Raw genomic sequence first — 60948 nt, forward strand, 5'->3', positions numbered from 1 at the left:
TCAGGGTGAGATAAGATTTCCAGATAACCAGCAGTAACAGTCGACAGAGAAAGAACCTACAAACAACGTGTGTATGTTGTGGTTAAATGCATATCTATATGTAAGATTGATTGTCCTTCATAACATGTAACAAGGATTAATGTGCAAAACCTGACGGTTCTCTCTTCCAGCCTTAAAAAGAAAAATCTAACTGTAGTTACCCGTAGCAATTTAAAGTTCTGACCAGGCAGTCACATGTTAAGATTTCCTACCTCTTCAAAAACTATCCTGGTGTAAGATAGCTTGGGAGTATTAGGAAGAGAGTGGATTAACTCAGCCCTCATGTAAAGAAGCTGGAAGAAGAGAAAACAATGTTTTTTTTTTAAAATAATTATTTATTATTGTTTATTCGTCTACATTGAGAAGGAGGAATGAGTGGGCATATAACACAGGTGTCTTGTTTTTCTAAAGGAACTTGCTTCACAGATTGAGAGATTGTAAATAAGTATATTTATTGCCTTTGTCCTCTATTGATAGAGCCAATTGAAGAGTTTTATGCTTTCAACTTCCTGTATAAAAATGATTCCCCACTGAGAATAATGAGAACTGCCAATAACAACCATTGATTACTACCACCAACTTCCAAAACGGCCAAATCCTCCCGAAACTGGATGTCCTCAGAACAGTATGTATGTGTGTTTCTTCATTTGTGTTTTATTAGGAAAAGAACAAAATAAATACTTTGATGTACAAATGTTACCTCATTATTTTTGTATAATTTGAAACAAACAAAAAGTACTCGTTTTTGATATAGCAGCAGAATAGAAATTGGTTAATGTCTTGTTTTATCACTTTTTTTAGCAGATCTTCTATTTTAAAGCTGTAAATAATATTGACATATGTTTTGTAGTAGAGAAATCCTAACAGAATATAAACTGGATTGGGAGAATTTTTATAAAGGTATTTTTGTCCTATGTGTGTCCAGTGCTTTTGTAATGGATAAATTGTTCAGTTTGTCTTTGCTATTTGTAAGAGGTTATTGTCCATGTAGATAAAAGCTATTTAAATAATTTATCAGAAAACATGACCTGAAGTGGCCAGTGTTTCTGTCTGTATAAACTTTGCACACTGACGTGAGGATGTTTTGTTCTTTGTTTTTGTTTTTGTTGCTTTTTTTAACAATTAGTGCTCGTCTGTAAACATCTGTCCTAGTTTTACAGTACAAAATGGTATTTTTTTTTAATGCATACCAGTTATTCTGTAACATACATCTGAACAATAAACACATTTGTAAAGCCTCTTGGGGTTGTTTTCTCTGTCTCAGCTGCTATGTATTAGGGGGAATTTCCATAGAATCCGATTATGTGCACTGAACAGCAAGTCTACATGAAGTTTACATGAAGCAGCCCATGTTGCGTGTGATGGGTTGCATCTTCTACAAATCCCCTTAGTCACCTTGACTGCAGGGCACGTTTCTTGCATCTGGATTTCAAGCTAGTTCAGTCTACAGGACACATGAACTTGTGTGTTCAATGGGTCGCATGTACACAGCCAAGGTGGACTGAAGGCCAAGTTCAGCTCCAGCTGAGTGTTTTTTATGGGAAGGCACACAAACACTCACTTGGGAAAGGACCAGGAATGTCTCACCTGGGCCCTCTCTTTATTTCCGCAAGCGAGGTTATTGAACAGTCATTCCCCCTCTCCCTCTCTGACACGCCATCTGCAAAGGCCAGATATTTGGCTCAGACCTGTAACTATAGTGACGGCACAGGTTCACGCACAGCCCATAACCACGGCAACCTGAGTTTGAGACCCAGTAACACAGGAGGGAGTTCAGGACAGCAGCAGGAGGATGACTGATGAATGAAGAACCCGGTAGTTAAATGCTTAAAGATATTAAGAAAAAGATATAAGGAAAGAACTTAATGTACAAAACGTATCTCAGTCACAGTTATGTTATACAAAATGTAGCTGTGTTTCAACTCTTAATGTCCTAATTTTCAAGCCAATCCTGTTGTCTAGAATGCCCATCACCATTAATTTACCAATAATGCTTTAACACATACTACTATTGTTATTATGTTTTTTTTTTTACTCATACTTTGTGTTTTCCTGAAATATTTTCCCATTGTTCATAAAGTTTTGTTCTGAATTCTTCATGAACAAAATTTCCCCACTTCACTGTTGGATAAAAAGCCCTAATGTTTGCAGTCCCAGGGTGGTTTAAGAAATGTAGGACATTCCAGCAAGGGCACAGACCTATAAATAAAAATCATAAAAACTTAACAGGTTTATAAAATCTTGTCAAAGACCAAAACTATGTGACTGACAGATAGAGATGGGATGGGGGGCTTCTCATTTCGGGACCCCTACTCTGGCAGAAAACAAGCAGGGAAATCCGTGGCCTGTGATTGGCTGGATTCTGCCAGTATGTCTGACGCACATACCTCCTTTCATTACTCTTCTTTACCTGCTTGCTGCCACCTGAGCTGAAACTCTTACAGTGCCCGCATTCAGTATTCATTCAGCGGCTGATTTAATCTAAAGTGACTCAGGACTTCTGGGATTCATTTGCAGAGCTGGTTTTTACAAGATGAGGTGAGGAGGGAGCACAGCACGGTAGCTGCAATAATCCTGGAAATTTGATACCCTGCTTTTTTTTCTCGCTTGCACATGCAATCTCACATGTGATGTGGTTGGAAGCAAAGCATTGACTGTTCTGCTTGCATTAGTAGGTGCTGTATATATATTGTATTAGTAGGTGCCGGGGGCGGCCGGTAGTGTAGTGGTTAAGGTAAATGACTGGGACACTCAGGGTCGGTGGTTCTAATCCCGGTGTAGCCACAATAAGATCCGTACAGCTGTTGGGCCCTTGAGCAAGGCCCTTAACCCTGCATTGCTCCAGGGGAGGATTGTTTCCTGCTTAGTCTAATCAACTGTACGTCGCTCTGGATAAGAGTGTCTGCCAAATGCCAATAATGTAATGTGAAAAAATAATGGTCATTCAGTATTTTATTTTTGTATTTTTTATTTTTATATGTTAAAATATACATCTGATAGATACGTCCTCCATGAATTGATACACACATTCTGCACATTGCATGGGTTTCAGGAATGGGAAAGATTGCTTCCTTTTCGCTGGCAAGAGATGAGACCGTATCAGGGGTTTAAAGGAAGCTGCCCTGGCTTTTCATTTCCTGAAGTGAGCATTACCCTTCCCATCTGTGATTTAGTCCACTGAATGCTGTCTGCACTGATTTATTAGACACACAGTCTGTCAAAACAAAATGGTGGGAACGAGACTCCAACAGACGCAATTTTGTGACTGACATTGAACAACTGACTGACCACAAATACACCATTAAGCCATTTTGCGGAGGTATTCAGTGATTATCAGTGTGATTCATCCTGTGTTTTTGAATACAAAGGGAGGACTTCCTTACTAAGCCAAAGACAAAACACAATGTAGCTAGATCCTCTGATAATTGAATGCTCCGTAGTGCCAGCGGAAAATGGAATTGATTTAAAAGTAATATTTATGGACGCCGCTCTTTAGCAATGAACTTTAAGGGGAAACGGGAGTTGAAAACGGAAGCCATGGCTGCACACTTATCTTTTACAGGCTACCTTTTTTAAAGGGAGCCGGGGAATGCGGAGAATTAAAGCCTTTGTGAAATTTTACATTAGTGCAATGCAGAAGGCTGGCTGTAATTGCATAACTTTTCATGGTCTACTCACAGAGGATGAGCGCACACACACACACATACACATACAGTAAGTCGTCATGGACCATCAAACATGCCTTCAAAGACGTGAGAAATTTTAGGGAGACTTGTGAAGCCTATAGATATAGATGCAGCCCTGCTTTTAGGGCTTATGGAAGCCACACAAATGGCAGAATAAGGAGTGGTCCAATCAGGCACGCTGCCAATTGGGAGGGTTCCATTAAGACATGCTGATGCTTTGGAAATCAATCAGTCCAGCCATACCCATTAAGGCTATAGATGGCCATGCTATGATGGGAACTCATCTTGTTTAAGTTTTGTACATTCATACATAAAAATGTGTGAATGTGCAAATAAATTAATGAATTACAAAAACAAAATGCACCAGTTATTAAATGTAAAACATTATCCCGGTCATACTTTTCACATTGACAAAAATAGTTTACAGTTCTTCAAAAGAGGAAAATTACCATATTAATTAATTAATTAAAAATAAAATAAACCCGATAATGTAACCGTTTAAAACACAAATGGCAAGGAAACCAGATCCTGCACAGTACTTCATTCCTGCAGGGAGATTTTACTGATCCCACAGGGCTTTCCTACAGTGGTACAGCCTACTGTAAGGAAGATGAGTTATGCTGATCACACACACACATGGGGCCAGACAGTACAGCGCAGCATGAATGCCTCTCTCTGTTGAAAGCTATGTTGGAGGGAAACAGAAACCGTGTAAATATTTTTGGCAGGGTTTCAGCAGCGCTGGCAATGATAAAGACCTTCACTTGCGGTTCCCTCAGGACACACGCAGCTGACTGCTGATACTAACGCTATCCCTCAAACTCAGCAGCTCAAACTAATGCAGCGCTGTCAAACCCTGACCCCAGTCACACCCCAGGCATTTGAGAAATGAGTTGCACACCCTGCTGAAAAAAAAACAGCTCAAGATAGCTGGTAGCTGGTGGACATGGTTTGACCAGCTCAAGTTATGTTTTAGCTAGACCAGCTTATGACCAAGCTTGACCAGCTCAATTTTCAAGCCGGATTTTACAGCAGGGCAGTCAGACGCAATATCTGCCTCATGTCCCAGCAACCCCCCAACCTGCACTAAGCTTTCAGGATGAAGCCATATACATACATAAAAGCCTGTTCTGCAGGGAACCTGTGCGTGATGCTGGGGTGTTTAAAGTATTCTCCTTCACTGTGGGCTGTGTTGGTTCAGCGCCGGAGCCCGGCCCGGCTGGCTGAATGGGCTCTGTGTGCGGTAGGCTCAGCTGCCCCGCCCGAACGTTGCCAGGGAGACGAGTACGTCCGGAGAATTTGGCCGGGGATCCCTCACGACCGCTCACCCGGCGGTGGGACTGTGTTTTTCGCAGACTTCCCAAAGCTCGCGATTACAAAGCCTAATTATTTACATTCCTCAGAGATCTAAATGGCTACTGTAGGACTAGGGAGAGTGGCTTCAGAAACAGAGGCCTGGTTGTGCTGCCCCTGTTACGCACGTTTCATGAACGCAGGAGGGGGTCCTTTTGGAAGAACGTCAGTGAGCCGCGCAGTTTATAAAGACAACACGCAGGCGGAGCGAGATTTGGGCCTCTTTCCGCTCAAAGGCCAGGTTTGTTAGTTCAAATGCTTTCCAACTGTAAGAGTACAGTAAGTCTACAATGAATCTTTATATGACTGGGGGGGAAAAGGAAAGCTGCTCAAACACTTTTCCTCATAATCATACGCATGACCACAGCAGACCAACTCCAGACCACAGGGAAAACAGGGATGCCATGGCACATTGAAAAAAAAATCCATTGGATTTACTTAGTAAAATTATGGACAGTGGTCCCTGTTATATCTGGGTTGTTTGCATGTTTGTGGTTGAAACATAAATAAATAATTCAATGAACATAGAATTAAATGAATAGCACTTTTCAAAGAGGGTCCCCTGGGATGGTGAAAAAATTGCCTTTCAATCTGAAATTGGTTTAATAACTCTCTACCTCTCAAAGTGAGAATTAATGTTCAGTGATTAGTGTTCTTAAACAAAACACACAAATTATGTGTTATTTAGCTGATGCTTTTATCCAAAGCAACTTACAGTTACTTAGACAAACCCTCTGGAGCAATGTGGGGTCAAGGGCCTCGCTCAAGGGCCTCGCTCAAGGGCTCAAGGGCTGTGCGGATCTTATCATGGCTGCACCAGGGATCGAGTCCACTGACCTTGTGGGTCCCAGTCATATATCTTAACCACAACGCTACAGGCTGCCCCACCCCATGAAAAGTATATAAAGCCTGTCATGGCCTTTGGTACTGCATGTCTGTTATTTATTGAAATTTATTGAATCCTTTACCCCTAATTGCAATAGTAAATCTGTCCCATCACTGTAATATCTTGCAGAAATTCAGAATGCAGCATGCATCACAAATGGCATACAACCTATTGCCAGGAGACTCACTATTTCTCATGATGAGATGGAGAACACCATCTTGAATTTAATGTTTATTTTAACCATGTTGAAACCATGGCCAATTACATGTGGCCCTGCAGGACTCTCAGATACACTTGGCAAGGGTATGGCCAGAATAGCATCCCACACTTTGGGGTAAGTGGCTGCAATGTGATCTACTGCTTTCATTGAACATTCTACCCAAGAGCCCCACCATAAGCCTTACATGTTCCATTGCTCATATAAATGTCATCAGTCACAGTTTGTAACATTTGCCAAGAGATTTTATTGATCATATGACCTAAATCACTGCAACACTTAATCATAAGTAATCTTAAAGGACCTCCACTTCCTCTCATAATCCACAGTAAACTAAGATTACTCTGGGAATAAGCCTCACTTTTGTGTCACTGCTTTTCAACAAATTGTGTTCACAGAGCAAAACATTGTTTCAACAGCTTTTTCATGAACCAGACATGCAGCCATTCAAATGTGAATAAACATTTTCCGTATTGAAAATAAAATGATGTTTATAATGGACACTGGCACTGTATAGCTAAATCTCTGTTAACAGAAAAACTCAAAAACACAAAAACTGTAAAAGTAAAAGTGCAGTATATGAAGTAAGTCTAACTTCTATTCTAAACACATAAACTTTCAATTTCTAAATCAAATCATGAATTAATAACTGCTCTACTGACAAAATGTAGCCAGTTTATGTGCTATCACAGGATAACTGCAAAGATTCATAGTGAGTCTTGGTTTCAGAGGTGAGTTTTGGGGACCCATCAGTCGTGGGAATGTGGCTACCCTCAAATAGTGCTCCATTTACCAGAACCTTCTGTGATCACTGGTCCATAGTGCGAATTTGGGTGGAGTAGAGGGCGGGGCAATTTGCTTCCCCATCTTTTGGTCCCACACGTCTTCCAGATGCTGCATCTGCTGAAGCAGAAAGAGAGGCCACCATTTCAATATATTGTTTATTATATAAATTCAGTGAGCACTTTATTAGGTATTTATCATACTACTGCTGAAGCCTATCCACTTGTTTTGATGCGTTGTGTGTTCAGAGATGCTCTTCTGCATACCACTGTTATAATGTGAGGTTATTTGCATTACTGTCACCTTCCTGTCAGCTTTGACCATTTTTTTCAATTAATTGTGGTAGAGCTTATAGCCATACACATGCTCCTCAAGATGAATCACTTTCTTACATCCCTCAATGTAAATTTCCATGCTAGAAACCCTTCTGAATGCTAGAAATATACTGGCAATTTGCATGCACCGATTTAAATTATTCAGGCAGCCCATGCCCCATACACAATTGCGTGTTTATTTTTAACTCGGGAGTTATAAATTACTGCAAAAATATGTAATTACTGCATTAGGCTGAAATACAGTTCCGTTCACTTTGAGGTGATGGATGGTTATTAGGAAATTAGTGAATTTTTGCTGATGACCATAAAATAAAATCTAAATAAAATCACATTATCTATAGCTATTTAGATAGCTATTTAGGGCCCATTGTTTTTAAGTGAGCAGGGCTTTTAATAAAAGCGTGGAAGGATGTCACTAATGGAGGAAAATGAACTACTTAATGTGTTCTGTAAACAAAATGTAGTTATTATATCTAATGTGCCATATCAGACTCTCAGGTGCCCCTACATGAAGTTATCTGGGACACTATTGGCATGTGTTTCCAGCAGGGTGCTACATAACTGGGAATAGTGCGTCACCAATGGTTTCAGTCAACAACGTGTTCCCCACCTCATCATTCAATACCATAGACAGCTACAGAATTTTGGCTAATTAGGTAACTAGGTGTGTCTCTCAATGTGTGAAAGTTTAGGAGTATAGTTTATTGAATATGCACTGTCATTATGCATATGCAGTACATACGTAGAGTAATTAATCAAGGTTTCCTAAAATGTACAAGTACTGTCTCCAGAGGTAGGTCTCAGCCATCACAAGTCAGTTACACTTCGTTGACGGATGACTTTAGGGGAGAGTGTTTGCTCAGCACACACCCATATCCTGTCTCTACCCTGTCTTCGACCCGCCGTTATTCTGATTTAGGTTTTGACTCACCCTTAGACTCCAGTGCTTCCCTCCACCCACTCTTATCTACTTTAGATGTATTTATTTTTTTCAGAGAAAATGCAGATAAGTTTAACTGAAGTGAATTTGGGTGTGGGTGTGAATTCGGCTAAATCTAGAGTGGGAGAGAGTCGGCCTTTTTTTAGGACTTTTATGGGAGGCATTGTAGCCGCTGAGACAGTGTAAGAATTTGGGCAGTTTTATTGCACACTGGTAAGGCAGTAAATCGTGAATTAGATCAGCATTCCAGCACAAGCCAGGGGCTCGTTTCAAGAAAGCGTTTAGCGAGTATTTTCACTCTCCGATTGCAATATCTTATCAAAACACATTTCAAGAAAATGGCTTGTGAATAAGTATAAGTAAAACTGCGACTACTATAGACCCCTCGCAGAACCAATTTTTTCCTCTTAAATACGTTGTTTCTTCTGATAGTGCTGGGCAGGTTCCAGAAGAATCTTCTGTGATCACGCCCACTCTTTTGACACCTATTGAGTTAATTAAATAATTTAACAATATAGATTTTCTGATTTGCTGAGAATGGGACTACTGGCTCTCATAGGCCATATCATATAAAATATTCCAGGTAGAATATCCGCCCTCAAGAGTAGGCTAGGCTATTATCTACTGTGGTTATCTGGAGCAACTGTGATTTGTGTCACCATTGTTTCTAGGTATATTGCAAATAGCAAGATGCCACACGTTACCATAAAGTGCAGGCTATTAGGTGTACCAGGGAGACGTAATAGTTCAAATAAAATAAATAATCTGACAGCAAAACAAATTTTCCATTCCGACATGCATGGCCAGCCCACGTAGACCCTTACAAATGTTGCTGTGCACAAAAGTACAATAAAAACCAAAATGAGGCAGGCAGATGAGAATGATAGCCAATTTATCGATTGCCTACATGAATGCGCTTGCAACCTGCATTCATGGCTGGCAATTGTGATTAAGTGAAATTCTTAAAAAATAAAAATTAAAAAACTTAAAAAAAAGAGCAGGAGAAATCGTTGCAGATTTTGAGAAACGAGCCCCTGTGGCTTCTATATTTCAGCTTGAAAGTGAGACAAATTCAGTCAATCTGTGAAACACCAGCAAAGCCACCCAAGATCACTTTCATTCCCTTTCAGAAATTTCAATTCCAATAAATTCATAAATGTGCAACAGCAAATCAGCTTTTGTGGCATTATCATTTATAAGGGCCCCACAGACTATATTGATTAGAGATCTCCAGATTCAAGTTGCTGGCAACCCAGCGCCAATGTACCAGAACACTCAAACATAAGAAACCCTCCGATCAAAGTTTTAGTTTTATTTCGGTCCATAAATGCTGACTTCGTAAGAGGCCTGCAGACAGAAGAATTTCCCCAAATACAAATTCACTATCCCCTAGTGCCTACTGCCAATTATTGCATAAGCCTTTATGAGCAGTGATAGTTGCACTCTGTTGGTGCATGCAGTAACATTCTTTTTTTATTTAGCCAGGTGTTGTGCGAGCTAGCTTGTGTACTCAGGAGCTTCCAAAGTAGGCATGCAGTAAAACAGTAGGGGGTGAAGCCTATGCTTTTGGGATGTATTTAAGTACATTCTCACATCTCAGCCGTCCGTCGTTTCATCAGTCAGTGCTGCAGTCAGTCCTTATCGAACGCCTGGGTTTTGCATTCCGTTCCTGGTGGTATCCAAATGCTCCAGAGACACTGCAGTTACCGGGTGAATGCATTGCAATGTGATGTAATGCAGTTCAGTGCCATCTAATATAGTGTAATGCAATACCTTGTACTGAATGCGTCTCCAATAGAGTTCATTGCAGACAGTTCGGCAATAGTTTCAAGGCAGTTACTGTAAAAGAGTTTTAAAGAGTTACTGTAAGACACAGTATAATGTCCAGCTATTTTGTTTTCCAAGAATCAGAATTACTCTAAATGGCAAATGGTAAATGGCTATTTACCATTTACAGTATTACTAAAGCAAAGTTACAGAAGCTGAAACACAGTGAAAGAGGAAGCTTAATGATTTTCTGATTTTGAATGGATACAGATTATTTTTTCTAATCTATGTCTAGGCAGTTTTCCAAAAAGGGCATTTGGAGACTCCAAAAGGACACATGGAAACTAAATGATATCATGGGTCTTATGAGGTATACCTTACAATAACACATAGTCAAGGTATTTGTGCTAAAACCAACACCTTCTGAAGTGGCGTTTGGGACGCCAGCACATGAACATTTATGAGACTGCATGCCTTCTAGAGCAGTTGGGTGGGAAGTGCTTATTGCCCTTAAGGTTAAGTAAGAATGGGAATATAGAGGGGATAGTCCAACGCTAAGCTCGTACATCCATGGAAATGGTGTATGCCATGGTTGGGCATATTTAAATCTCCTCCCTCTGTGCCCACGCTGGTACTTTCCCACCTCCTCAGCGTGGCAGCGTGGAAAACAAAATAACTGGACATTACACTGTGTCTTACAGTAACACTTTGAAACTGTACCTACTCTCTGGACAGACTGTTTTTAAACGCCTCACAAAAACTTTACAGTGAGGCATTGCCAGGGAATGAGTCCCTTGGTCTCATCTCAATTAGCCCACTTTTGGGCGGTGTTGTGTTTCCGCTGCTGTGCTGGACTTCATCACATTAATTCAAAGCAAAAGCTGGCCAGAGTTTTCCCAGTAATTTGCAGCAGAAGGCAGCGAATGCAGCTGACTCCAAATGCAGACTGGAACTTCATCAATGCAGTTTGCTCCCGTTTAGTGAGATGCGATTGAGATAATGATAATCTGGTAGCCAATGCACGCAGAGCATTTGTTAGGAAGCCTGACCGGAGTGGCAAGAAGTTTGGTAGGAGGCAGACGACAGAGACTTGTCCCGGCATCACAAAAGGTGGTTTATTTACAAAAACAAGTGGCACCACTACATGCGCAACCAAAAATATATGTATAAAACAAAAAAACAAAAAATTTACAAGTAACTTGGCTTAACTGAACAAAACTTCAAACCATAATAACAGACCTTAACACCGCCACGTGTACCCAGCTACATACTGACATCCCACCTCCCCAGCAGCTAAACAGCAACTCTTTAAATAGGCCTTCAATCAACCCCAAACCCAGACAATCTAGGTTATACCAATCCCGCAGGTGTCTCTCCTGAACACAGGTAAGTGATACAATTATTAACCATTCCTTGTCCTCATTTAGCCCAACCGAAACCATTCACATGGCTTACTATATAACATATATCTAATCACATAAACAAATCATAATCAATACACATACATAACTTACTAAACATTTCCTACCCCCCCCCCCCCATACTTGGTCTGGTCCCGTGACATCACTCATGATGTCACCTAGTATACAAATACAGGAAGTGTTTGGCTGCTTCCTCCTTTTGCCTCTGGACCACATGGTGAGTATGTTAGGATTGGAAACAAAGACCGTAATTAACTTATGAAACATAGAACTAACCCAATAAACAATTAACTAAACTTATAATACTTGTCAGTATTTTCCTTTACCCAGAGATGCTGATGTGATGTGAACTGTAATGAAACATAATGCAAATAAGTGATGGAATTATGGCTAACAAACAATTCAAATGAATAAACAATATGGCAATGATGATGGCAATGGGGACAAATGGTGTGTTCTCACCTACTTTGTCACAGCATTGCTGGTGAGAGTTACAAGTCTACTATGTGCAAAACAGAGAATCTATGTTTGTGCTTTACACGTACAAACCCTGCAAGAGTGAAATTATGAAAAAATTGACAAGTAATAGTGAGCATTTGTATTGGATGTAGCTTGGCTAGTTCGCTAGTGAAGCACAGTGAAGTGTGGTAAAGTGAAGGCCTTATTGCAGGTTACCGTTAGGAATGGACATGATTAATCGATTCCATCAAAATGGAAGCAAAACATCAATGACCCACTGCTATTTTTGGAAGTAGGTATGCTTCTCCTTATATGCATTCTATCTTGCCGGCAGACATATTGATGTGTGTGGCCGAAACGTTACATTTTTGTCTCATCTGACCATTGCAGTCATAATTCCAATGAGGTTCAGCAAACTCAAGATGCTTGGTTTTGTTTATTGTGCTCAGCAACAGCTGTCTTTATGCCACCCTTTCAAGAGTTTGTTGGTATGGAGGTGCCAACTGCGATCCATATGGCCTCCCTCACCATCTTCGTCCGTGGGGATAATATACATTTTTGTCCTCTTCCTGGCAAGTTTGCAACCATTCCATATGTTTTGCGCCTTTTTATTATAGCTCTTACTGTGCTAAGTGGTATGTTTAACCGTTTATGTATTTTTTTGTACCCATTACCTAAATTCTGATGGTAAATTATTAACATTGTGTTTTCTGAATTGGCAATTTGGCTTTTCCCATGCTGATGGTTGACAAAGGGATTTTGCATGCTTGTTACCTCATTTCTATACTTCTATACTCATATTCTATACATTTTGTTTGTTGTTATTTACAATAACTCTGGCGCACTGGTGGTTTTCAGAAAAAAATGTATTACTAAATAAGAAACATTGAAACATGACAGTAAATGTTTTGAAATAAAAGTATAGTTTTCCCATATGTTTGAACATAAAATATAGATCATTATCTATGTTGTTTATAATATGCAGCCTTTTTTCTCCATTTTCATTAAGGGTGCCAATAAGTCTGGGGCCCACTGTATTTAACCGGTTAGGACTGAAATTTCTACTCGATACAGCAACAATGGACGGAAACTCTCAAGCCATTGTGGAAAGGAGGTGATTTGAGATCAAGTCTTCTCAGGGGTATTCAGGCGTTTCGGTGGGCAGAAGAATGAAATGCCTTTTCTACCAATGACCTGGCAAAAAATGTGCTCTCACCACCTGCTAAATTAAAGCCAAAAACGTGACAGCACAGAAAATGGGTCTGGAAGAGCCTGCCACCCGTTGCTTGGCAATAGATGCAATGGAGAAACACGCAGCCTTTGCACAGTCCTGAAGGCTCGGCTACAATGAATGGTTTCCAGGGAAACTGTGTGGTATAGCTTGAGGTGTAGCCTTTAGCAACAGTGTCCCCAGACTGGGGTCATCAAGTACACAAAGCTAAAAAAGACAGATGAACCAAAGCACAGAGAACACTTCAAGCTTAAAAATGTGGACTAAATATAAAAATATGAAATTGAATGTGTAAAACTAGTAAAACTAAACCTTCATGGAGTGTATTCCCAAATACAGACCAATTCTTAAAATTTAGATTTTCTTTAGCCATCTCAAGAGATATGTTTTCTTAGAACTCACTTTTTGAATTGAAACTAACAGCTCACTTGCAATTGAGACTGATAAAGGGGTTGGCTTTAGCTTTTTCGCACATTTAACACAAGGGCTACATCCAAAAATCACACACTACACACTATATTGTATGTGTACACTATCATTCCATGTACATAAGGCAGCTTTAGTATAAGAGTATTATAGAACACTACCACTTTAAGCACAGTGCGCATTGCGGACGGTAGCTAGTTGATGTGACTTTGTTACATTACATTAGCATTTATTGGCAGACGTGTTTATCCAAAGTGCCATGCCTAGTGCTATACACTGTGGGACACTCGTGCCAGCACAGTGTCCAGTGTTCGCACACTATGATAGTTTACTGAATGCAGGGTGACATCTGGGTAGTTTTAGCACACTATTTCATGCAGCTATCGTTTCAGACATACAAATATTATTTTGACATCCTAAATAGCGCAATATCAGTATGTGATTTTGGATGCAGCCAAGTAGGTTGACTTGCACATCAAAAGGCATCAGTTCAGCATGAAATTTGTATCTTTTTTCCTAGCCAAATATACTAAATGAGTATATGCTGAATTCACAAAAAATTTGGTTGAAAATCACAATAAATGTCACTTGTGGGAGGGACACACACACATACTGACTGCACACTGGTTAAAATGATTGACACAGTATGGGGGGGTGTACAGAGATGTTGAGTCTTCACTACTTTACTGACAGACTCTTTCACTGTGCTGATTGTTTTACTGTCACTGTATCCTTTATCCTGAATGGAAACAATCAAGGAATGTTCATATTGTTCACAGTATGAACAATATGAAACAATAGGAATCCGAATAAGAGCAAATTAAATGAAAGGCTTTGTAAATATTAACAGACAAAAACTGTAGACAAATATACTCCACCTAATTTAATGACAATGTACAAAGGCTGATGTCAATGAATAGTTAGAATTCCATTGTAATCATTAGTGTTATGACCTCCAATGTAAGAGGGCAGGTGCATCCTCTAAGTTTGAGCAGCAGTGACAGACCAGCACTCAAAGTTATGGTAACCTAGAACTAAAATGTAAACAGTGACCCTATAACAAGCCATAACAATGTAATAGTAATCAGAATTCATAGCATAAGATAGATTGGAGAGCCAGTAGGTGGGAATGTGAGCTCTGTTCCCTGAAGACCAGCATCTCGCATGAAAATGAGTTGTGGAAAATGTGAGGGGTGGATCTTCAGTCTGCAGCGGAAGCTTTCGTGACCTCTGCAGAAAGTTAATTCCACCAAAGGGAACCAGTACAGAACGGCATCATATCAGGGGAAAGGGCCAGTCAGGAGCCAGTCAGAAGCCAGTCAGCAAAAAAGGCTGTGTTATCACTAACCTCTGGGCCTCTGCATTCATCCAGTCTTTGCAGTCCTGACCCACTGCAGTACAGTTCCTGCAATAGTCAAAATGGGAGAACACGGACTGAAATACTTAGGCTTCTATTCTAGCTCTGTTCAAGTTCAACCAAGAGACCTGTGCAGTCATTGCAGCAGAGGACAGCACATACGGTACATAGCTAGCACGTGACAATGCCTGCTGTTGACCGACAGATGTATAGTAGAATTCTCTGACTATAGAAGAAACACATTCGATTCAATTGCTTTAGCTTAGCATTTTTAGCACAACAAGCAAGCCATGAGAAGTGAAAGTCTTAAGATTCACTGCATCCTATAAATCCATGGAGCTTGTTGTGCCTCTCTAGGAGCACTAACCATGATGGGCTTTTATGTTATGAGGTTGCATTGAGGTTGTTTTACTGAAGTACACCCGCCAGCAGAAAAGCAAACTGTGGTCTCGGTAAACCACTTACCTCGCACCAGTAACTGCAGGCTTGCACGCTGTAACGCTCCCTTGTATTGCAGTCTCTGAATGCCTGTGGCTGGCTTCTACAGGTGCAGCCAATTCGGCAATTGTCCTAATTGGCAATTGTGTTCAGCTGTATTCACCTAGCCGAGACAATGAAGCTGGAAGTCTCTGAAGTTTTAAGAGAGACTTTCATTATATATAAGTTATTCAATCTTTGAAAGCACCTTTTTGTGTGCAGATTTTCCTTTTTTTTTAATCTTTTGTAATGTGTTGTTTTGTATTTTGATTATGACGTTCGATTTTGTAGCAATTTCTTTTAGGTTGTTGTCCAATTGCGTTCCCCATGGTCCATGGGAGAGGTGGGGCTGTAACAATGTACCGATTAAGATGTGTTTTGAACTCAGTTCCTGCACATTTCTTGTTGAATCCTGTGTTTTTCCAAAAGTACCTTAATCTCCTAGTATCATCAGACAACAAAACAAAAAAGAATGTCCTTTTAGCCTTTGACTCACTCTAAATAATTGTGGATTTCCTGTTTGAATTGCTTTTTTCTTCTTGGTTTTAACATGTGATTACCCTTAATGGGGGAGAGTTGGTGCAGAGTGCTTTGCCCCCAAAAATAGCCCAGCCACACCAATGAAGATCTTGCCATAACATTATTTCATGTAATTAAGAAGATTGCTATTCTTATCCCAACTCTGTGGAATTTAGACAAACAGCCTCATTTGTTGGTTTGAAAAGTTTATTTCTCTCACCACAATTACAGCACAGGCCTGGTGTGTTTGAAATAAACATGTGAGCAGGAGGTCGCCACAGTCGAAGGCTTCTACTTCACTCTTTCCATCTACTGCAGCTCTTTAACTGCACACATGACCACTCTGTGAAAACCCTCTGCATGACATTCCCTGCTCTTGAACACACAAATATATACACGCACAACAAAACATACAAAGACATAATTTATACATGAAAAAACACATAAGAGAAATTATACACGCCCAAACAAATTACACAGAAACAACACAGACAACTTTCACATAGAGGCAAATTATACAGAAACAACACAAACTACATACACAGAGAGACAAATCATACTGTGCACACACAACTCAGACAACATACACAGACAAATTATACACAAACAACACAGACAACATACACAGAGATACATTATACAAAAACAATACAGAAAACATACACAGATTATACAGGAACAACACAGACAACATACACAGAAACATTATACAAAAACAATACAGAAAGCCTACACAGATAGATTATACACAAACAATACAGAAAAGATACATGGAGACAACATATGCAGCTTCCATAAAAATGCATGTAGTAAAGTTTAATGTTTGTTTCAATACAATAACAGAAAGATTTCAGTCTGCCCCCCTCCCCACACCTGTGAGTTCCAGGCTGTGTGAACCCATAATCACACTAATACTATACTATCCTTTACAATATACTTTAGAAGCCTAGAAAAGACACACTAATTGTACAGTGTCTCAATTGTACAATTCTCACCAAAAACAAAACTTACTGGCAAACTAGAAATCCCTTAAACACAAAAATCCCACTTCGATTAGAATACCTTCTAAGATTATTCTACTTTGTAGAATGTGATACTTTCCAATAACACTTTCTTTCTTAATGGATATATACATTGTGGTCACTTTATTAGGTAGACCTGTACACAAGCTTATTAATGCAAATATTTAATCAGCCAATCATGTGGCAGCAACTGAATGCATAAAAGCATGTAGACATGGTCAAGGGGTTCAGCTGTTTTTTAGACCAAATGTCAGAATGGGGAAGAAATGTGATCTAAGTGACTTTGACTGTGGAATGATTGTTGGTGCCAGTGGTTTTAATATCTCAGAGATAGTTGAGTTTGCAGAGAATGGTGCGAAAAACAAAAAACATCCAGTGAGCAGCAGTTCTGCGGGGAGTGGTCAGTAGAGAATGGCCAGACAGGTCAAAGCTGACAGGTGATAGTAATGCTAATAACCGCACATTACAACTGTGGTATGCAGAAGAGCATCTCTGAATACTGTGAGATCCCAGGTCAAAAAACAGGCAGCAAAAAGGTTTTTAGTGCAAAAACTGAGGTTAATTTATTTTCACAAAAACAGTGAAGGGCAAGGGGCGATGAGAAAGAACAAAAAACACAGCCGTTTCAAAGCTTTTGGCTGGTGGGTTCCCGGTCTCTAAACTTCCCTTGGCTTAGGGGCGCAGCCCTACTCCAGGCCAGTGGCAAACTAAATGAAAAATCACAAAAGTTAGCACAGACGCAGAATTCACCATAACGCACCCCCACCAGCTCTGGAGAATTCCTGTGTTTAAAGCCCTTGGCCTCATCACTTAACGTGCTTGAGGGGGTGTGGCCAGGAGCAGTTCACCATCACCAGGTGGGCCTTGTTGGGTCCTGATGAGCTTCAATTATTCAATTATTGTCCTGTAAACTGGTATTCCGTTTCCCTTCAGGGTCGTAAAGCCCTCCAGCATCTCAGTAGGGAAATACCTTCCCTCAATCACCTGACCCAGAGGTATTCTCCAACGGCAGGCCCTTGATGAGGGCCAGGTTGGCCCAGTGGTACCCCGAGGGCATCTGCATTCCCATGTTGCTTTCCGGCTCTGTGCTCCACCTTAAACTTAAAGTTCTGTAAGTCAAGGAACCAGCGGGAGTTCTTGTCCTTGTTCAGTGACATCCATGTTAGTGGTGTGAGATCAGTTATCAGTGTGAACTCTCTTCCAATCAAGTAGTATTTTAGGTGGTCTACAGCCCATTTTATGGCTAAGCACTCCCTTTCAACTGTCGCATAGTTGCGCTCGTGCTTGAGCAACTTACGGCTGATGTAGGTGACCGGGTGTTCCACTCCATCTGTCACCTGCAGCACGGCGCCCTAGCCAACCTCTGAAGCGTTGGTCTGCAGGACAAGGGGTAGGGAGAAATTCACTGTGGCCAGCACAGGTTCATGGCTCAGGGCATCCCTCATTCCCTGGAACGCTTCCTCCATCTCCACCGTCCAGCACACTCTGTGTTTTCCCTCCTTCTTGGTGAGGTCAAATAGGGGTGCTGCTCGTGAGGCAAAGTTAGGCACAAACTCCACTTTGGATGCTTGAGGTCGTACATAGCCCCTCCCCACTGTGTAGCCAAGGTAATTGGTCTCCTGTAGGCCAAGGCGACACTTGGACGCTTTGGCCGTCAACCCCGCAGTGCGTAACGCCCCCAGGACTGCTTCCAGACGTTCCAGGTGTGTCTTCCAATCCGGGCTTTGGACCACGATGTCATCCAGGTATGATGCTGCATACTCCCTGTGTGGCCTGAGGACTCGGCCGATTAGGCGCTGGAAGGTGCTGATGAGCCTCTCCAGGAGCTCATCTACCCTGGGCATCGGATAAGCATCAAAGTCATTTAACCTTCGAAAGTCATTACAGAACCTTAACGAGCCGTCAGGTTTCGGAACCACGACAATGGGGCTGCTCCATGCACTTTGCGATTCTTCAATCACCCCTAGTTTGAGCATTGAGCGTGCCTCTTGACATATTGCTTCCCTACTGGCTTCAGGGATCCGGTTGGGTCTCAGCCTCACCATCTTTCCTGGCTCGGTGATGATGTCATGTGAAATGACCGTAGTCCGTCCCGGTTGGTCAGAAAACACGTCCTTATTCCGGCTTAGCAGCTCCTTCAGCTCCTGGACCTGGTGAGGGGAAAGCTGTTTGCCCATGTGCACTTCAGGAGTGCTCTGGGATGGAAGGTTAGCCGACAATGCCTGCACTGGAGCCTGACTGGGTTCATACCACCTTTTTAGCAAGTTTATGTGGTAGATTTGGGTCGTCGCCCCACCTGCCTCACCTTGTAGTTGACCGGTGAGATCCTTTCCACCACCTCATACGGCCCATGCCATTTCACCAGGAATTTGCACTCTTGGGTGGGGACCAACACCAGTACCTTGTCTCCAGGTTGGAACTCTCTTACCTGGGCCCTCTGTCGTAGAGCCTAGCTTGGGCCTCCTGGGCTTGGCGCATGTGTTCCCTCACTGTGGGCCAGACCTGTGCCATCCGATGGTGCTTTTTCTCAACATGCTCGATCACAGTGGTGTGTCGCGTCGGCTGCTGTTCCCAAGCCTCCTTGGCCAGGTCAAGCAGGCCTCGTGGTCTTCGCCCATACAGCAACTCGAATGGCGAGAAACCTGTAGATGCCTGTGGTACTTCCCAGACAGAAAAGAGGAGGTATGGTAACAGTTGATCCCAATCTTTAGCATCACTCTCTATAAGCTTCCTCATCATTTGCTTTAGAGTTTTGTTGAATCGCTCCACAAGCCCGTCAGTCTGTGGGTGGTACATGGAGTTTCTAACCTGTTTAACCTTCATTAACTGACAGAGGGCCTGCATTACCTTGGACATAAAACAGGATCCCTGGTCTGTCAATATGTCTTCCGGTATTCCCACTCTACTACTTAACAGGAACAGTTTTTTGGCCACCGTCTTACCAGTCGCTGTCCTCAACGGGATGGCCTCCGGGTACCTGGTGGCATAGTCAAGGATGACTAAGATGTATCGATGTCCTCGACTGGTCTTTGGAAGGGGTCCAACGATATCCATCCCAATCCTTTTGAATAATCAATAATCGGTAGGGGTATTAGAGGGTTCCGATAGGTTACCTTTGGACTGTGCAGTTGACATTCTCCGCAGTGTCGGCAGTAGTCTTCCACCGCTCTCTTCACCCCTGGCCAGTAGAACCTCCTAGTCACCCTCTCATACGTCTTCTCAGACCCCAGGTGTGTCCCAAGAGGGTGGGAGTGAGCCAGGTAGAGCACCTTGGAAACATAAGCTCTGGGCACCAACAGCGGGTTAAAAACCTCTTAATTCTTTTTAGCCACCCGGTATAACAGCCCTTTGTTCACCATGAAATGAGGATAGACAGATGGACTCACTGAGGCTTGGGGGTTGGCAGTAGAGTGCTTCACGGCTTTCCAGGCTTGTGCTAGGTTGGGATCTTTGTGACCAAATTCAGTGGCACCCCCTGGCGGGCCACTATGGATCTGCATTACCTCAGTCCAGCACACAGGTTATCCCCACTTTCACTCCCTCCAGCAGGGGCCTCTTGCTCCTGTAATGTTGGTAGGGTGGATGTCCCTCTCCCGGCACGGTTAGCCCGGGGGCTATTGACTTCCTCGGGACTGGATTGTGATTCCTGTGATGGCACTGCACATACCTGATGGGCCCGGGGTGGTTTCTTCGGCCTCGCACCTCTTGCCGGTTGTGGCCTCCCCCAGTACCTGGGGAACAAGCCGCAGTCTCTGCCGATCAGGACGGGCACCGGTAAGCCTGGGACGACCCCCACCCTTGTGGACACGGTGCCTTTGGGAGAGTGTAGGGTGACCCGACTCGTGGGGTCGCTCTTGTCGTCACCATGGATACAGGACACCACCACTGGGTCACCTTGGGCCTCTTCCACAAACTCCGGTCGTATCAGGGTGATGCCACTCCCCGAATCCAACAGGGCCTCTGCCCTGGACCTTCACTGGGAACCGGGGGGCTGACTCACAGGACTCAACCCATCCAGCCGTCAGGTAGCCACATGGGAATGGGGAGGTGGCCAAAACCGGCTGTCGGCATGGGCTCTGTCCTCTCAGGACAGTCCCGGGCCCAATGTCCCTCTTTTCCACAACCAAAGCAGCGTCTGTCACCTGGTGGTAAGGGATTTCTTACCAGGGGTCTTCCATCTCTATCCCCCTGTGGTACTTCCATTCCCTTCCTGTAGGAAGGCCTATTACTGTTCCCGGTCTTCTCTGTCTTCGGGGGGCTGCTTGCGGCCTTCATCAGTTCCTGGGTGACCTGGTGATTTTCCAGCAATGCAATTACCCTGTCGACCTCTAGGGCCCCCTGCTGGGATACATATCTCCTTGCCTCGGTAGGGAGTGCTCTTACACACATATCCAGTGTGACTCTGTCCACCGGGGAGGGTCCTTCTCCCTCGGTGAGCCACGTCTTCACCTGCCGCTGGAGCGCCTTCACCTGGGACCGCACAGGCACTGCAGGTCATACGACCATTGGCAAACTCGTTGTGCTTTTGCAGGGAGGCTATATCCATACTGTGCGAGGATGGCTGATTTGAGCACATTATAATTGGCAGCCTCATCTGCTGCCAAATCTCTGCACGCCTGTTGGGCCTCCCCGCTCAAAAATGGTGTGAGGATGTGAGCGCACTCTGCCCTCGGCCAACCCTCTCTGGTTGCGATTCGCTCAAATAGTTCTAGGTACGATTCCTCATCATCTTCCGCCGTGAGTTTGGTTAATACCTTCTCGGGCGTCCTCTTTGCGGTCCTGGTGCAGAGCTCAGTCACTACCCTTTGGAGTGTTTGCTGCATTTGTAGTACTGCGGTGAGCATCTCTCTCAGGGCTGGATCCATCTTTATTTATTTATTTTATTTATTTTATTTATTTTATTTATTTTATTTATTTTATTTATTTTATTTATTTATTTTTTATTTTTTATTTTTTATTTTTTATATTTTTTCCCTGTTCGAGCTGGGTCACTCTGCCCGCATTCTCCACCACATGTGAGATCCCAGGTCAAAAAACAGGCAGTACCTCGGGGTGCCACAACACACAAGTCAAACCTCTAAGTGGACAGGCTACGGACAGGCTACAGCAGAAAAATACTTAATAAGTCTGAAAAATAAGTCTAAAAAAATACCAGAAGTGCTCACTGAGTGTATAATGTAGATACAGTACAATTACTGTACATATAGTAATTACACTGAAAAGGTCAACTATAACAGCTAGGAGATACCTTCTGTCTATTAATATATTACATTACATTACATTACTGGCATTTGGCAGATGCTCTTATCCAGAGCGACATACAGTTGATTAGACTAAGCAGGAGACAATCCTACCCTGGAGCAATGCAGGCCCAACGGCTGTGTGGATCTTATTGTGGCTACACCGGGATTAGAACCACCAACCTTGTGTGTCCCAGTCATTTACCTTAACCGCTACGCTACAGGCCGCCCCTAAGTGACCCTCTTACCTAACTGAGGACACTGTATTAAAAAAACCTCAAAAGCAAATTATTTAAGACCTCAATAAGACCTCATCCTCAATTATTTTGTGTAAGGAAAATAATTGTTAAATTGTTAAAGGTTGCACATCTGAACCATTACTATACAGGCATGCAGACCCAACAAAAATGTCTTCCTCAAACACATTATCTGATGATAAATTACATCTACTGTTTTATCCATCATTGTTTATCCATCAGTTGCCATACAGCTCAGCATTGTCTCATAACGGTACATCAGATATGATTGTAATATAACATATCCTCATGTCTGGTTTCTTATCCTGCAGCTGTTTGCCATCTGGTTGAGATCTTTGTATATTTCTTAAGGCCCTTTTATTCCATACTTTCCTATAACTTCATCTAACACATTTTTATATGTTTCCCGCAATTTGGGAATTTTTGGCATGCAAGCATTTTTTTCCCTCAGAAATACTGACTATAATTAAAAAGCTCTGCCTTTATAAGTATAGTAAGAGTGAAAGCCATAAGTAAGAATATAGTGTAAAAATGTGATATGAATATACATTGTGACGGAATTACAGTTCTTACATACAGTATGTAGTATTGTGTTATTTATTATTTATTCATTTAGATTCAGGTGTTGTTAGAGTGACTAGAAGGGCCATCACGGTCAAGAGACAATTTTAGCAGCCATGTGTGTTCACGACAAGTATACAGCAGACAAAATGCATAATAGTTTCTCATTCTAAAAATGTGCTCACTCTGAAAATTGTTCATAGAATGGCCATTATTTACTTGGAATTTCTCAGGAAGAATTATCATTGTTGTCCGTTTTGCCATTATATACTGTATAGTACTTGTACATAGAAATGCTATTATGGACATTTTGTATAAACTCTCTCAAACATGTTGAGACCAATTACAACCGTCTCTGAACAGTATTTGTAATTTAGTTGCAGGGAAAATGCGTTACACCCATCCATGTGCATGTGTATAACAGCTCATCAAAGAACCGACTACGGGCATGTTATTGAAGTGACGACTAAAAAGCATTTTAGCTATTGACATTACTTTTCCAATGGTGTATAATTTGTTGCGATTGCATAAAACAACACAGTATTTTTAAAAAGAATATATATAAATATATATATATATATATATATATATATTGCGATGCCTACATCTAAATAAAGGACTTCCTTTGGAGGAGTTCCAAGGAATCTCTCGTCTGAGTAAATATTTCTGAGCAAGATAGTGAAAACACCATTGACAACACAATAGCAGGCATTTTCAGTGACCCCATTTTATACCAGTGAGCTTCAAAATACATTCTGAAAATATTTTATTATTATTCAGTATGCTTATTAATGCTTGCAATGGAATGTGTTTGACCTTTTCATGGGGGTTGGAATGAAAAGTTTTTGTATAGTTTAGTAAGCAAGATGCAGCATTTTATCATTTTATCAAGACCCATAATTTCATTTAGTTTCCATGTGTCCTTTTGGAGTCTCCAAATGTCCTTGGAAAACAAACCCCAAAGGGTTACCTTTCAGAAGAGTCCAGGATTATGCCTGTAGTCAAAAGGATTCTAGAATAGTAACTACTTTATTTTGGGTATATCATTTTTAAGGTTGTGTCAAGAAAAAGAGCGATACTTCAGGGGTTAATAAACTAGGCCTTAGTTTATGAAAATATTCAAGTAAAAGTATGCATAATGAGTCACTCATTTGTTTTCTCAAGATCATTTAATATAATGTAATTTCACAGCAATTCTACTCCACCCACTTCTGTTTGGCAACACAAGAGAAATTCAAAATGAGCTGTCTGTAATTGGGCCTTTCCCGATGGTAAGATTTAACAGACATTTGAATGAGTGCCCGAGCCTCTTTCTAAGGAGTGAGGAAGTTTTATGGGAACTTCCTGTGATGGCACAAGTCTTTTGAAACATAAGTAGAGTTGAACGCGAGCAATACGCTGTTCTGACTGCAGGAAGTTGCCGGGAGCGAGGAATGTAAAACATTTTTAGTGTATTTTCAAACCAAACAGGCCATAATTTGGCCAGCCTTATGCAGCTACCTAGTCACGCAGTCTGAGGAGCTGGGCTGTTTTCTTTTTCCCATTGAAAGCGCTGTGGTTCACCAGGGGACCAATCAAATCACAACAGCAACGATCCCCAAACTTTCCCTTGCATGGACCCCCCCCCCCCCCCCCTTCCTCTCTCATGCAGGGTGAGGAAGTGGGATTTCCCTCTGGAGGAAAACAACACTTGGCTTTACACTTCCTCCTGGTCTAGGAGAAAGGTGTGTTGACCGTGATCCAGTTGACCTCGCCATGTGCCTCGGCTATAAGGAGTTCCCCAGGGGCTATGCCAGCTTCCTGTGTTTTAGGTCACGTGTGACCCCTCCATGGCCTGATTGAATCAGGCCAACATATTTACAGGGACAGTCTGAGGACCTGGAAAAGATGCAGTAGAGCACAGAGAATGGAGAAAAGCTACAGTCGGGCCTGTGCTTAAGTCTGCACACATTAGTCAAACAAAGTCACTGCAGAAGCACTGGTTTGTGCCGAAGTAATGATGAGATTAAAATAAAGCTGTTCCATGAAAACAACTCATACTTAAGAAGGAATTTACTCATTGGGGGTCTTAGCCTTTATGTTTCAAGCTTTAAGAAAGGGTACAACAACAAGCAGGCAGAACATACTTGCAACTCCAAGACCTGGTATGCAATGTAAACTATGTTTCACTGGCAGAAAAATATACTGTTTTGGGGTTTCCCCAAAATCAGCCAGTAGTTTATTTTGTATGTCACAGTGAATAGCTATTTGTGTCAGAGGTCAAGCCACATGGGAGCACTGCATTTTGGAAACTTTCACTCTCATTTGGCCTTTCCTCTCCTCCACACCTTGTGTCCACCTGTGCCCCATATTCAGCATCACCCAAAAACACCCTCAGGAATGTTACACCAGAGAGCCCTCTATCTTTCACAGCACAGCTGATGTATACTTTTGAATTTTGAATGTAAACGTTAAGCACTGGATACAGTATCAATCAAAACTGCATGGTCTAGCCGCGGCACACATTCATTTCTCTTCAGCTTGAAATTTGTATATTATCCCATAACCATAACACAAACATGATATATTTCAATCCCCCATTGGCAAGTGAATGTTCCTCATCCATGTGTGTCATATCCAAGACAGAATGTGTATCAGAGGGAACTGATTGCATGCAGTACATTGCTGTTTGATCTGGTTTCTCTGTAACCCACCCTAACACTGAAGCATCTCAGGAGCTATTTTCATGCCATATTCTGGTTTAAGGCACTGCGGAAAATGCATCAGTATGGCTTGATAAGCCACAAATGTCTAACTTTCCATTTCTACCTCCAGGGTGGCCTTCCCTGGTCATGGAAAGCCTTTCTCTTTTTTTTGTTGTCACCTAAAAATCAGTAACCAGTTCAGACTAATGGAACTCTGTACTTAAGAGACTGAACTGTGCTACTTATAGTGCGGAAGCCCTAAAAGCCCAATAAAATAAAATAAAAGGCGTAAAACATATGGAATATGTCACATTCAACCACCATGTTACTCCGGATATTAACCGTGAAGGAGAACGTTGGCTGATAGTACAGTGTGTAAAGACAAAAAGGAACAGGGCACAGCAGGGCACTTATTTCATTATACAGAGGATAGGAAGCTGTTTTTTTTTTTTTTTATCCTAATGGAGTGTTATCAGCCACTGAACGACATAACATACCAAACGTAACCTATAACATAACACAAATTCCATCTTGAATGGCACTAGTTCAGTTCGGAAACAAGGCTGTTTTGCAAAGAAACTGATAAGGAGCAGAAACCAAATTAAAATATCCCCACACAGTTACCTGCAAGACCTTCAGTCAGTCTGGTACATCACAATGCTGTACCGGACATTCACATAAATCGTGTGCCTAAGTCTCAAACGAACTGAAGCTCAGAACAGATGTCTCAACTCAGCAGCCATCTGTTGTTTTGTAGTGATGTTGTGAGTGCCTTTAAAAACCCGAAAAGCATACAAAAGCTACAAAAGCCTACATTATTAGATTATTATCTAGGTCGTGACCCACAAAAAGAGCAAAGGTTATTGAATGAGGCATCTGATGAATCAATAACAGAATATCCAGCTAACCTGTCTCTCCGGTCGACATCAAAGGGGACTGATATTGCATGTTCTCCTCTTTATGGGGTTGGAATGCAAAGCACTAGAACACAGGCTTCACTTCTTAAAATGAAAAACATTGCGCAAAGGGAGCCACTTTTCCTGCTCAACTCATTCTCTTTTGCCTAAGATACAGATAGCCTGCTTTCATACAAACAACAACAAAACTACAGGCGGGGACTGTAATGTTCCTGAAGGGAAAGTGTCACAAATGGAGAAAGATGGTCAGGAGACTCCAACCTGTAGAGGTATCTGCAGTCAAGTGCCCTGACCTTTGATCTCCATATGACTAGTGGTGAGTGATTAGACACATGGGTCTACTGCTGTTTTTGGAAGAGCAGGAGACCCATTGGACAAGAAAAAAACAAACAAAAAAAACAAGCATATGTGAAGGAAGCAGGCAAGAAAGATGGGCAGGGCCCCATCCATTAGACACACACAAACAACACATATTTGCACAATCATGATTTATCAATGTGGGAAGTGGGACGGAAATGTTGGCTAATTTACACTCTTCCTTGCGGCTGAAAAATGGCACTGCTGATCTTGTTTCCTCTTGATAGTAGTTGTGTGAAAATTGTCCATGATTGGCCAGCTATATTTGGTTTTGTAAGGAATAATCCACAACGATTTATTTCAGGTAAAAGACCATGGTATGAGCTGAATAATCCACTCCGAGGTGGTCATTACATGGTTTTAACGATGCAGGGGCTGCCTCAAAGGTTGCTTATACCACAGTCTTTTACCAAAGCTAAAAATATAAGCAGGGGTCATCAATATTGTTGGCCCTCAAAATAAAACTTTATTTGGTGGCACTAACTACTTCTATCAAAATAGAGAAGCTAGGCTGATGGGCAGTTTTGATACTGATGCAACAAGGCAAAATGATTTTAAACAAGGCATAAATAGGTTTCTTATTAGCCACTTCTTCTTAATAATTCCCGGTCCACCGTATTTTTTTGCAGCTGCTTATGTGCAATTTCCACAGAAAAGTTTTTAACCGCCAAAATCATCTTGGGCTACACATTACACAACTGTATCACACAATTTAGCTAACATAGCCAGCTGCTCTATTTTGTGCTGGTGATAGCTAGCCACTGAAGGAAAAGATTATAGATAACTGAGAGTTGTCAGTTTACAAACAACCGTTTCAGAACGTTTTTACTCTTTTAACTCGTATCACACTGATGGCTTTGGGTCTCAACTTAAGTTGCTGAAAATGTCATGCAGCATATGAATTTAGAGCGAGGATTAGGCTTTTGCCACCATTTGCCAAATGTTGAATGATGGACTGCTGGGGAAATCTGTCTTCCATATGATTTTATTGATGATATAACGCATAATAGTGGCAGCAGAATTAATTCAGTCTACAAAAACAATCTGTCTGCTAACTTACGATGAAATGTGTCCAAACTACTCGGGGGGAACTTCATCATGTAGTAAGACAATGATTCAAAACTGGAAACACAACAAACGACTTCATTCGGGAGAAAAAGTGGAAGGTTTTAGACTGGCCAAGTCAATCACCAGACCTTAACCCAATTGAGCATGCCTTTCACATCCTGAGGGAAAAAAACCCCAGAAATAAAGAACAACTGAAAGAGGCTGCAGTAAAAGCCTGGAAAAGCGTCACAAAACAAGAATGCAACAGTTTGGCGATGTCAGTGGGTCACAGGCTTGATGCAGTCATTGCAAGCAAAGGATATGCTACCAAAAAACTCTTTGTTCCAATACTTTTGCTCACCTAAAAATGTTACCACCTTGCAAATGTTACCAATGTTGCACCTTTGGCCTGATACAAAGTAGTTTAACACACTAGTTGTAAATAAGAGGAAATAAAAGCTGAAATTCTGAACTCTTGTCTCATGTTCATCTTTTTATCTCAACCCCAAATGTATTCAGTATATTGCAAAAACAAACACTTTCACAACATCCAACATGCGTTGAGCAACCCCTGTGTTTCCAGGTGATGTAATTTCACATACATTCTAATAATATTTTGAATAGGAACAGATAGAGAGCAAAAGCTCCTGATCCCCACCTGCAGTTTTTTGTTTTTTCTTCATATTAGACATGGCATTTCAATAGGGCAGTTCATGCCAGGTTGAATTAAAACCTGCACTGTAGCTGCTGTATAACCAAGGTGATATTTTGCACTGGTATTCAGCATTCCTAAAGTGTATATGCTGTGTGTTTGTGTGCATGCATGCGTTTGTGTGTGTGTGTGTGTGTGTGGGTAGAGCCATTAACAATGCCAAGTTGAATATGGCTGGGCACTGAATATCATTGGAACAACTATGTAATTTCATAACACTATGCCAGATGTAATAGATTTTAGAGTTTCTTTTGCTTTGAAATTTGCACAAATTCCAAAACTTATTCTTCCACTGGTCATTGGAATTCAGACCTTTCTTATCCAGTATCAATTTCAAACCGGGTTCCAAAATGTGTGAAGCCATGTGATGACCACCGTATTAAAATGGACATTTTTGTTCTAAAATGCAATGGACAGTGTATTTTGGCTCCTGTGTTAGAGTACTGTAAACATTTATTATTTATTATTTATTCCAGAAATTCAAAATGGCACTGTACAAATGTTGTTTTGACAGTGACTGAAGGCCTCTCAGGGTTCAGTTTTAATATTTCAACATTCCCCTTTGATTTTAATAAACAAATGGGATAACTGTGTGTGAGTGGGGAGTTTGGATGACATGACAGTAAATAAATATGACCAGGGCAACACAGAACCTGTTGCCATGGCATTCACATGTGTGAAGCTCTATGTCAGAGTAAATTTATTTATTGCTTTTGACAGTAGTGCAAAAAAGTTTGAGCAATGCTATGATTGGAGAGCACATGAAATGGAGCTGCCATGGAAAACAGTCATATCGTATCCTAGAGGCAGGGCTACAGACACATACCACACCGCATGGCCAAGTCTGTGGGGCTCAAAAGAACTAAAAAGCCTTTAAGAAATATTAAAAGCATGGAGACAGACACACATTACCAAGAGGGGACCATGTCTCTCTCTCTCTCTCTCTCTCCCTCTGTGTCACACTAACAAACGCACACACACACAGTCAGAATATGCACAGAGAATATGCACTATTGTATTATCTGCAATGACATGCTAGTTATTCAATGTCTTGCCAAAAGCAATGTTAATGATAAGGTCAAAGGCTTTCCTTTGAAATGGCACACAAAGCTCTACTCAATTAATTGCACAAATGAAACAGAGGGACAGAAAGTTTCTTCAGTAAATCATTTGGTAAGCATTACCAAGAATTGGCAAAAGTCCTTTAAATCAGGCAAAGCATAAATCCAAGCAGGGGCGTAGCTAAGGGTGGGACTGGGGCTGCTATTACACCGGGCCAGTTTGGAGAGGGGCCCATACTGGAATTTGCGCATTGATGACAAGAAGACCGCTGAGTTGTATAAATGAACCAAAAGATGATCTTTGCTCATGCTAAAAATACCTTTAATTTCCATACCATATCTCTTTCATGGTTACAAACCAATCATGTGTTTTCCTATTTTTTAGTTTGCCGATAGAGCAAATGACTGACACATTAATGTGGTAAGAGGTGGATAAGAAAATGGTTGCTTCCATTATCTGTAAATTTATGTTTGTAATTCCGCTTTTGACAATCAATCACTCCATGTCTGCCTCCAGCCAGCCTGATGCCTGTCCTCCTGTTCCGGGAACTGCCTCCAGCTTCCTGACCTGTCCTCCATCCCACCACTCTACCATGATGTAGGACAGGTCTACAGCAAATCCCGAGCCTGCTCCCTGCCTCCTCACCGCTCCTATGATTGTGCCATCGAGCTTCATCCTGGCACCACTCCCCCTGAGTTAGTCTCTTCCCCATGTCTGCCCCGGAGACCCTATCCATGGAGAAGTACATCGGTGACTCCTTGGCTGCCGGCCTGATCCGTCCCTCATCTTCTCCAGCCGGAGCCAGGTTCTTCTTCACCCCTACACCCCTGCATCGACATCCATGGGCTCAACAACATCACCATTAAAAATCGCGACCCCATCCCACTCATCTCCTCGGCTTTCTCCTCCCCGCAGAAGTGTCAGTTCTTCACCAAGCTCAATCTACGCAACGCCTACCACCAGGTCCGCATACGTGAGGGAGTTGAGTTGAAGATGGCTTTCAACACCCCGAGTGGCCATTATGAGTGCCTTGTGATGCCTTTCGGGCTCACCAACACTCCAGCCGTTTTCCAGAACCTGATCAACAATGTCCTCCAGGACATGATCTCCAGGTTTGTGTTTGTGTACCTTGACGACATCTTCATCTTCTCTGCCACCCTGGAGGAACACGTCGCCCATGTCCGTCAAGTGCTCCGCCGCCTCCTGGAGAACCGCTGGTTCATCAAAGCCGAGAAGTGTGAGTTCCACCAATCCTCCATCCAGTTCCTCAGCTTTGCCGTCTCCAGGGGGCAGATTGAAAGCTCCACTGTAGCTAATTGGCCTCCTCCCACTAATCGCAAGAGCTGCAATGCTTTCTGGGGCTTGCCAATTTCTACCGGAGGTTCATCCGGAACTACAGTTCTGTCGCTGCTCCCCTGTCTGCGCTGACCTCCAGCAAAGTCATCTTCTGCTGGACACTTGCCACTAACTCTGCCTTCATGGAGCTGAAGAGGCACTTCTCATCCTCCCCTGTTCTGACCATGCCCGACACTGGGATTGGAGTTGTCCCAGCGGTCCCTGGACAACAAGGTTCATCCCTGTGCCGTCTTCTCTCGCCACCTCTCGCCCACAGAGAGGAACTACAGCATCGGCGACCGGGAACTCCTGGCTGTGAAGCTGGCATTTGAGGAATGGCACCATCTACTGGAGGGGGCCAACACTCCATTCATTGTCTGGACGGACCACTGCAACCTGGAATAAGAGACTCAACGGCAGGCCTGGTGGTCATTATTCTTCAACCGTTTCCATTTCACCCTGACCTACCAGCCTGGCTCAAAGAATGTCAAGCCTGATGCTCTCTCCTGTTTGTACTCCTCCTCCTTAAGCCAACAAAGAGCCTGCCACCATCCTGCCTCCCTGTACCCTGGTCGCTGCCATGCAGTTTGACATCATCAGCAAGGTAGAGGAAGCCCTGAGGGGCTGTCCTGTCCCAGACGACCCTCCTACCAACCGCCTGTTCGTTCCTGAAGCAGTCCATCCACTTGTCCTGGAGTGGGCTCACTCATCCCATCTCACCTGTCATCCTGGGGTCAGCTGTTCACGGGCTCTCCTGGGCCACCACTTCTGGTGGCCATCCCAACCTGATATGGCTGACTTCATTGCTGCCTGTCCTGAATGTTCCCAGGCGAAGTCCAGCAATCAGCGGCCCAATGGGATCCTCCAACCTCTGTCTGTTCCCCATTGCCCTTGGTGCCACGTGGCCCTGGACTGGTCTACCTGTCACTAAGGGAATATCCGTTGTCCTGACAGTAGTGAATGGGTTCTCAAAGTACGTGCACGTCACCCTACCCAAGCTCCCTTCCTCTAAGAAGACTGCTGAACTCCTCGTCCTTCACGTCTTCCGCCTGCATAGCCTTCTGCCTGGAGGTGACCATGGACCGAGGCCCTCAGTTCTCCAGTCAGTTCTGGAAGGTTTTCTGCATGCTCATTGGTGAACTTCCACCTCCAAACCAATGGGCATACAGAGCGTCTCAATCAGGAGTTAGAGAAGATATTCTGCTGCATGGTGGAGAATCCACCAGCATCCTGGGTGGATTACCTACCTTGGATCAAGTATGCGCACAACTGTCTCCTCCACTGGTCTGTCCCCATTCGCCTGGTGCCTGGGCTATCATCCACTTATGTACCCAAAGGAGAAGGACGTGGAGGTACCTGCTGCCCAACTCCTTGTCCGGCATGCCCAGCAAGCCTGGAAGGTGGTTAGAACTGCTTTGTTGAAAATAACATGAGTGAAAAAACTTTCTGCCCCTTGTTACACTCTCGGCCAGAAAGTCTGGCTGTGCTCCAAGGACATTCCCCACCGCTCCACCTGCCACAAGCTTACACCCAGATTCATTGGCCCCTTCACCATCACCTGTGTACTCACCCCGTCTGCGGCCTCCCACCTTCCCTACACCGCATTCATCCAATGTCTCACAGGTGAAACCCTCTGTCACTTCCCCACTAATCACTCTGGCCAAACCCCCTCCACCCCCCCTCTCATCAAAGGCGGCCCTGTCTACACTGTCCACTGCATTCTGAAGGTTCATCCCAGAGGCCTGGTGGAATGGGAGGGGTATGTGCCCGAGGAAGACTCCTGGGTGCTAGGGGCACTGGGTGTCACTTATAAGTGTGTGTGTGTGTGGGGGTTTCTGTCAGGTTCTGTGTTTTTTGTTATCTAGTTTTGTCTCAGTGTTTCCGTGGTTTGTTACCTTCTGGGCACACCGTAGTCAGTCTGTCAGTCATTCATTCCCTGTCATTAACCTGTGTTTCACTTCCTGATTGTTCCCCCACACCTGATTGCTATTTCCCTCTTGTTACCTGTGTATAAATATCCCTTTGTCTAGTTTGTCACCAGATTATGTTACATTACATTATTGGCATTTGGCAGACGCTCTTATCCAGAGCGACGTACAACAAAGTGCATATCCATAACCAGGGATAAGTTCGCTGAAAGACCCTAGAGGGAAGTACAATTTGAACTGCTACCTGTACAACAAAGACAAGGACGAGGGCCAATTATTATTATTATTATTATTTTATTTTTTTTAAACAAGAAACAAACAAACAAAGTGACCAAAGTTAACTATCAAAACACTGCTTACCTAGCCAACTAAAAAATACCGATACACAAAGCAAGTCACAGAGACAACAATTAAGGTTCACAGGGAGGTAGGGAGGGATGGGGAGAGGTGCTGCTTGAAGAGGTGTGTCTTCAGCTTGCGTTTGAAGGTGGGGAGAGATTCTACAGTTCTGACCTCAACGGGGAGTTCGTTCCACCACCGTGGAGCCAGAACAGACAGCAGTCGTGAGCGTGAGGTGGAGGTTCGGAGAGGGGGAGGTGCCAAGCGGCCTGTGGAGGCTGAACGAAGAGGTCTGGCAGGGGTGTAGGGTCTGATGATTTTTTGTAGATAAGCTGGGGAAGACCCCTTAACTGCTTGGAAGGCTAGCACCAATGTTTTGAATTCGATGCGAGCCATGACAGGCAGCCAGTGGAGGGTAGTAAGCAGGGGGTTGACGTGCGAGTATTTGGGAAGGTTGAAGACCAGACGAGCTGCTGCATTCTGGATAAGTTGGAGGGGTCTGATGGCGGATGCTGGGAGGCCAGCCAAGAGGGAATTGCAGTAGTCCAGGCGGGACAGAACCATCACTTGGACCAGGAGCTGGGTCGAGTAGGGGGTGAGAAAGGGGCGGATTCTCCGTATGTTGTATAGGAAGAACCTGCAAGACCGGGTCACCACCGCAATGTTCTCGGAAAGGGACAGTCTGCTGTCCATCACCACGCCGAGGTTCCTTGCACTGGGTGACGGCGTGAGTGTGGTATGCCCGAGGGAAATGGAGAGATCCAGATGGGGAGAGGTATTAGCAGGGATGAATATCATTTCAGTCTTGCCTGGGTTGAGCTTTAGATGGTGGTTGTCCATCCAGCTCTGGATGTCCCTCAGGCAAGCAGAGATACGGGCTGAAACCTGCGTATCAGACGGCGGGAACGAGACGAAGAGTTGGGTATCGTCCGCGTAGCAGTGATAGGATAGCCCATGTGCAGTGATCACAGGGCCAAGGTAGCGAGTGTAAAGAGAAAAAAGAAGCGGGCCTAGGACTGAGCCCTGGGGAACTCCTGTGGCGAGGGGCCGAGGTGTCGATACCGAACCAGCCCAGGCAACCTGGAAGGAGCGACCAGAGAGGTAGGACTCAATCCAGTCCAGGGCTGTGCCACAGATGCCCGTTGCTGACAGGGCAGACAGGAGGATGGAGTGATCCACAGTGTCGAAGGCAGCAGAGAGATCTAGAAGAATGAGGACAGAGGAGAGGGAGGCTGCTTGTGCGGCATGGAGTGACTCACTGACGGAGAGGAGCGCAGTCTCTGTCGAGTGGCCCGATCTGAAGCCAGACTGATGGGGGTCTAGCAGGTTGTTGTTAGAAAAGAAAGAAGAAAGTTGAGTAGAAGCGGCTCGTTCTATAGTTTTAGAAAGGAAAGGAAGAAGAGATACCGGGCGGTAGTTCTGGATGATGGAGGGATCCAGAGTAGGCTTTTTTAGCAGCGGAGTGATGTGGGCCCTCTTGGAAGATGCCGGAAAACAGCTGGAAGACAGGGAGGAGTTGACAAGGGAGGTGACAAATGGGAGAATGTCAGGTGTGATAGTTTGGAGAAGAGAAGAGGGGATAGGGTCAAGGGCACAGGTTGTGGGGCGGTGGGAGAGCAGGAGTTGAGAAACATCAGAGTCTGGAAGGGGGGAGAAAGTGGAAAAGGAAGGGATGGGCCTAGAGGGGGGGAAGGGCACAGTGAGGGGGGCGGTGGTTGTAAAGGATCTGCGGATGACTGTGACCTTCTCATCGAAGAAATCAGCAAAGTCATCAGCAGCGAAGGAGGACTGAGGAGGAGGAGCCGGTGCGTTGAGGAGAGAGGAGAAAATAGAGAAAAGTTTCCGGGGGTTGATTATGTGTCCCGACCATAGCCTCTAGTGTTATATTCTGATTGATATCTGTTACGACCTGTTTTGTTTATGACTTCCACCTTTAGCTTTATCCCTCTGTCTTGTTTGGAACTGCTGTGCATCGACTAGTTTTGGATTATCTTTGATATATCTGATGGCTGATGTATTGACCCTCTGCTTCGACACTTAAGTACAAATTGCTTTATCCCTGCTGATTCTGTTTGCTGGCTATCAACCTCTGCCTGTTTACTCTGCCAAATTTTTTATAAAGACTCTCAACAGAAAGCTAATTTTTGGTCTCGCTACTGGGTGTGTTGTTCTGCAATCCTGACAGAGCCTATATTGGAACCTGGGCAATAAAACATAAAATAGAGGTCACACTTTCATAGAAAAATCATTGACCTACCAATGTCTGAACACAAAAATGTCACTAATATTAGCTAATGTTCCTACATAGCACTGTCGAAAGCACCACCTTGCTTTATTGCTACTGGTTCAAAACTGTTTGATTGGGCTAGCTAACACCATAGCGGACGAGCTGGCATAGTAACAGCATGGCAACAGTCTAATGACAGACTGAATCTAAATTTTTAACCCAAGTGATTTAACTCTTGTGTAGTCTTAACATTCTGTATACTCCCCTTGTCCTAAGGGTAAAAACTGACCCGCCTTCATCACTAAACCCCTAAAATAAAGTAGCTTAATTGAATTTTAAACCCCAAATCTATTTTGCATGAAGAAACAACCTGTCACTCATCACAAACTTTGTCATCAAATTTCAAGTTGAAAAAATATAATTTAGGGGGTTTTCTCTGCTGTTAAGCATAGGTATATATTTACATACATTTTACATCATGTAAATCTATGCCACCTTGTTGCAAAAATAGAAATACTCTCATGTTAGCATAAATATGAATTCCCTACTGAAGAAGAAATCACACTTCACAGCAAAGTGACTAGATGACTGGTAATCTAGGCTCCTGAAAATGTAGAAATATCTCCAAATAAATCCCCCTATCTCTCCATAATAGCATTTCTTTAGCCAGTCCACCCTTACTGTAAAAATACAGCTGGCAAGTAAGGTCACATTGCTTTGCTTAAGTGGCAGATTCTGGTTTCTGTATTTCTTTTGTGTATTGTACATTTCTTTTCTAGCCCAAAATCTCATTAGTTACATTACTACAGGCTCCATGGATGGCCAGGCACCACCAAAATGGTGCCTCCATTTTGGATGCTGTTCACCTCAGCTGTGAATGGGCTCAGACAATCAGTCTCCTGTCTCTTGAAATGCCAAGGGAGCCAAGGACACTCCTGCCTCCACTCAATAGGGCAGAGCCACTTCTCAAATTCCCTCTCTTCACTCTCTTCAGTACAACTCCTGACAAAAACCATTGTTAGCATGATGAGTTCAGAACAAGGTGCTGATCAAAGGGAGCCCAGACTCCAGAGAGTGATATCATCTTACGTATTGACAATGTGAATCACATAATGCCCTTAGATCTCCTTCATGCATGGTCAATGACACCTTTAGCTTTGCTGTTCTTAATAGCTGTACTACGTATTCATCAGCAGGTGGCGGTAAAATCTTAGACCTTAGAAATCTTGGACCTTTCTGATATTTGCATTAGAAAACAGGAGGCTGGATTGTTTAATCAAGTCATCTATTATCTTTATTTACAATCATGTCCAATAGTTTTTTTTTAACAAAAGGTTTTTGTATTCAGTGACAATGAAAGTAGGTTCTCTTTCGTTTGATCTTGATGTGGTTCTATGAGGTTGTTTATGCTCTGCACTTATAAAAACTGATAAATCCTCTATGCATTACCATCATTGTATTTGTTTGTATGTAATTGTTTAGCAAAGGGGTTATAAATAAACATTTAAATCATATGGAGGGAAATCTTCTGGCAGGTAAAAAAAAGAAAATAGACCCATAACCGAAAACTGTTAGAGAATAGTAATATAAAATAGCAATATTTGCATGTTTAAAAGACAAACACAAACAGAAATGATGTGGTGCTTTGAACTGAAGTATATTAATTCTACTTGTGTGCAGCTCTTTGGATAACCATTTCCTCAGAAAAGCCTCTCTCTGGTAAAGTAACCAAGCAGTATCAATCCATTACATTTGGCTGGGGCCTCCTCCTCTAACAGACCTTTGTGACTTGAAATCTCTGACTATCTTGCTTGACTACATGAAAAAATAACACATTGATGGCATAGCACGCTTAGCAGTGACTGATTTCAGTATTTTCAGTGAGGCTGTTTTTACTCACTCAGTGGATTGGATCAGTTTGTTACTTTGAATGGTGATGTTGTGATTGGGAAAGTCAGAGGAGATAACAGTCAAATCCGTTATCTGATCTCCTTGCACTAAGGTCTAGAGCAGTAGTTCCCTTGATCCTGCGGACCCCATATGTATCCTGGTTTTTGTTCCAGCCAAAGTTGCAATCACATTATTTTAACAAGCTCTTTCTCTTAATTAGGTGTTTGTCGTGTTTACAGGAATTATTTACCCCCTTAAGCCATATTTTGTCAGAGATAGCAATGCGTGTGAAGAATAAAAATCCTATGTTCACACTTCACACTATAACACTACATAATTACATGAAAAGATAATAGAATAAATAATTCCTTATTACATAGGCTGTTGAACTCAGTTCATAATTCATTCCATAAAGAACAAAATGCAGCATACACAGGGGGTCCCCAGGATCAAGGTTGGGAACCAATGGTCTAGAACATTTGATTTCACTGCACGGACTACCCAGACTGAGCCCAGTCTCGGCTTTGGGTAGACAATGGGGTATAAGAAGACCATATTGAATTGTGATATTGTTTATGATATAGAATACATGATTAAAGAGAGGAGATTTGAGGATATTATCTGTAATAATAAGAGGGTTATCTGTTATAATTCAGGGATGGGCCAGAGAGCTATCCAGGGTGCTGAAATCTATCCTTGATTTCCATCATTTATTAACACTGGATTTCAACTCTGGACTGACCTTTGAACATTAGCTTCTAGAATTTCTTGATATTTGTTGAAATCCATTCTTCCTTCCACTCTCTCAATATTTCCTGTGCCCCCAGCTGCCAGACAACCCCAAAGCATAATGGATCCATCTCCATGCTTCACAGTTGGCGAGGTGTTCTTCTCTACAAAGGCTTCACCCTTTTGTCTACAAATACCTTCCTTTGATGGTGGCCAAAAAGTTCAATTTTGGTTTTCTCAGTCCAAAGCACATTGTTCCAAAAGGCTTCAGGCCTCTCAATGTTTTCTTTTGCATACTTCAGATACTTCATTTTGTGCTGAGCTCATTCTTTCTGGCAACTCTTCCGTGTATGTCTTTGTTGTTTGAAGTATGCTGTATTGTTGTCCTGTGAACAGTTATGCCTGTGTTTGCTACTCTTTTTTGCTACTCTTTTTTGCAGTGCTGTGTTTGTTCTTCTGAGCATCTTTCTCCAGGTCTCGGGGCCATGCTATCTGAAATCTTCCAGACCTGGCCTTGACTTCAACTGTTCCATTTATCTTCCATTTTCTAATAATGTTTCTGACAGTAGAAATAGGTCATTTGAAACATTGAGTTTTTGTAGCCTTCTCCTTCTTAGTGGAATGAACCATCGTCATTCTGAAATCCTTGGACAACTGTTTAAGGGCGCCCATGATTATTAACACCAAACAAAACAGCCACTGCACTGGATACATTAGAAGGCATGGAGTTCAGCCCTGGAATTATACTCACGTGACTCATTGAAGCCGTAACAAGTAAATCACTTGAAATTAAAAATTAATTAATTGAAATTAAAATTAAAAGCAATTCTGCTTTAAAATTTGGAGAAAGGTCTTATGTTTAACTCATTGTACAGAGTTCAGGTTTGCTTTCAATCACATACAAAAGCAAAGCTGAAAAAAAATTGTAGCAGACATTTAAACCAGGGGTGCCCAAATTTTTGCACCCCGCTGTACAAAAGATATCATCTCATGAACTGGGTTTTTTTTTTTTTTCAACATCTGGCCTGGGCTTTTAGGGTTCAGAGGTGGCTGTGCCTTGAGACTTCCTGCAGGCATGTGAGCAGGGCTGATGTGGTGGTGACCTACATTACTAGACCTGCATGTTTACCAAACTGCACAGCTTTTTACCTGGAGAGTGGCTGTAAGATTTCGAAAATTATGTACCTTTCCAAACTTATGTATTGGCCTTCAACTGGTACTGAAATTCATATTATAACAATTAGAACTTGTTTTTTTAAAGTTAAGTGCTTGCCAGTGCTTGCTTTTAGAACTATTTCAAATTCTTGATTTTGTAGCTTTCATTATACACTATATTTTTCACCTCCTATGTCAGTGAGAGTGTAGAGATGAAATTTTACAGATTTAGAAGATTTACATATGCATCGCTCAAAACTCACTCCAGAACATCCATGTAATGTTTTATTTAAGAATGTTTGTCTGCTAACACAGAACTAGAGTATACAGTACAACCTCACCTGTCTTCCACCATAAAACTATGCCCCTTCTTGCTTCTGTTGGTCCTGTCATCATTATTTAGGCTCACTAGATACTCAGCCCTGCCTAAATTTCTTCCACCTGCTCTGTTCGTTTTTTAACTATGGGAGCTTCCAGGGATGTATTACAGTGTGGAACATCCACTGGCCTTGGTCACACTCATACACAGAAGATGCATCAAAGTGGAATGTTTCAACTTCAATGGTAGGAAGAGATTAGTTTGAATAATGAGAATACAGAGCTGGGTATCTGGTGGGTTTGTTGTATCTGTGGTTTTACCTCCCGCCTGCAGACTCCTCTGGATGCCTGGAGGGATATACCTTTTAACTACTATATCTCTCCACCTGTTTGTGCTACAGTCATGCTTTCGTGAGCAGTCCTTCCTGTAAACATACTGGACTGGAACAACCCACAATCGAGAATAATTAAATTCCAACAAGAAATAAATGGTCAGATCAGTTTTGAATATACCTACTTTGGATTCTTTGACTGTTAGTTGGAGCTTTACTGTAGTAGCATAACGGTTAGGTATCTGAGCTTGTAATTGTGAGGCATTTAATTCCCCGGGGGGGAGGTGGGGGTGGGTACTGCCATTGTACACTTGAGTACTTACAGTAACTGAATTGCTTTAGCAAATATACAGCTGCATAATTGAATTGCATGTACAGTAAATAATGCAAGCTGTGTAAGTCATTGGATAAGTGTTTGTGCTACAATGTAAAAAGATGTAATTTAAAATGGCTTAATAAGGAAATTAACGCATTCCAAAGTATGCTCTATATAACACTGGATTTCAGATTTTTTACATCCAGAAAAAGCTAGCAACTAATCCCTTACTGAATTGAATTAATTTATTACATGAAAAATAAAAAAATAATCATTAACATAATTTTGGCTACCAGTATATCAAAGTGAGTGCATGTTATTTCTGTGTTACGGATACGCTTCAAAGATTATCATTAAATATTAGGCATTTTTTTCAGGATAAGTAGTGTTGAACCATACTAACTAAAATGCAGTAATATTAAATTCGAAAGTATTAATATGAATGCATTTAAATTAAATTGGCCCTAACGCTAACATTAGCCTGCTCTCCATCAAGGTATCAGCACAGCTCTTTCACATGCAGAACAAGACATTCTCATGGATACCCAATTATGTACATAGCATTAACATGGCAACATGTTATTCTTTTGATACCTTCAACAGATACAAAATGAATTGTCCATATTCCAAGCAACATCATGACATTTATTCCGACAATGAGAATAAAAGTCATTTGTGGGTGGCACTATCATTGAGTGAATGTGGATGCACAGTAGTTAGTCATAGTTTGATGGAGAGCAGGCTGATGTTAGCATTCGGGCTGGTATACTGAATTTCCTGTCTTTTGAGGCTTTTAGCAAATGCAAACATTTCACTTCAAACATAGTTTTTTGTGATTCATTTATTTTAACGTGAACAAAGTACAAAGTACATTTTTAGAAAGTTATTTCATGACGCAATGTTGCCATCTAGTGCAAGTAACTGAAAACAACATTAAATTCTGAAAACTAAATTCTGATATAACGTAGTATATAGCAGTACAACTGAAAATTATGGATTCAGTTATACTCTGGATATTACCTTGGCTCAAGCTGAAATGAGAAATTATGCCAATTCATGTAACCTTATTGTAAAGTGTTACCAATGCACTTCTAAGACTCCATCAAGTGGTGTTGACAGAGCCATAATCAACCTTAAGATGTTTGTTTTGGCATCTGACAAGCCATCATTTGTTACTAAAACTCCAACTGAAAGAAAAGCCTTTAGAGTTCCCGAAACAGTATACCGTGAGACTTCTGAGGGTAATCGGATGTATAAATGGATGGTGTGGACCCAGGCTGCACTCAGGGTTTTGTTCAAATATTCAAGGCTGTCTGACAGTAATTAGCAAACTGAAGTGCTGTTTGATTTGAGTGAGAGCATTGCTGCTCCTGACTGGTGAATAAGACGAGATGAAGGTTGGTGTTTATGCTTGTCACACTTTTCTAGCATAACAGGAACACATCCTGAGCAGTGGGTACAGGAACACGTCCTTAGAGTGCAGAAATAGACACTCTCTGTGGGGATTGCATTCTCTGTAATAGAAGTATGATTTATTTGACCATAGTGCAGCTTAATATTTCAACCATATCACTGTAGGGAGCTCCCAGTACAATTACAGTTCAAACAGTGAGCCATTGGGATCACACAGGAAAGGTTGATACATCCAACAGATGGGGTGGGGTCACAGAGTCCTAGCTTCAACTAGCATGTATAATAATTGGAGCATGTATATTTCACTAAAGCATTGCCGTGTGATTTATATAGGTTTTGTGGACAAGGGCCCTCATTTTCAACTACGTTAGGTCAGATTTTCTTCAAATAAACTTTGAAGCTAAGAAAGACTATTTTATATGTTGCAGAAATGAGTGCTGTATAAGAGTGATGGGAGAATGAGTCATGAAGAATTACATTTAATGAAAGAAAAGACATGCCTGTCAATGACTTTGAGAATAATAGTGTTGGGTCTTTTACAAATCTCAGCCAGACACACAACCCGAATTGATAGTAAAAGAGTTTATATTTTATATGCGCACAGGAAAACATAATAACATCTTGGACAGACCCATACATCTAGGACATGTACCTTGCACAAACTGCAATTACATTTTTTTTAAATGATAGTAAAATAAAGGTGAACCAGATAAAAGTCTGAAGGGACCAACATTTTAAAAACATGCAAACAGGTTTGTTCATATAGAATATAATCACAGAAAAGTAAGAGATTTGTACTACTGTCAGATTTGCTTGTTAGAGGTGTCTGTCTGTGTTACGTCCCAGAAGTCAGCCGAGTTACAATGGTAGCTCAAGGCGTTTCAAATCAGAGAGGGGCAAAAGTTGTATCACTAAGCAATCACGATATGGCTAAAGTGTGGACTTTCGGCTCGTTTTTGCTGTCAAGATGTTTCCAGAAAAATTCTGGAATTCTATTCCAGAGGTCCACCTGCGCCTCAGCATGAGCACTGGGGTCACCCCCAAACGCCACCACAGCATTGCCCACGGCAGCATGCATGCCAGTGGCACAATGTGGCATGTAGGGGACCTCCAGAAAGTGCCCTGCCTTCGGGTAAACCACCAGCTCGGAGTCATGTTTCCCATGATCCTTCAGTCGCTTCATCATCTGCTCTGCATAAAAGCAGCTTTTCCAGTTTCTATCATCCCCTGATACAGCAAACAGGAACGTGCACTTGGCTCGCTCTATGGGGATGAGGGATCCCTGGTTCTCCGGGGCCATGGGGTCCAAAAGGCAGTTGCTAACATCCAGAACCCCAGACTCTGTGGCCATGGCTCTGTTTAGATTTGCAAGAAGGGGTGGGATGACCATGCCCCTATAGTGTAGGGGGGCCAGGACGTTAGCATTGCAACCATTGACACAGACTGTGGCTGAGACTCCAGTCAGGAAAGAGGCCATGGACAGTGCTAAATCTCCACTCTTCGAGATGGACAATATGCCAACTCCAGGTGCTTTGACCTACAAAGTGAAAAGAATACAGCATTAAAACTAGGGGTGCAATGGTTCACAAAAGTCATGGTTCAATGGTGATTCACGGTTTTTAAGGTTTCAGCTCCGTTCTGTACATTACTGGTAAAGCATTGGCCTCCACTGGCTTCCTATTGCTGCACGCATCCGATTCAAGGCCCTAGTGTTGGCATTTCAGGCTGCTAAGGGGACTGCCCCACATTACATACAATCCCTGATCACTCCCTACTCCCCAGCTAGACCACTCCGGTCTGCCAGCTCTGGTCGCCTTACGATTCCCTCTCTACGGGCACCTGGCGGTCGAGCTGCACGTTCACGCCTGTTTTCCGTTCTGGTTCCTCAGTGGTGGAATGACTTGCCTACCACTGTCAGGACAGCAGAATCCCTCCCCCTATTTCGACGCAGACTCAAAACACACCTCTTCAAACTCTACCTTAGTCCCCCCTCCTGATTTACCCCGCCCCCCCCTTCTGATACCCCTATCCCTGTCTAACCCCCCCCCCCCCCCCCCAAAAAAAAAAAAAAAATATATATATATATATTGCACTTATATGACGACTATATGTTTAGAACAGCAGTCCAGGTGTATTTTTCTAGTTCTGGATGTGATGCTTTGACTTGTGGTAGAACCTATGCACTTGTAAGTCGCTTTGGATTAAAAGCGTCTGCCAAATGAATAAAATGTAAAATGCAAATGTAAATGAAAAGTAGCTTCATCAAAAACTTGAGAACTGGTTCTTTAAAAGAGGAAAAGTATAATTTTCAAATTGAAAATAATCCCACTTCATAGACTAAGGCTATGAACATAAAATGCAGCATACTCTCAACCTGAATTAGATTACGTCAAAAGATAAAGTGGGGGAGGGGGCGGGTTCAAAGGGGGAAAAATAATAATAATGTGTTTTCAAATGTTCTATATTAAAATTATTTTGAATTCCCAGTCATTATTTATTTCTATTTTTATATCCAGCAAAAGACAACAGTGCCTTTCTAGGAACACACAATTTTTAAAACTTAAAACCTAAATCTAAATTCATGCTTGTAACGACAAATCATCATCCCACAAAATGGACTGACAGACTGGTACTACTGGTACTACTCACCTCAGGCAGATTTCTCAGGAACATTATGGCCTCTTCAAAGTATTCCAAATCAAGCTTTGTCATGTTTTTTGGCAAGTCCTCATAGCCATAGAAAGCCAGACTCAAAACCACAAAGCCTTGGTTTGCTAGCAGGGATCCACTGACTTCTGACAACCCACCACCTAAAGTATGCATATGCACAATGCCTGGGAATGGACCTGGACCTAGAACAGAGGTGGGGAAAAAATAGCCCAACACACCACTAAAACTCATAAACTGGCATTTTTCATGAAAAAAGTCATTAGGTGTAGGTATACCCACCACATTCTACAACTGGAGAAAGCACAGAAGGTAAACAAAAGCACCCAATAAACTTTCCCTCAGGAAAAAAATACTTTCCAAAGGTTTGAGATTAATGTGTAGGGTATGCATAGGCATATATACATGACATTCAAAATATCAATCACGACTGCAGAATTGAGCAGCGCTGAGCTGAATTTAAATTTAGTGTAAAACAAACGTTTTTTTCCCCAACCTGTTTTGTTATATTGAACTTGAAGCTAATAAATGTTGCCCTTCTTTCGTACAGCCTAATCGTATACCTACCATATGATTGCGTGTTTGTAACATAAATATGTTTTACACGCACATACAATTAGGCTACTAGCCTACGGTATGCCAAGATAGAGAAACGCTAAACTCGTTTCAACCACCTTAAAGAAATGAAAATATTAGACTAACCAGGTGGCAGAAAGAGGATACCCCTAATTCTTCCTTCTTTTATTGGTATGCGCCGCAAACCTTCTACCATGAATCCTCTCGCATTTGTCTCTCTGGCGAGAACATGCCCCTGCCTCTCGCTGTCGTGAACTTCGATATGCACAAGACAGGGGCTTAACGCGTCCCTCTTCCGTAGTTTCACATGGGGCATCTCCGGTCTCATGGACCAAAAAAGACCCATGGGTTCAACTCCACTGTAGCTGCCGCCAAGGGAAGGATGGCTGTCTAAACGTATCTCCCCTCTTGGATCTGCCTTGTACGTGCCAGAGGACTTGAATGTTACGCCTTTGTCATCGGTGAGTTTTGCGGTCAATTCCACGCACTTCCCGGGGACTAGTCCTTCAATTGTTGTGTGAATCGTCTCATTGAACAAGCACTTGCTCCTAGGGAGAAGCCGCAAGCGCACTCCAGAACTCATATTCGTAGATGTGCGAGAAAAGCCTTTAAAGAAAATGTGTCTAAAAAGTCGGACGCTTCTTGTGTTTATAATGCTGAAAACATGCATCCTTCGGCAAGACGCTCACCTCGCGCAACCGGTGTTCTGCTTTTTAGACACGTTTCAACTTTATAATTGGATATTTGGATGTCTCAACACTTACAAGACACACCCACAAGAGGTCGATTTAGGCGGCATCACAATTTGCACCAGCTCCATTAGGTGTGCTAAACACTTGTTGTGTAGCAAGGGTGGGGTTTCTCCAAAACCCCACAAGCTATTCTACAGTGTTCATGGTTTCCCATGCATTCAAATCCAGCGCATCAAACTGTGTCTATACTTTCCTTTCAGAGGGGTTGCTGCACCCCTGCCGGTGGGCAACAAGCAGTAAGCTGGCACACCATACACTTTTGTTTAGCCTACCTGTGGTCTTGTGAAATCATATTTAATGGACCAAGTCCTGTTTCAAAAGGTAAATGGTTGGCATTTATATTGCGCCATTATCCAAAGCGCTGTACAATTGATGCTTCTCATTCACCTATTCATATACACACTCACACACCAAAGGAGATTGGCTGCCATACAAGGCACCAACCAGCTTGTCAGGAGCATTTGGGGGTTAGGTGTCTTGCTCAGAGACACCCAGGGCGGGATCGAACTCACAACCATTCAACTGCCAGGCGACTGCTCTTACCTCCAGATGTCACCCCAACTACACTTTTCTGTTAAACAGGTTTCTGCACCCCTGCCAGCGGCAAGCAAGCACACCCTGTAATTTTGTTAATCTCATATTTAAAGACCTGTTTCAAAACCAAGAATGCAATATATGCAAGACCAGGGATGGTTTGCACACTTTTCCCTTCCCTTTGGCTTATTTCTCTGGCATAATGTTAGAATCTTCTAACCAGTAGCAAATTAAATGATAAGGTCTCAGTTATAAATAAAGGTATGTTAATGTCCACAAATGTCTTGTAAAATTAGATGATAAGGGGTGGACTGTAGCGTAGTGGTTAAGGTAAATAGATAGATAGATAGATAGATAGATAGATAGATACTTTATTCATCCCGAGGGAAATTTTAGGCATTCAGTAGCTTATAAATACACATATATACACACATATCTCACACAAATAAAGATCAAAAGATAAAAAAATCAGAAATAAGTAATTAAATTAAATAAATGTGCAATCAAATAAATGTGCAATCGTGGTAGTGCAAAAAGTACAAAGTAAACAGTAAACAGTAGACAGCGTGATGTGGTGGAAGGAGCAGAAAGAGACTCATGGTGAAAAGTCCAGTTATCTCCTCCCATTTTGTGTATTGTATAAATGAATGGCCCATGGAACAAAGGACCTTTTTGACCTGTCTGTTGAGCATGTCAGAGACAGGAGTCTGCTGCTGAAGATGCTCTTCTGTCGGTTTAGTGTGTTATATAGTGGGTGGCAGTCATTGTCCATGATTGCCAGCATCCTGTTCAGTGTCCTTTTCTCTGCTGTTGATGTTGTTAAGCACCATCTCCTTGGTTTTGGGAATGTTCAGTTGCATATGGTTGACATTGCACCACTGGACAAAATCATCCACTAGGTTCCTGTACTCATCCTCCTGCCTATCCCTGATACATGCCGCTATTGCAGTGTCGTCTGAAAACTTCTGCATGTGGCATGACTCTGAGTTGTGCCTGAAGTCAGATACAGGGTGAACAGGGCCGGTGAAAGCACAGTCCCCTGTGGTGCTCCGGTGCTGCTGACCACCTGCTCTGAGAAACAGTCCTTCATCCTGACGAACTGTTGTCTCTCCGTCAGGTAGTCTGTAATCCAGGATACCAGGTGAGTGTCTACCCCCATCTGCACAAGCTTGTCTCTCAGTCTGGCAGGCTGGATGGTGTTGAAGGCGCTGGAGAAGTCAAAGAACATGATTCTCACAGCACCTTTCCCCTTGTCCAGATGAGAGTGGGTACTGTGCAGCAGGCAGATGATGGCATCTTCCACGCCCACCTTCTCCTGGTATGCAAACTGGAGCGGGTCGAGTGCGTGACTGGGACATGCAAGGTTGGTGGTTCTAATCCCAGTGTAGCCACAATAAGATCCGCACATCCATTGGGCCCTTGAGCAAGGCCCTTAACCCTGCATTGCTCCAGGGGAGGATTGTCTCCTGCTTAGTCTAATCAACTGTATGTCGCTCTGGATAAGAGCGTCTGCCAAATGCCAATAATGTAATGTAATGATTTAGGTGCCACACGTTATGCAGCACAATGTCAGCAACGTCAGCACAATGTTAAAATGCTATAGTTACAAAGAATGAAGCAACCACTCAATGGGATAACATGAATATAATGAATATATACACTCACCGAGCACTTTATTATATATTTACTTTATTGCACCTACTTATTCATGCACTATCTGTTCAGCCAGTGTAATGCATACAGTCACGTAGATATGGGTCAGGAGCTTCATTTAATGTTCAAATCAACCATCAGAATGGGGAAAAAATGTGATCTAAGTGACTGACTGTGGAATAATTGTTGTTGCAGACAGGGTGGTTTGAGTATCTCCGAAACTGCTGATCTTGGATTTTCATGCACACTACATGTCTCTACAGTTTGCAAAGAATGGTAAAAATAAAAAAAATCCAGTGTGCAGCAGTTCTGCGGACAGAAACGCCTTGTTAATGAGAGACGTCAGAGGAGAATGGCTAGACTGGTCAAAGCTGACAAGAAGGTGACAGTAATGCAAATAACCACACATTACAACAGTGGTATGCAGAAGAGCATCTCTGAACACATAATGCATCATGTGGATAGGCTACAACCGTAGAGGTCTAAAAAAATAAGTGTATAAACAGCAATATATAATTACTTTGTACCAAAGTATTGTGTACCCCAAAATAAGAAATGGTGGAGCAAACAGAGGTCAGAATAATACACACTGTTTAATGGAGACTGACATTTTGACTTTGGTGACATCTTCCACAGAGTAAAAAACATCACAACATCCTCTGCGTTGAGCAAGCCCTGTATTTCCAGGTGTAATTTCACCTAAATTCACTTAATATTTTGAATAGGAACTGAGGTGGGAGGACATATAGGGAGCAAAAGCTCCTGATCCCCACCTGCAGTTTATTATTTTATTAGACATGCCATTTTATAGCACAGCTCATGCCATGTCCAATTATAAGGTGGTATTTTGCACTGGTATTCAGGTATGCCAATACCAGCTTTCCTAAGTGCATATGCTGTGTGTTTGTTTGTGTGTGTGTGTGTGTGTGTGTGTGTGTGTCGGTAGAGCCATTAACAATGCCAAGTTGAATATGGCTGGGCACTGAATATCATTGGAACAACTATGTAATTTCATAACACTATGCCAGATGTAAAAGATTTTGGAGTTTCTTGTGCTTTGAAATTTGCACAAATTCCAGAATTACTTTCTTCTGCTGGTCACTGGAATTTGGACCTTTCTTACCCAGTATGTTAAACCATATGATGGCCACCTTATTAAAGGGGACATTTTTGTTCTAAAATGTAATGGACAGTGTATTTTGGCTCCTGTGTTAGACTACTGTAAACATTTATTATTATTTATTATTTATTCCAGAAATGGAAATGTTGTTTTGACAGTGACTGGAGGCCTCTCAGGGTTGACTTTTTATATTTCAATATTCCCCTTTGATTTTAATAAACAAATGGGATAACTGTGTGTGAGGGGGTAGTTTGGATGATATGGCAATAAATAAATATGACCAGGGCAACACAGAACCTGTTGCCATGCCATCCACATGTTTGAAGCTTTATGTCAGAGTAAATGTATTTATGGTTTTTGACAGCAGTGCAAAAACAAAGTTTGAGCAATGCTATGATTGGAGGGCACATGAAATGGAGTCTGTGGGACTCAAAAGAACTAAAAAGCCTTATAGAAATATTAAAAGCAAATTACACATACACATTACCAAGAGGGTACCGTCTCTCTCTCTCTCTCTCTCAGAATATGCACTCAGAATATGCACTATTGTATTATTTGCAATGAAATGCTAGTAATGCAATGTCTTGCCAAAAGCAATGGTAATGACAAGGTCAAAGGCGTTCAGCCGAAATGCATTGCTCAAATGAAACAGAGGGACAGAAAGTTTCTTCACTAAATCATTTGGTAAGCATAACCAAGAATTTGTGTTACTTTGACTGAAAGATCTGATCTCCTTGCACTAAGGTCTAGAGCAGTAGTTCCCTTGATCCTGCGGACCCCATGTGTATTGTGGGAAAATTTTAATTGGCTCACGAAATATAGCTCATATGGCATTAACTGTGTAATTTGTGCAAAGCATTAATATGTGCCCACTTCTACTAATGTGCAGGGAGAAACTGTCTACCAGTGGAAATTTCCACTGAACTGTAGCAACATGAGCAAATATGTGTCATAGGGCATGAATACCAGTAAGATAAGAGAATCAGAAACATTTGTTTCAAATATCATCACGAGCTTGCAGAAAAACAGGAGCCCACCTAACCACGAAGGAGGGGGCCACACTGGATTAACCCCAGAGCTTAGAATTGTTTCTCTTGGTGCATGTGTTGGCTGCTGACTGGAGGGAGACAAATTGTGGAAACCGGAGGTAAAGTATTTGGGCCATCTAATTTCCCAGAACGGTAAACGCCTGGAGGATGGTAGAAAAACGGCCATCCTAAATGCACCAAAACTACAAAACAAACAGCAAGTGATGTTCTTTTTACTGCAGAGCATGGATCTGTAACTATATGGAACTGACCCAACAACTGACTGACCTCATATACACCAGGCCTATGACAGCCCAGGAGAAGGTCCGATGGACACCTGAGGCGGAAGAAGCCTTTACGAAAGTAAGGCAACTGTTAGTTGGCTTGGCAGTGCTGGCAAACCCAGACGGAAATAAACAATTTCAGCAGTCTGTGGACTGCAGAAATGGATTTATGACCTCAGTCTTGACACAAACATTTGGGGGTAATGCTGGGCAACAAAAAGGCTGATGAAGCAGCAAAAGAAGCTGCGTCACACACTGTCTCTGTTGTGGCACATACAACAGAACAAAAAATTGATTTGGATCTGGAAAAATTACAGGATATGCAAAAACAAACTCTAGAACCAGAAAAAAAGATTCTGGGAGAAACTGTAAATTGAACAAAGATACTGGACCCAGAGGGTAAACCAGTATTTCCAAGAGATATATTCAACTTGGTTTCTGAATTGAGTCATGGGAAGACCCATGTCTCAAAAGGAGGGATGGTAGACCAAGTCAGACAAGTGTTTACAGCATTCGGATATACAAAACTGGGCAAGATCCCAGGAGCTGAATATCCATTTCAGTTTTGGATGATGGATTTAATCTCCCTTACGCCAAGCGGAGGCAAGAAATATAGCTTGGTGATGATTTGCCCATATTCAGGATGGGTGGAAATTTTCCCTGCAGCACATGCAGACTCCATAACAATGGCAAAAGCATTGTGCAGAAAAATCATTCCAAGGCACGGAGTGCCGCAAAGATTATACAGTGACAATGGACCAGAATTTGTAAACATGGTAATTGCACATATTGGTAAGCAATTGGACATAGGCACAGTGGTTTTTGAGTTCTATCACCCTCAGTCAGCAGGACTGGTGGAAAGAACGAATGGCACTATCAAAGGGAAATTGTGCAAAATGATGCAAGAGACGGGAAAGAATTGGACTCACTGTCTCCCCCTGGTAGCATTAAGCAAGAGAATTATGAAAGGACGGAGAGGTCTCTCCACATTTGAGATAGTATATTGGAAACCATACATTATGCCCATATTTGGAAAGATAATGAAACCAGCCGATGACCAAACCCTGGTAGATCACATGAGGGCAATGTTGGAACAACAAACTGTTATCAGTTCTGTCTTAACCCCCACAGAAGCCAGTAGAACCAGAAGACGATCCAGTGGTGAGACTGGGTAGTGGTAAAAGACATCAAGAGGAAAACCTGGGTGTCGCCCCAGTGGAAAGGACTATATCAGGTGCTATTGACCATGCCCACAGCAGTAAGAATTGCTGAAAGATCTTCCTGGGTGCATCTCACTCACTGTAAAAAGGTAAACACGGCAGTAGGAGAGGGACAAGCAGACACCTAAGAACTGAAGACCGGATACAAAGGGGGGTGAATACAACAGGTATCATCCGTCTCAAACCCGGTGAAGAAACCAACAACAGTTCTTGGGATTAGTCACTGCCCATTAGCTAAAATGAAATTAACAACCTTTAAGAGAATAGCATAGCTTACTGTGCGTAATAACAAAGGAGCACCACAAGCCCATTCCAAAACAGGTAACTGATTAGAGCAGCTGTGAGCAGCGATTGGTACTGGTGGGTTAACAAAACAACACTGGCACACCATCCCACAGGTATGGTGGGATAAACAACAGGAGAGGTTAAACTGCACGTGCCCAACGTGTGCAGTGGTGGAGTCTGTGTAATGTTGGGGGAGCAGTGTTGTATTTACATTCCCAGCACTACGGGGGATGGAGAGGGACTGGACGCAGTTCTGACTCGGATGAAGAAGATGTCTGAAAAGATGCAGGAAGGAGCAGGGACCACTGATTGGCTAGGAGGCCTGGGAAAGTGGTTCTCTGGTTGGACCGGCATCCTGATCACCGGACTGACGATTGTCAGACTGTTTCAGACTCGAACAGTCCAAAAGAGAAGAGTAGAGCCAAAAAATAGTGTAGAGTAATCATTAGGAGAGTTGTAATGATAAAAAGGAGGGAAATGTGGGAAAATGTTAATTGGCTCACGAAATATAGCTCATATGGCATTAACTGTGTAATTTGTGCAAAGCATTAATATGTGCCCACTTCTACTAATGTGCAGAGAGAAGCTGTCTACCAGTGAAAATTTCCACTGAACTGTAACAACATGAGCAAATATGTGTCATAGGGCATGAATACCAGTAAGATAAGAGAATCAGAAACATTTGTTTCAAATATCATCACGAGTTTACAGAAAAACAGGAGCCCACCTAACCACGAAGGAGGGGGCAACACTAGATTAACCCCAGAGCTTAGAATTGTTTCTCTTGGTGCATGTGTTGGCTGCTGACTGGAGGGAGACAGGGACTGCTCCACTCTCCCCAGTAACAGAACGTGTTTATAAGCTGTATAAGGCATTGTTCTCCACTTTGGAAGCGCTGGACCCGATATGCATATTGTATAAAGCTGTTAAACTCTCACTTGTGCAGAGCTGTTATTGTGTTGCAGATTTGTATCCGACAGTATCCTGGTTTTTGTTCCAGCCAGAATTGCATCCCATTATTTTAAGAAGCTCTTTCTCTGAATTAGGTGTTTGTCATGTTCACAGGAATTATTTACCCTCTTAAGCCATATTTTGTCAGAGATAGCTATGCATATGAAGAATAAAAATCTTATGTTCACGCTGAGTGTGCTACAACACTTACATAATTACATAAAAAGATAATAGACAACAATGGGGTATAAGAAGGCCATATTTGATTGTCATATTGTTCATGATATAGAATAAAGGCTTAAAGTGAGGAGTTGGAGAGTTTTAAGGATATGATCTGTAATAATAATAAGAGACACAGGTTATCTGTAATAATTCAGGGACAGGTCAGAGAGCTATCCAGGGTGCTGAAATCTATCCTTGATTTACATGATTTATTTACACTGGATTCGACAGGCTTGGCTGTGAGCATCTAGCATTGCATCCAGTCACGGGAATCAGATGACACTACAGTGCAGTCTGGTACAGTGGTACAATTTCTTTTGGCTGTACTCTCCAGTACATTTTAAATTAATTCATTCATTCATTAGTGGGGGCGACATGGCTCAGGCAGTAAGAGCAGTCGCCTGGCAGTCGGAGGGTTGCCGGCTCGATCCCCTGCCTGGGCTGTGTCGAAGTGTCCCTGAGCAAGACACCTAACCCCCAAATGCTCCTGACGAGTTGGTCGGGGCCTTGCATGGCAGCCAATCGCCGTCGGTGTGTGAGTGTGTGTATGAATGGGTGAATGGAGAAGCATCAATTGTACAGCACTTTGGATAAAGGCGCTATATAAATGCCTGCCATTTGCCATTTTCATTATGACCCAGTTACCTCTCCCGGAAAAGGGAAACCGGGGCCCCCTGCTGGAGCCAGACCCGGGAGGGGAGCTCGGCGGCGAGCGTCTGGTGGCCGGGCCTTATCCCATGGGGCCCGGCCGGGCACAGCCCGAACTGGTCACGTGGGGTCGCCGCCCTGTGGGCTCACCACCTGCAAGGGTCGGCATCGGAGTCGGGTGCTTTGCCCAACGGGCAGTAGGCAAAGGCGGGGATCCGGGTGTGCTGATCCTCGGCGTCACGGACTGGTTCTGGGGACGTGGAACGTCCCATCCCTGGTGGGGAAGGAACCGGAGCTAGTGTGGGAGGCGGAGCGGTACCAACTAGATATAGTTGGGCTCACCACCACGCACAGTACTGGTTCCGGAACCAAACTCCTGGAGAGGGGTTGGACTCTGTTCTTTTCTGGAGGTGCTCAAGGTGAGAGGCGGGTGTGGGGATACTCACAAGCCACCGGCTCAGCGCCACTGTGTTGGAGTTCCACCCGGGGAATGAGAGGGTTGCCTCTCTGCGACTACGTGTCGCTGGGGGGAAAGCTCTGACTGTCATTTGTGCTTATGCACCAAACGGCAGTTCAGAGTATCCGGCCTTCTTGGAGTCACTGGGCGGCGTCCTGGATAGGGTGCCACCCGGAGCCTACATAGTTCTGCTGGGTGACTTCAATGCTCACGTGGGCAATGACGGAGAAACCTGAAGGGGGGTGATTGGGAGGAATGGCATGCCTGATCTGAACCCAAGCGGTGTTTTGTTATTGGACTTCTGTGCTGGTCATGGATTGTCAATAACAAACACCATGTTCGAGCATAGGGTAGCTCATAAGTGTACTTGGTACTAGAGCACCTTAGGCCAAAGATCGATGATTGACTTTGTGGTCGTATCATCAGACCTGTGGCCGTATGTCTTGGACACTCGGGTGAAGAGAGGAGCAGAGCTGTCAACTGATCACCAGCTGGTGGTGAGTGGCCATGGAACAGTGGACCAGTGGGCCATGGAACAGTGGACCAGCTCTTTACCTTGGCGCAGTTGCTGGGGGGGTCATGGGAGTTTGCCCATCCAGTCTACATGTGTTTTGTGGACTTGGAGAAGGCTTGCGACTGTGTCCCCAGGGATACCCCATGGGGGGTACTGCGGGAGTATGGGATACAGGGGCCGTTGTTACGAGCCATCCGGTCCCTGAATAACTGAAGTGAGAGTTGTGTCCGGATCCTTGGCACAAAGTCAAACACGTTTCCAGTAGGTGTGGGACTCTGCCAAGGTTGCCCCTTGTCAACGGTCCTGTTTGTGATATTCATGGATGGGATCTCAAGGTGCAACCGAGGTGAGGAGAATGTCCGGTTTGGTGACCTCAGAATTGCGTCTCTGCTTTTTGCGGACGACGTGGTTCTGCTGGCTTCATCGAACCGTGACCTTTAGCACTCACTGGAGTGGTTTGCAGCTGAGTGTGAAGCGGCCAGGATGAGAGTCAGCACCTCCAAGTCTGAGGCCATGGTTCTCTGCTGGAAAACAGTGGATTTCTCCCTCTGGGTTTGGAATTAGCCACTGCCCCCAAGTGAAGGAGTTCATGTATCTTGGGGTCTTGTTCACGACTGAGGGTAAAAGGGAGCGTGAAATCAACAGGCAGATCGGTGCTGCGTCACCAGTAATGCGGGTGTTGTGCCAGACTGTCGTGGTGAAGAGGGAGCTGAGCCGGAAAGGCAAAGCACTCGATTTACCGGTCGATCTACGTCCCAACCCTCACCTATGGTCATGAGCTCTGGGTAGTGACCCAAAGAACGAGATTGCGGATACAGGTGCCTCGCTTTGGAGGTTTTCCGGGCATGTCCAACTGGGCGGAGACCCCGAGGTAGACCCAGAACCTGCTGGAGAGTTTATATATCTCTCCGGGCCTGGAATGTGTCGCTGGGGAGAGGGACACCTGGAATACCCTGCTCAGCCTACTGCCACCACGACCCGACTCCGAATAAGCGGGTGATAATGGATGGATGGAATGGATTGTTCCCCTAACAGTATACCATGAGACTTCTGAGGGTAATCGGATGTATAAATGAATGGTGTGGAACCCAGGCTGCACTGAGGGTTTTGTTCAAATATTCAACGCTGTTTGACAGTAATTAGCAAACTGAAGTGCTGTTTGATTTGAGTGAGAGCATTGCTGCTCCTGACTAGTGAATAAGATGAGGGGTAGGGCATGTTCAGCCATAGAGCCAGAGCATAGCCAAGGAACACCCCCTACTCGACCCAGCTCCTGGTCCAAGCGATGGTTCTGTCCCACCTGGACTACTGCAATTCCCTCTTGGCTGGCCTCCCAGCGTCTGCCATCAGACCCCTCCAACTCATCCAGAATGCAGCAGCTCGTCTGGACTTCAACCTTCCCAAATACTCACACGTCACCCCCCTGCTTACTTCCCTCCACTGGCTGCCTGTCATGGCTCGCATCAAATTCAAAACATTGGTGCTAGCCTTCCAAGCAGTTAAAGGGTCTTCCCCAGCTTATCTGCAAAAAATCATCAGACCCTACACCCCTGCCAGACCTCTTCGTTCAGCCTCCACAGGCCGCTTGGCACCTCCCCCTCTCAGAACCTCCACCTCACGCTCACGACTACTGTCTGTTCTGGCTCCACGGTGGTGGAACGAACTCCCCGTTGAGGTCAGAACTATAGAATCCCTCCCCACCTTCAAGCGCAAGCTGAAGACACACCTCTTCAAACAGCACCTCTCCCCATCCCTCCCTACCTCCCTGTGAACCTTAATTGTTGTCTCTGTGACTTGTGTATCAGTATTTTAGTTGGCTAGGTAAGCAGTGTTTGGATAGTTAACTTTGGTGACTTTTGCTCTGTTTGTTTGTTTGTTCAAAAAAAAAAAAAAAAAAAAAAAAAAAAAAATGGCCCTTGTCCTTATCTTCGTTGTACAGGTAGCAGTTGAAATTGTACTTACCTCTAGGGTCTTTCAGCGAACTTATCCCTGGTTATGGGTATGCACTTTGTTGTACGTCGCTCTGGATAAGAGCGTCTGCCAAATGCCAATAATGTAATGTAACAAACTAATCACATTTGAAAGGGAAGCAGCCTACACATTTCACAGTTGGTGTTTATGCTCGTCACACTTTTCAAATGATAAGTGGATACAGGAACACATAGCAGTGCAGAAATAGACACTCTCTGTGGAGATAGCATTCTCTGAAATAGAAGTATGATTTATTTGACCATAGTGCAGGTCAATATTTCAACCATATCACTGTAGGGAGCTCCCAGTACAATTACAATTCAAACAGTGAGCCATTGGGATCACACAGGAAAGGTTGATACATCCAAAAGATGGGGCCACTCCACAGAGTCCTATCTTCACCTAGTCACAGCTCCCTGTGAATAGGATGGCTTTTCTTTACTCCTTTATGTATTCTTTCATTCATGCTCACACCTGTCTTTTAGTAATCAGTGATGTGTGTTTGCATACATTCTCAACCAGACACCCTTCTGAATGGAGAATGGTGTGCTGTTCATCCAGCAACATTTTCGCCGAGAACCATCACACACTGTCGTACATACTGTAAGGCTGAGAAGTTAAGACTACTTCAGTCAGACAGTCCTACAGTGTGAGAGTACAGCATGATCCACCAGATGCTGGAGATAGGGAAGGTTGTTCATTGTGAATACCTGCAGTAACTTCACACTGCTGTCATTGTTACCATACCTACAATATCTCTACATGTACAATAATTGGAGGATGTATATTTCACTAAAGCATTGCTGTGTAATTTATATAGGTTTTGTGGACAAGGGCCCTCATTTTCAACTACGTTAGGTGAGATTTTCTTCAAATGAACTTTGAAGCCAAGACTATTGTCTATTGACTGAGCAATTTTACATGTTGCAGAAATGAGTGCTGTATAAGAGTGATGGGAGAATGAGTCATGAATCCCATAAAGGAAATAATTACATTTAATTAAAGAAAAGACATGCCTGTCAATCACTTTGTGAATAATAGTCTTGGGTCTTTTACAAATCTCGGCCAGACAGAAAAGACACAACCCAAATTGATAGTATATGCGTTTTTATTTTACATGTGCATAGGAAAACATAATAATATGGTTCCTGTGAAGGAGGCTAACACTGCACATGGCCAGAGATAAAACTAGACTAAGCATGTTCTGCATATTTATCTGATTAATACAGCTCATATTCCCAACCTGCTCATAGGTTGTACAAGCTCTAGCATGCTTATTTGTGTAACACGCTTCAAAAGCACCAACACTCATTCAAACCCACTAACACACGTAGCCTATTACTAATTGCTTAATTTTACCATTACCCATCAATAATGAGACAATACCTCACTACTGGTTCCTGATCAATGCAGACCCATACATCTAGTACATGTACCTTGCACAAACTGCAATTACATTTTAAAAAAAATGATAGCATAATAAAGTTGAAACAGATAAAAGCCTAAGGGGACCAACATTTTAAAAACATGCAACCAGGTTTGTTCATATTTTGTTTCTAGAAATGCACTGTAGAATATAATCACAGAAAAGTAAGAGATTTGTACTACTGTCAGATTTGCCTGTTAGAGGTATGTGTCTGTGTTACGTCTCAGAAGTCAGCCGAGTTACAATAACCAGGGACTACAAGAGACAATAACACAAACAAATGCCACCAGCCAGAAAAGCAGTCAAATATCTACATACAATGAAAGATCAAATCTAGCTTTCTACTGGGGCATTACATTACATTACATTACATTACATTAATAACGAAACAAAAGGAGCGAGTCTTCCGGCAGTTCCCTTCTCTACTCGGACCCATCTGTCTTCCTAATCACCTGCAACCTACAACAGAACAATACACCAAAAACAAAAACTTAATTTGAAAGGCAAACATGCAACAAACGCATGGTAGCTCAAGGCATTTCAAATGAGAGAGGGGCAAAAGGAGTATCACTAAGCAATCACTATATGGCTAAAGTGCAGACTTTCAGCTCGTCTTTGCTGTCAAGATGTTTCCGGAAAAATTCTGGAATTCTATTCCAGAGGTCCACCTGCGCCTCAGCATGAGCACTGGGGTCACCCCCAAACGCCACCACAGCATTGCCAACAGCAGCAAGCATGCCAGTGGCACAATGCGGCATGTAGGGCACCTCCAGTAAGTGCCCTGCCTTCGGGTAAACCACCAGCTCGGAGTCATCTTTCCCATGATCCTTCAGTCGCTTCATCATCTGCTCTGCAAAAGAGCAGCTATTCCAGTTTCTATCATCCCCTGATACAGCAAACAGGAACGTGCACTTGGCTCGCTCTATGGGGATGAGGGATCCCTGGTTCTCCGGGGCCATGGGGTCCAAAAGGCAGTTGCTAACATCCAGAACCCCAGACTCTGTGGCCGTGGCTCTATTTGCATCTACAAGAAGGGGTGGGATGACCATGCCCTTGTAGTGCAGTGGGACCAGGATGTTAGCATTGCAACCATTGACACAGACTGTTGCTGAGACACCAGTCAGGAAAGAAGCCATGGACAGTGCCAAATCGCCACTTTTCGAGATGGACAGTATGCCAACTCCAGGCGCTTTGACCTACAAAGTGAAAAGTATACAGCATTAAATCTAGGGGTGCAATGGTTCACAAAAGTCATGGTTCAATTTGGTTCACAGTTTTCAAGGTGTCAGCTCCATTTTTTATGTTATTGGTAAAGCAGAGAAGAAAAGTAGCTTCATCAAAAAAATAATAATAATGTGTTATAATAAAAACATTTGATCAAAAAGATTTTGCAAAAAAACTAATGCTTAATTTTCTTATAATGACAAATCACCCCACAAAATGGACTGACAGACTGGTACTTCAGCTATCAACTACTCACCTCAGGCAGTTTTCTCAGGAACATTATGGCCTCTTCAAAGTATTCCAAATCAAGCTTTGTCATGTTTTTTGGCAAGTCCTCATAGCCATAGAAAGCCAGACTCAAAACCACAAAGCCTTGGTTTGCTAGCAGGGATCCACTGACTTCTGACAGCCCACCGCCTAAAGTATGCATATGCACAATGCCTGGGAACGGACCTGGACCTAGAACAGAGGTGTCATTAGGTGTAGATATACACACCACATTTTACAACTGGAGAAAGCACAGAAGGTAAACAAAAGCATCCAATAAACTTTCCCTCAGGAAAAAAATACTTTCCAAAGGTTTGAGATTAATGTGTAGGGTATGCATAGGCATATATACATGACATTCAAAATATCAATCACGACTGCAGAATTGAGCAGCGCTGAGCTGAATTTAAATTTAGTGTAAAACAAACGTTTTTTTCCCCAACCTGTTTTGTTATATTGAACTTGAAGCTAATAAATGTTGCCCTTCTTTCGTACAGCCTAATCGTATACCTACCATATGATTGCGTGTTTGTAACATAAATATGTTTTACACTCACATACAATTAGGCTACTAGCCTACGGTATGCCAAGATAGAGAAACGCTAAACTCGTTTCAACCACCTTAAAGAAATGAAAATATTAGACTAACCAAGTGGCAGAAAGAGGATACCCCTAATTCTTCCTTCTTTTATTGGTATGCGCCGCAAACCTTCTACCATGAATCCTCTCTTATTTTTCTCTCTGGCGAGAATATGCCCCTGTCTCTCGCTGTCGTGAACTTCAATATCCACAAGACACGGGCTTAACGCGTCTCTCTTCCATAGTTTCACATGGGGCGTCTCCGGTCTCATGGACCAAAAAAGGCCCATGGGTTCAACTCCACTGTAGCTGCCGCCAAGGGAAGGATGGCTGTCTAAACGTATCTCTCCCCTTGGATCTGCTCTATACGTGCCCGATGACTTGAATGTTACGCCTTTGTCATCGGTGAGTTTTGCGGTCAATTCCACGCACTGCCCGGGGACTAGTCCGTCAATTGTTGTCTGAATCGCCTCATTGAATAAGCACTTGCTACTCGGGAGAAGCCGCAAGCGCACTCCAGAACTCATATTCGTAGATGTGCGAGAAAAGCCTTGAAAGAAAATGTGTCTAAAAAGTCGAACGCTTCTTGTGTTTATAATGCTGAAAACATGCATCCTTCAGCAAGACCACAAATACGGCGCCCACCTCCCACAAGCGGTCTTCTGCTTTTGAAACACCACGTTCAACTTTAAGCCAACTGCATATTTGGATAACTCAGCAAAACGTACAGGACACACCCACATGAGGTCGATAGGCTATCGCATCAGCTCCATTAGGTGTGCTTGGCGCTTGTTGCGTGGCTGCATTCAAATCCAGCGCAACAAATGGTCTCT

General features: G+C 42.9%; 3 protein-coding genes across 3 annotated transcripts in view; 1 reads left to right on the top strand and 2 right to left on the bottom strand.

The window, feature by feature from the left end:
• thbs1b (thrombospondin 1b) overlaps positions 1–1277 on the top strand; it is a 12663-nt gene extending 11386 nt beyond the window's left edge. Inside the window, exon 23 of the mRNA XM_061242380.1 lies at positions 1–1277. This exon is cut by the window's left edge and continues 824 nt beyond it. The gene's annotated coding sequence lies outside the window, so the exon portion shown is untranslated.
• Positions 1278–42339: 41062 nt separating this feature from the next.
• On the bottom strand, positions 42340–45678 carry LOC133129410 (acyl-coenzyme A thioesterase 1-like). Its single transcript, XM_061243479.1, has 3 exons — positions 45107–45678; positions 44387–44589; positions 42340–43274 (listed from the first exon to the last, which is right to left on the bottom strand). Exons 1-3 carry the CDS (start codon positions 45648–45650, stop codon positions 42657–42659), a joined length of 1365 nt encoding a protein of 454 aa, XP_061099463.1. The 5' UTR covers positions 45651–45678; the 3' UTR covers positions 42340–42656.
• A 1528-nt stretch (positions 45679–47206) lies between these two features.
• LOC133128823 (acyl-coenzyme A thioesterase 1-like) lies at positions 47207–60651 on the bottom strand. Its single transcript, XM_061242630.1, has 4 exons — positions 60186–60651; positions 59526–59728; positions 58648–59241; positions 47207–47593 (listed from the first exon to the last, which is right to left on the bottom strand). The coding sequence occupies exons 1-4, from the start codon at positions 60640–60642 to the stop codon at positions 47207–47209; spliced, it is 1641 nt and encodes a 546-aa protein (XP_061098614.1). The 5' UTR covers positions 60643–60651.
• Between the last annotated feature and the right edge of the window lie 297 nt (positions 60652–60948).

Source organism: Conger conger, chromosome 5 (genome assembly GCF_963514075.1).
Source record: "Conger conger chromosome 5, fConCon1.1, whole genome shotgun sequence".
Classification (NCBI taxonomy): domain Eukaryota; kingdom Metazoa; phylum Chordata; class Actinopteri; order Anguilliformes; family Congridae; genus Conger; species Conger conger.

Bases quoted from the DNA above. Each gene is read 5' to 3' on its own strand.
- LOC133129410 (XM_061243479.1), bottom strand. From the start codon at position 45,650: ATGCATGTTTTCAGCATTATAAACACAAGAAGCGTCCGACTTTTTAGA. The intron at 44,590-45,106 runs GTTAGTCTAATA...CCTCTGTTCTAG, and splicing joins TATCCTCTTTCTGCCACCTG to GTCCAGGTCCATTCCCAGGC. The intron at 43,275-44,386 runs GTGAGTAGTACC...TTCACTTTGTAG, and splicing joins TCCTGAGAAATCTGCCTGAG to GTCAAAGCACCTGGAGTTGG.
- LOC133128823 (XM_061242630.1), bottom strand. From the start codon at position 60,642: ATGAGTTCTGGAGTGCGCTTGCGGCTTCTCCCGAGTAGCAAGTGCTTA. The intron at 59,242-59,525 runs GTGAGTAGTTGA...TTCACTTTGTAG, and splicing joins TCCTGAGAAAACTGCCTGAG to GTCAAAGCGCCTGGAGTTGG. The intron at 47,594-58,647 runs GTCTGCACTTTA...GACCCGCTCCAG, and splicing joins ACAGCAAAGACGAGCTGAAA to TTTGCATACCAGGAGAAGGT.